At 35.9% G+C, this 72,089-nt stretch overlaps 4 non-coding genes across 4 annotated transcripts; 2 read left to right on the top strand and 2 right to left on the bottom strand.

The window, feature by feature from the left end:
* Positions 1-20,866: 20,866 nt before the first annotated feature.
* Positions 20,867-20,973, bottom strand: LOC113851689. The gene has a single exon (XR_003502260.1). It is a non-coding gene; the product is annotated as a small nucleolar RNA R71 (small nucleolar RNA).
* Positions 20,974-30,057: 9,084 nt separating this feature from the next.
* LOC113851769 lies at positions 30,058-30,164 on the top strand. The gene has a single exon (XR_003502334.1). It is a non-coding gene; the product is annotated as a small nucleolar RNA R71 (small nucleolar RNA).
* A 15,449-nt stretch (positions 30,165-45,613) lies between these two features.
* Positions 45,614-45,720, bottom strand: LOC113851789. The gene has a single exon (XR_003502353.1). It is a non-coding gene; the product is annotated as a small nucleolar RNA R71 (small nucleolar RNA).
* Positions 45,721-71,709: 25,989 nt separating this feature from the next.
* On the top strand, positions 71,710-71,815 carry LOC113851780. Its single transcript, XR_003502345.1, has one exon. It is a non-coding gene; the product is annotated as a small nucleolar RNA R71 (small nucleolar RNA).
* The last annotated feature ends 274 nt before the right edge of the window (positions 71,816-72,089 follow it).

Genomic DNA, 72,089 nt, shown 5'->3' with positions numbered 1-72,089 from the left:
AAGCTTTTGCTAGTGGAGTCACTTATGATCTCTACTGCACCATGGGAAAATACCTTTGTAACTGTGAAGGGTCCAAGCCACATTGATTTGAGCTTTCCAGGCATGAGTTTAAGATGAGAATTGAACAAGAGAACCTTTTGCCCAATGTAGAACTCTTTGCTTGAAATCTTCTTGTCATAGTATTGTTTAGTCTTTTCCTTGTAAATTCTGGAGTTCTTATAGGCCTCAAGACGTAGCTCTTCCAACTCTTATAGTTGTAATTTCCTTTGTTCTCCAGCTGAGTCATAATGGATGTTGCAAGTCTTTACTGCCCAGTAGGCTTTGTGTTCCACCTTAATTGGCAGATGGCAAACTTTTCCATAGACCACCCTGTATGGTGACATTCCCAAGGGTGTCTTAAATGTTGTTCTATGTGCCCACAAGGCATCATCAAGCCTGCAACTCCAGTCTTTTCTATTCGGTTGCACTACTCTCTCAAGTATTTTCTTGATTTCCCTATTAGAGAGCTCAGCCTGCCCATTTGTCTGTGGGTGGTAGGCAGTGGAAACTTTGTGTACAACTCCATATTTCTTCAACAAGACTTCCATAGTCCTATTGCAAAAGTGACTTCCTTGATCACTAATGATGGCTCTAGCAATTCCAAATCTGCAAAATAAGTTGCTATGGATAAACTCTACAACAACTCTAGCATCATTAGTTTTGGTGGCTTTAGCTTCCACCCATTTTGAGACATAATCAACCGTAAGAAGTATATAAAGAAAATCAAAAGAGGAGGGGAAAGGCCCCATAAAATCAATACCCCAGACATCAAAGATGTCACAATAGAGGATGGGCTATTGAGGCATCTTATGTCTCCATGTAATTACTCCTCCCGCTCTTTGGCATCTTTCACAGGTGGAATATGCTTGCCATGAGTCCTTAAAAATTGATGGCCAGTACAGTCCCACTTCTAACACCTTTCTTGCTGTCCTCTGAAATCCTTGATGGCCTCCTACAGTTGAGGCGTGACAGAACTGCAGTATGGATGGGATCTCTTCATCATGCACGCACCTTCTGATAACTTGGTCACTGTAGAATTTCCATAAATAAGGGTCATCCCAAACGTAATGTTTGGCATCGCTCCTTATCCTATCCTTTTTAGCTTTCGGTGCACCTGCTGGAAAAGCTCCTGCAACAAGAAAGTTGACAATATCAGCATACCAGGGTGCTTGTGACGCATACAACTCCAAGAGTTGTTCATCAGGAAAATCATCTAAAATCGGAATAGGGTCAAGAACTCCCTCTATCCTACTCAGGTGATCGGCTAGCAAATTCTGAGTTCCACTTCTATCCTTGATCTCCAAATCAAATTCTTGAAGTGAGAGCATCCATCTTAGAATCTGTCTTTTTCAGCAAATACTTCAAAGCAGAATGATCAGTAAAAATCACAACTTTTGACCCTAACAGATACGATCTAAACTTGTCCAGTGCAAAACTATGGCCAACAATTCTTTTTTAGTTGTGGTGTAATTACATTGTGCTGGATCCAAAGTTCTAGAAGCATAATAAATGATGTGAGGAAACTTACCAACCCGTTGTGTTAAGGCAGTTCCCACTACAAAATTGGATGCATCACACATAAATTCAAATGGTTTAGTCCAATCTGGAGGTTGGATGATGGGTGTGGTGGTCAGGGCTTCCTTAAGCATATTAAATGCTTCATTGCACTTTTCATCAAAATTGAACTCAACCTCCTTTTACAACAGCTTGGATAGGGGGATGGCAATTTTGGAGAAGTTCTTAATGAATCTCCTGTAGAACCCTGCATGGCCAAGAAAAGCACGAACCTCTTGAGTGCAACAGGGATAAGGCAATTGTGCAATAACATCAAGTTTTGCAGGATCTACTTCAATTCCCTTTTCAGATATGATATGGCCTAATACTACACCTTGCTCTACCATCAAATGACATGTTTCAAAATTTAGCACAAGGTTAGTATCAACGCATCTTTTCAAAAAATTTTCTAAGTTAACCAAGCATGCAGAAAAAGATGGGCCGTACATGGTAAAATCATCCATAAAGATCTTTATGCAATGCTCCACTAAATCAAAAAAAATACTTAACTAAGCCAAAGGGCATTCTCCTAAAGGCAAAAGTGCCAAAAGGACATGTAAAAGTGGTTTTTTTTCCTGGTCTTCAGGTGGTATGCAAATTTGAAAATAACTGGAAAAACCATAAAAAAATAATAGTGAGACTTACCAGCCAACCTTTCCAACATTTGATCAACAAAAGGTAATGTGAAATGATCCTTCCGGGTCGCTTGGTTAAGCCTCATGTAGTCTATGCAGACTCTCCAATTGTTTTGGACTCTAGTGAGTATCAACTCATCTTTTTCATTCTTCACCACAGTGAGTCCAGATTTCTTTGGGACCACTTGGACCAGGCTGACCCAAGTGCTATCTGATATAGGGTAGATAATCCCAGATTGCAGCAACTTGGTGACCTCCTTCTTCACCACATCTAGAATAATGTGATTTACCCTCCTCTGAGGCTGCCTCACTGGTTTAGCACCCTCTTCCAATAATATTATGTGTATACATAGGGAGGGGCTGATTCCAGGAATATCAACAAGGGTCCAGCCTATAGCTTTCTTGTGCCTCTTAATCACTTCTAGGAGTTTCTCCTCTTGTTCAACATTCAGCTTGGTGGAGATTATCACTAGAAGCTTATCATTTGCCCTTAGATAGGCATATTTCAGATGTTCTAGTAAGGGTTTAAGCTCCAGTGTGGGAGGTTGCTCCACAGAGGGAAGTGATTTAGCACTCTCAGTAGAAGAAATCTCTGCAACATTCAAATCAAAGGGGTTAGATTCAATTGTAATTGCTGAACTAAAAACATCACATTCTTCCCCTATCAATTTTTCAATCTCTTCAATATTAGAATTTACAGAATTCACATTCAAAAAGTCAGAAATACAAGAGTCACACATAGAAGAATTATTACAATATTCACAAATGGGAGTATCTATACATCCAGTAAAATCAAAAGAAAAATCTGTTTCTAAAAATTCAAAAAATTGTTTATCTATCAAGTCAACAAATAAATCAATTTGGAAGACAAAATGTTCTTCAGATGGGTGCTTCATAGCATCAAGTATGTTGAAGCGCATAATGTTGTCCCCAAGCTCCATGGTAAGTGTCCTGGCATGCACATCAATTTTTGTTCTTGCAGTCTTCAAGAACGGTCTTCCCAAAATGATTGGTGCAGCACCCTTCATTGACTCCCCTTTTGTATGTCCAAAATGTAAAAGTCGGCTGGAAAGATGAGATTATTCACCCTGACTAGTACATCCTCAACAATCCCAGCTGGGTTTGTTATGCTTCTGTTGGCTAACTGAATAACCACACCTGTAGGCTGCAAAAGGCCAAGAGACAGTAAAGTAAATATGGACAAAGGCATGACATTTATAGATGCTCCTAAATCTAGCATGCCATTCTCAATCCTATTATTACCAATAATGCATGGGATAGTGAATGTTCTGGGGTCCTTACATTTCTCAGGCATTGTGGACCTTTGTTTTTCAAAGAGTGTAAAAACATTCCTACCCATATTTACCTTCTCATTACCCTTAAGATGCCTCCTGTGAGTATACAAATCTTTCAAGAACTTGGCGTACTTGGGTATTTGCTTGATTGCATCTAGTAGAGGTATGTTGACCTCTACCTTCCTGAAGGTCTCAAAAATCTCTTTCTCAGCCTTTTCAATCTTTTTGTGTGGCTGGATAACTCTCTGAGGGAATGGTAGAGGAATCGGCCTTTCAACATTTTTTGCCACCTTTGGTTGGGCAGGTGTAGGTTCTAGTTGTTCTTGAGTCATTTCCTCTCCATTTTGACCAACTGTAGCTAGAGTACAGCTTGAGTCTTCCTTCTCCTTAGGCATTGTGGGCTCTTGTATCACTTTTCCAGATCTCAGGGTGATTACACTCACATTTTTGGGACACAATAGTTTGTGCAGGGAGGTCTCCTAAGCCTTGTTGCAAATTGTTGGGAGTTGGCAGCCATGTTCTCAATCAAGTTGCGGGCTGCAACCGGAGTCTTATCCACCAACGCCCCTCCACTTGCGGCGTCTATAATGCTTCGGTCTATAGGGTGCAGTCCCTCATAAAAGTATTGTATCAACAATTGATCACTAATTTGGTGATGGGGGCAGCTAGCACATAACCTTTTGAATATTTTCTAATATTCATAAAGGGTTTCTCTTTCAAGCTACCTTATCCCACAGATTTCCTTTCTTATGGATGCAGCTCTTGATGCTGGAAAAAATTTCTGCAGGAAAAGTCTCTTCAAGTTGTCCCAACTAGCAATAGATCCTAGAAGGAGATAGTAGAGCCAATCCTTGGCTGCATCCATCAGAGAGAATGGGAAAGCCTTTAATTTGACATGCTTTTTAGGCACACCTTGTGGCCTCATGGTTGAGTAAACAATGTGGAACTCCTTGAGGTGTTTGTACAGATCCTCACCTGCAAAACCATGAAATCTTGGCAACAAGTGTATTAGTTCAGTCTTAAGTACAAAAGGAGCATCAATGTCAGGATACTGTATGCATAAAGTTTGATATGTTACATTCAGTGCAGACAGTTCCTTTAATGTTCTTTCATTGTCAGCCATTTTTTCAATTTCAGATTCTAATGAATGAGGTGATGAATAGATAGATGAAGGAGATGAAGTTTCCTTAAAATGTCTAGAACTATTCCTGTGTTCTAATGCTACTATGAAATGTCCTATCAATCTCTGGGTCAAGTGGATACAAGTCTCCAGGATTCGATCTGGTCATGCACTAAAGACTAACTATGAATAATGGAAAGAAGTAAACTAAATGAAACAGTAAAAATGCAGAAAAATTTAGATGACAATTATACAAAAAAAATAATATCTAAGTGCAGTAAAATAAAGCATTAACAGTAAATAGTAAAAACAGAAAAAGGTTGCAAACTATGGCACGAAAATATGCAACAAACAAGCTCAAATTCTGCAGAATTATGCAGCAAAAATAGGGCAAAATGCAGAAAAATTAAAAACAGAACACTAAAACAGAGTAACTAACAAGTTCAACGCAAAATTAACACCAAAGTCCCCAGCAACGGCGCCAATTTGGTGAACGGGATTTTTTCGTTTGCAAAAAGATTTGTTGTCAACCTTCATCAAAATATGCAGAAAAATTTATGTAGTTTAGGATGCAAGCATAGGTTGTCTCTAATGACTTTGGTTCATAATATACATGGAACATGTTGTAAACATTTACTATAAAAGCAATTAAAACAAGGGAGTTTTGTGTGATTCCAACTTTAATGTAAAAGCAATTGATGAAATTAATGAATCCAATCAATGAAATGTGCAATTCTTAGTTTGTTCATGCGATTCTATCCCTATTCCTCTCAAGATTCAATACTTTTCCTCTTCCTCTGAATAAGGGTAACTCAACAAGCGAGAATTAACCTTAAAACCCCATACGAATTTAAGCAAATTACATGGGCTCCAACTATTTTCCCCAAGATTATGCAACCTTAGAAATTAACTTAGGATTAAGCAAACCAAGTTAATAATTTCATTAAAATGAATTAGGGTTAATTAAGCAATGTCCTCCTCATTCAACCATTAATTCAATTCAAAGAGTTGGGAAATGTAAATTCATGAAGAAAAGGGAATTATATTGACATTCATACCTAGGAATTCAAGAATCCATGAACTTACTAAGGATTATAAGAAAGTTTAGCCCTCCATAAGGATGGGTCTTACAAATTCAAGATGAAAACAAAGGAAATTCAATATCATCAATGCAAGAATTAAAGGAAAATGAAAAGAAATTGTAAATCAAACCCTAAGATTGGTCTTGGCTGTCACCCAAGGATCCAAAGCTTTGCAAAATGCTCCCAAAGTGGCAAAAGAATCTAAAGTTATGAAAAAACTCTGTACCCTAATTTCTCAAAATCTATTTATAGTGCAGAAATTTTCACCCATAGTAACTACTATGGTTTCATAGTGATAACGCGCAGTGCTTCATAGTAGTTACTATCGCTCCATAGTAGCCACGCGCAAGTCCTGTGGTTTGGGCCTCTCTGGAGTTATCACTTTGGTATCATAGTGATAACTCGCAGTGCTCCATAGTAGTTACTATCGCTCCATAGTAGCCTCTCGGGAGTCTTCACTTTGTTATCAGAGTGATAACTTTGGCTGCTCTAGAGTGTCTACTATGGTTCCAAAGTAAGCACGCACAACACTTCTTCAAAATAGGTCTCTGTAGTTGTTGCTATGGGTTTATAGTGATCACTTTAGGCTGCCCTTCTGGATTTAGTTTGGTGTAGTGTTCACTATGGGATCCAAAGTGATCACTTTCATATCAAACTTTCTCAAATGTTGAAAATTCATGGAAAAAGTCTAGAAATTCTTGCACAAATATTCAAATGATCAAAATTGCAAACAATATCTATGTAAATCAATGTAAATTAACCAAGAATTAAGAAACCTATGATATTTGACCAAAATGATGTTTTTATGTTATTTACACTTCCTAAGTTTGCTTTTTCTATTAAGAACCATCAAAATGACAAGTAAAAATCCAATAAAATCAAATATACATGTCATTCACTATAGCAAATAAGAGTTCAGCTCTCTTTACTGCTAAAGTGGAACTGTGCTTCACTGGCATAAATGAGTTGAGGATGAAGGCACTCCACACTTTGGCAAATGGTAGGAGGTTCTTGGTGGTAATGCACTTGGGTTTCTCTACTGTGTTCAGCTCCCATGTGGTCCCTGGTCTTCCAATTCTTTGTAGGATTTCAACATAGTCCTTGTCTTGAAGGTTCCTGAAAGTACTGAACTCTTACTGTCCAGGTTATTTTTGAGTGTTGATGTTGAGGACCCTGTTCATGTTGTTAGCAGAAAAATCAACCCTCATCCCCTTGACCATTGTGTGTTATTTTGGTATCTGATCTCCCTTGAACCTTATAGCATTTGCATAAAACTCCTGTGTAATTTCCTTCCAGCCTATGTCAGCCATTAACAGAAGGATTCTCAATCTCTTTTCTAAATCTCTTTGTTGTACTCTAGGTAATTATCTGCAGCAATTTCAAAGGCTCTGTCTTGGACTATTTTCCTCCTTAGAATATTAGCTCTAAAGTAGTTTTCATGAGCTATACTTTTGAATCTTGGGTCATGTTTAGGAATTGGCCTTGAGGAAGAAGCTGCTGCTAGTCTACCCCTATTTGTTCTTGGGGTTCCTCTTGAAGATCCAACTGGAGAATTTTTAGATGTTCTGGCCATTTCTCTGCTTAAAAAATTTGTTTAAAAATAAATGCTAGAATACATTCTAGTAAAGCATGAAAAATGCAGATACACATGACCAACATGAAATGCAAAATGCAGGTGCAAGGTATCATTGATCAGAGTTTGGAATATTTTGAGTTGCATCCACAATGTATAATAAACTTCATAATTCATACTGAAAATTTCCTAGCCTTTAGTTCTAGCATAGAATATGAAAATAATGTAAACAAATAACAACCAGAAATTTCAATTAAAATTTTCAATTAGGCCCCTCAATTCAACTCACTATCAGCAGAAAGATTGTTCATGCAAATATCACACTGTAACTACAAATCTTCCAATGAAATTATCAAATGAAGTGAAAACTTAGCTACATTATCTTTTAATTTCATATTCTAAACAATCAATATTAGAAAATCTCTCAGTTTCCTTTTTCAGAATTTTTCCCAAAATTTTAACTATGAAGAACCCTAACCTCAATTATAGAAACGAAGAGGAACTTACCTGGAATAGAAGTGTTGAAATGTAGATTGGAAAGATTGCTTGATCAAACACATAGAAAGTGAGAATCTCAGAGAGTTTAGGAGAAAAATGTGAGTTTAGGGTTGTGAATGTGTGTGCGTTTTCACTCTTTTCAGCATATATAGTCACACGGATGCACGTGACCCCTTTTTAAAGGAAAAGTGAACATTTCAAGTGTTAATGCTGTGAGCGTGGTCACTATGGCTAGAAAAAGTGAACGTTCCAGAGAGCAATGTATTTCTTAAATTTTTGAATGAAATGCGCGTTATCACTATTTCTGGAAAAAGTGATAATGCGCAAGCTTACTCTATGAGCATGGTTACTATTTTAATTTAAAGGAGTGACGTGCAAACTGATACCTCATGCTTACCTGCGCGTGACCACTTTACTCATAAAAAGTGGTTGTTCCAGAGAGGTGTGTTATCCTTGTACACTCTGCGTGATTACTTTCACAAGGAAAATTGATTGTTCTAGAGAAGAGATTCCTTCGTGAGTCTCTGCGTGATCACTTTTTTAAGGAAAAGTGATTGTTCCAGAGAGGAACACTAAACTTCAACTTTTGTGTGGCTCTTTTCCTGAAAAATAGTAATCCCTTTCATTAATCAGGGCTCTTTAAGAACTCAAATAGCTAACTTATTCAATCCTAATCCCTTCACTATGCACTTACAACATAAAACTCAATCCATTCAACAGATTAACTCCAAAATGCAGAAAAATGCAGAATCACAACAGTTAGAATTGCAAACAATGAAATGAATAACAAAATTCAAGTACAACTACAAATAAGGTAAATTGGTTCAGAAATGTGAGTTGCCTCTCACAAAGCGCTCTTTTAATGTCACTAGCTTGACGTTAAATGTTCCTCACTGCTAGAGAACCAAGTTAATGCAGAAGTTATTCCTTATGACTTCTCCTCCATGGTAGATCTTTAATCTTTGGCCATTTACTTTAAATTCTCCCCCTTCCTTCTGATCTTCAAGTAATACAGGACCAAAGGGAGAAACTTCTTTCATCATAAAAGGTCCTGACCATCTTGATTTGAGCTTGCCAGGAAATAACTTCAATCCTGAATTGAATAGCAAAACTAGTTGCGCTGGTTTGAACTCTCTCTACAGGATGAATTTATCATGTATTCTTTTAGTTCTCTCCTTATACAGTTTTACATTTTCATATGCAAATTGTCTAAACTCCTCAAGCTCATGTAACTGCAGCATTTTCTTTTCTCTAGCATTGGTTAAATCGAAATTTAACCATTGAGTAGTCCAATATGTTTTACGTTCAAGTTCCACAGGAAGATGACATGCCTTTCCAAACACTAATTAATATGGTGACATACCAATTGGTGTTTTGAATGCAACTCTATATGCCTATACTATATCATCCAATTTCGTTGACCAATCCTTTCTTTAGCTATTCACCACCTTCTCCAAAATTTTCTTGATTTCTCTGTTGGAAATTTCAACTTGTCCACTGGTTTGAGGATGGTAAGGAGTTGCTATGCTGTGTTTTACTCCATACTTTTCCAAAACAGATTCAAGGTATTTGTTCCAGAAATGGGATCCTCTATCACTTATCAGAATTCTTGGCACTCCAAATCTTGCAAATATGTTCTTCTTTATCAATGAAATCACCACTTTAGCTTCATTTGTTCTAGTCGGTATAGCTTCAACCCACTTAGACACATAATCCACTGCTACAAGTATATAATCATGAGAAAAAGAGGTTGGAAAAGGTCCCACAAAGTCTATTCCCCACACATTAAATAGTTCCACCTCCAAAATGTATTTCAAAGCCATTTCATGTCTTCAAGAAATGTGCCCACTCTTTGGCATTTGTCACAACTCTCTACATAGGCTTTTGCATCTTTGAACAATGTAGGCCAAAAGAAGCCTACTTGTAAGACTTTAAGAGCTGTCCTAGAACCTCCATGATGGCCTCCATAATCTGAATTATGGCAGTGCGATAAGATATCATCTTGCTCTTTTTATGGAATGCATCTTCTCAATATGCTGAGTAGCCTTAAAGTTTGCTATATCAGCAAACCAAGGTAATTCTTCCATAGCTAGCAGCTTTTCATCAGGGAACTCCTCATTAATGTCACAGCAATCTGATTGCACTGTTTCCAAAGGGATTCTTGACAGATGATCTGCAACACCATTGTACTTTCCCTTCTTGTCTTGAATTTCCAATTCAAACTCTTGGAGTAGTAGGATCCATCTCAGCAGTCTTGGTTTGGCATCGTATTTAGAAAGTAAGTATTTCAAGGCAGCATGGTCAGTATACACCACAACCTTAGATCCTACTAAATAAGATATGAACTTATCAAAAGCAAATACTATAGCTAGCAGCTCTTTTTCAGTGGTTGTATAATTAATCTGTGTAGAATTCAGGACTCTACTAGCATAGTAAATTACATGCAGTCTTTTATCTTTCTTTTGTCCTAATACAGCACCTACTGCATTGTGACTTGCATCACACATAAGCTTAAATGGTAAAGTCCAGTCAGGCTTACAAGTATTGGAGTAGAAATCAACTTTTCTTTTAAAATGGAAAAAGTTTGCAAACATGATTCATTAAATACGAATTCTACATCTTTCACAAGCAAGTCATTAAGAGGTTTAGCAGTTTTAGAAAAATCCTTAATGAACCTCCTATAGAACCCTGTATGGCTGAAAAAGCTTCTAATTCTTTTTACATTCATAGGTGGAGCTAATCACTTCTATTTTAGCTTGATTAACCTTCATTCCTCTCATAGAAATCTTATGGCCAAGCATTATTCCTTCTTGAACCATAAAGTGACATTTTTCCCAATTCAACACCAAATTAGTGTCTTGGCATCTCTGCAAAACAATAGACTAGTTAGATAGACAGTCATCAAATGAATCTCCAAATACAGAAAAATTATCCATGAATACTTCAATTATTTTCTCAACTAAGTCAGAGAAAATAGTAAGCATACACCTTTGAAATGTGGCTAGAGCATTACAAAGCCCAAAAGGCATCCTTCTATATGCAAATATTCCAAATGGACAAGTAAATGCAGTCTTTTCTTGGTCAATTGGATCCACAGCAACCTGGTTATAGCCAAAATATCCATCTAGAAAGCAATAAAATGCATGACCAGCTAACCTTTCTAAAAGTTGATCTGCAAAGGGCAAAGGAAAATGGTCTTTCCTGGTCACATCATTCAATCTTCTATAATCTATGCACATCCTCTAGCCTGTAACTGTCCTTGTAGGTATCAATTCATTTTTTTCATTTGGTATCACAACCATTCCTCCCTTTTTAGGTACTACTTGTTCAGGACTTACCCAGCTACTATTTGAAATAGGATATATAATCCCAGCATCCAATAATTTCATGACCTCTTTTCTTACCACTTTCTCATGGAAGGATTTAATCTTCTTTGAGGCTGCACAGTTGGTTTAAATTTCTCTTTAAATAAAATTCTATGTTTGCAAAAAGCTGGATTAATACCTTTCAAGTCTGATATGCTCCATCCTATTGCTGACTTGTGTGTTCTCAGGATTCTCAATAGCTTTTCTTCCTTTTCTTCCTTGAGTTCATTGCTGACTATGACTAGATTTTTGTGATTTTGGTCCAAAAATGCATATCTCAAGTGAGAAGGCAACTGCTTGAGTTCTAACTTCTGACTTTGTTCTTCTTCTACTTCCTTTTTCTGTTTTTCCTTGATTGGTTTCTCTGCAGGGGCCAAGATTGGTAGAGTTTCCAATTGCTGCACAATTTCCATAAGGTGTTCTTCCTTATGCATCACAAATTTAGTATTTCCTGTAGCTATGGTTTCTCTCAACACAGAAATTTCATCAAATTCATCAAGATGATATGGAGTAATAAAAGAATCCAGTATATCCACTCTCATACATGAGTTATCATCAATTGGATACTTGAGTGCTTCAAAAACATTAAATATTATCTTTTCATTCTGCACTCTAAGCATGAGCTCTCCCTTTTGAATATCAATAAGAGCTCTTCCAGTTGCAAGGAATGGTCTTCCTAAAATCAGAGGTATATTTGCATCCACTTCCATGTCTAGAATGACAAAATCTGCAAGAAAAATAAATTTGTCAACCTTAACCAACAAATCTTCTACAACTCCATATGGATAAGTGAAAGATCTATTAGCTAATTGCAATGCAATGTTGGTTGATTTTACTTCTTCTATTCCCAATTCTTCATGATAGCTAGAGGCATGAGATTGATGTTTACTCCTAGATCACATAAAGCTCTTCCTACAGTACATTTTCCAATTTCACAAGGATGCTAAAGGATCCTGGATCCTTGAGTTTTTGAGAAAGTTTTCTTTTAAGAATAGCACTGCATTCTTCTGTTAATGGCACTGTCTTGTCATGTTTCAACTTCCTTTTCTTGGAAAGCAATTCTTTCATAACAGATGTTTGAATAGAATTGTCAAATATCACTTCACAAGTCCACGATTAGTTAAGCCTAATGAAATTCAGATAAAGTTTGGAAGCAAAAGCAACAAATATTAAACTTAGAAAACAGAATAGAACAAAGATCATGAAAATGTCTATTTAACAGATGTAGAAAACATAGTTAGGGACTTGTTTCACCAAAACTTCAGTGTTGATTCACTAAAGTTCTGAACTTTCAAGTATTTAAATGGAATGACAATCAGTTTCATGAAATATTAACATAGCTAACTCATGTTAGCTTGATATTGATATACATGAGGAAAGGTAGATTGAGGTCTTTGAAAATTTCCTCCATGATTAATTTGTTCTTGAAATTTTAGTGCAGCCACATCATAGCTTCCATTCAAATCATTTTCACTGTAAAAATCACACACCAAAGGGTTAGTTTGGGCAATTCCAGCTTAAAAATTATTAATTAAAGCTTCAAAAGCATCTGTTTCATAAGCTCTTGTTCTTGCAACTTGGCTTTGATGAAAATTATGATACATGCTGGTTGCCATCAAACAATAGAGCAACTTATTTTCTAGTTTTTCTTTGCATATGAAAAGAAAGTGAACAAAATTCAAATGAAATCAATAACTAAGAAAAATGAAATCTAAAATTACGAAAAAAATTACAAAACATAACATGGAGAAAACATAGAAAATTATGCAAAATGAAAATTACAATTATGCAGAAAAATGCAAAACAAAATTATGTAAAAATTAGCAAAAAATACAAAAAATTTATGCAGCAAACAAAAAAAAATGCAGAATCTATCCAAAAAAAATGCAAAAAAAAAATGAATTATGCAAAAAAATCAAACAATCATACAGAAAAATGCAAAACAACTCATGCAAAAATCAACAAAAAAAAAATTATGCAGAAAAATGCAAAATGGAAATAAGCAGAAATTATGCAAAAAATTGCACAAAATGCAAGAAAAAAGATTCAGCAGAAAAATTAGAAAGCAAAATAACAAAAAGAAATGTTCAATCTACCTATCTCTCTACTACTAATGATATTGAAAGTAAATAATCCCCAGCAATGGCGCCAAAAACTTGTCACACAATTGGAGAACTAACTAGCAAGTGTACTAGGAAGTTGTAGCAAGAAATAAAATTTGGAAATCAATGTGAGTCTCAAGTATCGTCCTCAAGGATTAGGTCTATCAATTACCACTTCACAAATCAATAACTAGTTGAGCCAAACAAATTTGGAGTGTTTTGAATCATTTAACAAACAAAAGCAATAAAGTGCAGAAATCTGAAAAATACAGCAAAACAGAATACGAATTTTGTATTAAAATGCTATATGGAAAATAGTTAGGAATCACTTCACCAGACTTTCAATTGCAATGTGATCATGTTCTGGACTCTTAAGAATTCTAATTGATTGATAATCAATTTCACTTCCTTAACCAAAGGACAATTCCTTGCCTCATTGATCCTAATACCTAATTAAACCTCCCTAATTCCTTAGGTGAAATTCAATCAAATATTGCATTAAGTTTTGGAAATTATAAGATTACTAGATTATGATACTTATTCCTAAGATCTCAATAACCTAGGCATATGATTCAAATCTGAGAAATAAACTCAATTTCCTTTGATGAAGATTCCTCTAGGTTTAGTTGAATGAAGGATTAGTTCGCAACTGCATTAAGAACAGTGTCACATACTCAATTTAATCAAAACCTCAAGGTCCAGATCCAAAATTACATCACAATATCAAATATGGATCCATGGATCCCTAACAAAAAGAAATCATAACATGTTCCTAAAAGAAAAAGAGAGACAAAGAGTAGAAGAAGAGGAGCTGCAGAATTTCTTCATAAATCCAATCCTCAGCCGGATTCCTCAAGGTCCAGAGCTTGGAAGTCGCCCCCAATCTTCCTCTCTAACTCTCCTAAGTTGTAGAAATGAAAAGAAAACAAAAAATGGCCAAAGACTTCCAATTCTGAACTCTTAACTTCTATTTATAGTGTTTTCCTGACTTTTCCACTTCCACACTTTAATCTCTGAAGATTATAGCATGAAAGGTGTTCTAGAAGCTTCTACAACTGAAATAGGAACTCAAATCGTCCAAAGTTAACCATTAGAAGTGTTTTTCAAAATTTTGTTATTTTGCGTAGGCACTCTCAGCACTTAGAGTGTCCACGCGCAGCTTTGCGTAGCTACTCTCAGCTCTTGAAGTGGCTACGCGCTTACTGCGTAGCTACTCTGAACGCTTGAAGTGGCTACGCGCACTGTGCATAAGTGAATTGGCCTTGGGCGTAGCTACTCTGAACGCTTGAAGTGGCTACGCTCTTGGTCTTCATGGATTTTCTTCTTCAAAGTTTTAACTCTATACACTCAAAGTGGCTACGCCCAACACATAGCACTTGATTCTTCATCTTTTAAGCTCAATTCCTCTACTTTCTTCATTTTAATCTTCAACTCAAACATCTTCAGCTCAAGCTTCTGTTCAAAATTTAGTCTTTTTAAGCAAAATTGTCCATAATTGGAATAAAATCTAAAATTCTAAACTATTTATACAACTATGAATATTAATGTAATTTTTATGATATTTTCAAGTTTATTTACTATTTAACTCCTTATTTACTAACAAAAACTAGGCTAAAAATATAGTAAAATGTGGATTTATCACTATGGTTTATCTCAACACAGAAATTTCATCAAATTCATCAAGAAAATAAGAAGTAATAAGAGAATCCAATATATCCACTCTCATACATGTGTTATCATCAATGGGATATTTTAATGTTTCAAAAACATTAAATATTACCTTTCATCTTAAACTCTAAGCATGAGCTCTCCTTTTTGCATATCAATAAGAGCTCTTCTACTTGCAAGGAACGGTCTACCTAGAATCAAAGGTATGTTCGCGTCCACCTCCATATCTAGAATGACAAAGTCTGCAGAAAAAGTGAATTTATCAACCTTAACTAACAAATCTTCTACAACTACATATGGATAGGTATATGATCTATCAGCTAATTGCAATGTAATGTTGGTTGGTTTTACTTCTTCTATTCCTAACTTCTTCATGATAGCTAATGGCATTAGGTTAATGCTTGCTCCCAAGTCACACAATGCCTTTCCCACAGTACAATTTCCTATCTCACAAGCTATGCTAAAGGATCCTAGATCCTTGAGCTTTTGAGGAAGCTTTGTTTTAAGAATGGCACTGCATTCCTCTGTTAATGGTACTGTCTTATCATGTTCCAATTTCCTTTTCTAGGAAAGTAATTCCTTCATAAACTTTGCATAAGATGACATCTGCTCCAAGGCTTCTGCAAAAGGAATGTTGATCTGCAATTTCTTGAACACATTCAGAAATCTTTCAAACTGCTCCTCTTGCTTAGGATTCTACACTCTTTGAGGATAAGGTAACCTCTTATATTTTTTTGGATCTATTGGTTTGCAAGCATCCTTAAAAAGCTGCTTCTTGGTCTTTCTCTCAGAATTTGTATGAGCTTCTACCTTATTTTCTGAATGTTCTCTCTTAAGTAACTTGAAGTTTCCTTGCTACAGATCTTTTTCTATTCTTCCTTCTTCAGCTGCATTACTCATTTTCTTTTCTGCAGGTTTTGGACTGGCTACCATAACTCCACTCCTTGGGGTTATAGCTTGACATTGCTCTTTTGGATTTATTATTGTGTTACTTGGAAATCTCCCTTCATCTCTATTTGTTAGTTGTTCAGCCAACTGTCGAATCTGAGTTTCTAACTTCTTCATGGAAGCTTCTTGATTTTTAATGCTGGTTTGAGTGACCTTCATGAACTGCAGCATTGTTTCTTCAATCTCATTCATTCTTTCATTCATAGGTCTAGATGAATTCTGACTCCTTTGAGGTTGAGTAGAAGAATTTCCTTGAAAATACTGTTACTGTTGTGAAGTTCCTGCATTCAAAAATGGAAGAGAGGAATTAGTGTTTTTCATAGTAGAATTTTGAGAATTCCATTTATAAAACTGTTGATTCCTGTTATTTGAATATTGGAACCCAAGAGGAAATGATTGTTGAGGAAAAGATTGTTGCTGCCTTTGATAATTCCCCATATAATTAACTTGCTCTTGTGGATCTAGTGTAGGTACATCACATGAACCATTAACATGATTCCCTCCACAAAAATCACAGCTCAATTGATTGGTTGCCACATTTCCAGCTTGTAAATTGCTAATTTGCCGAGTCAAAGCTACTATTTGCTCAGAAAATATTTGATTTTGCAGCTAATTCTGTGCATGAAAATTTTCTATAACTTTGGCTTCATATCTATTACTTTTCCCTGCATTTCTTGAGTTGGAATTCTGGTACATAGATGAAGCCATCATCTCAATGATTCTTTGAGCTTCTTCTAAGGATTTCATGGTTAAAGAACCTCCTGTAGTTGCATCCACCATGGTTCTAGTTACTACATTCATTCCATTGTAAAAGGTTTCCAACTACATCCACTCCATAATACAATGATGTGGACATCTTCTCAGTAACTCTTTATATCTCTCCCCACCTAATGCCTTTGAGCTTAGGTTCCGGTTTTGGTTTCTTTTTTATCCCTTTTTGTATAGCAATTAAGGAATACGTGGAAAACTCATGTCGGGCTACTAAAACTACTTTGAAGCAACTCCTAGGACTCAAAGGAAGGTTTTCCCAATGCTTTCTCCCCACCTGGCGCTTGCTGGTGCGTTTTTTATGAAGTTCCGATTTTGGTCACTTTTTGGTCCCCATTTCCTTAGCAGTTACGGAACGCATGTCAAACTTATCTTGGGCTGAAGAAACTCCTTGGAAATGACACCTAGGGCCCAAAAGAAGGATTCCTTTTGTTACGCAAAATTTGAGAGATATACTAACCACCGAGTGCACTAGGTAGTTATAGCAAGTAATAAAATTTAGAATTCAATATGAGCCCCAAGTATCGTCCACAAGGATCTGATTTTCAATTACCACTTCACAATTTAACAATTAGTTGAGCAAAACAATTCATTTGAAAGGTTTGTAACATGTAAAAGTAAGAAATAAGAACAATAAAAGGTAATAAACTTGCTGTAAAAACAAAGTACGAATTTTTTATTAAGAATGCTATATGGAAAATAGTTAGGAATCACTTCACCAGATTTTCAATTGCAATGTAATCATGTTCTGAACACTTGAGAATTTTAATTGATTTATAATCAATTTCACTTCTTTAACCAAAGGACAATTCCTTGCCTCATTGATCCTATTACATAATTAAACCTCCCTAATCCCTTAGGTGAAGTGTAAAAATGATGTAATCCTACTCGCAGATGATAAAGAAATAGATAATCAATAAAAACACAGTAAATACTGAGTATGAAAATTAAATTTTTAGAGTTAGGGTTTCAGGGTTAGGGTTTAGATGGTTTTACGTTATCACTCTGAAGGGTTTGTATGGGTACGCAAAGTGAGTAGACACTTTAAATAGGGAGAGTAGACACGCTGGAAATTTTGTAATGAATTAAACGTGAGCGTGTTTACTCTAAGAATTTAGAGTGTCTACTCAAATGAAAATGTGCGAATCATGTGACCACTTTAAGTGTTTGAAGTGAATACGTAAACTACTGACCTAACCAAAGGACAATTCCTTGCCTCATTGATCTTAATACGTAATTAAACCTCCCTAATCCCTTAGGTGAAGTGTAGAAATGATGTAATCCTACTCACAGATGATAAAGAAACAGATAATCAATAAAAACACAGTAAATACTGAGTAGGAAAATTAAATTTTTAGAGCTGGGGTTTCTGGGTTAGGGTTTGGATGGTTCTGCGTTATCACTCTGAAGGGTTTGTATGGGTACGCAGAGTGAGTAGACACTTTAAATAGGGAGAGTAGACATGCTAGAAATTTTGTAATGAATTAAACGTGAGTGTGTTTACTCTCAGCATTCAGAGTGTCTACTCAAATGAAAATATGCGAATCACGTGACCACTTTAAGTGTTTGAAGTGAATACGTAAACTACTGACCTGTGCGCGTAGCCACTTCAAATGGGTAGAGTACCAGTGTACAAATACGCTCAGATGCGCGTAGCTACTTCAAATGGATAGAGTAGTTGCGCCCTTGCTTCGTTCAGATATGTGTAGCTACTTCAAATGGATAGAGTATTTGTGCAAACATGCGCGTATCTACTTCAAACGCTTGAAGTAGCCATGCAGGAGCCACTTTATTAGCTTTTGTTGTATAGGCTTGCGCGTGGACACTCTTAGTGGTTAGAGTAGCTACGCGCATGAATGATTGAAATGTGAGTTACCTCTCACAAGCGCTCTTTTAATGTCACTAGCTTGATGCCTCATATTTCTCATTTAAGAGAAATCAACTTAAAACAAGAGATGTTCTTTCTGAATGCCTCTCGATGATAAGCTTTCAACCTTTGGCCATTGACCTTGAACTCTCTCCCTGTCTTCTGATCCTCAATTAAAATTGCTCCAAAGGAAGATACTTCTTTGATTAGAAAAGGTCCAGACCACCTTGATTTGAGCTTCCCAAGAAATAATTTCAATCTTGAATTAAACAATAAAACTTGTTGTCCAGGCCTGAGCTCTCTTTTCAGAATGAATTTATCATGGATCCTCTTGGTTCGTTCTTTGTATAGTTTGGCATTTTCATAGGACTATTGCCTAAATTCATCCAGCTCATGTAGCTGTAAAATTCCCTTTTCTCCAGCACTAGCCAAGTCAAAATTTAACCATTTTGTGGCCCAATATGCTTTATGTTCCAGCTCTAAAGGTAAATGACATGCCTTTGATAAGTCTGTAATTAGGCCCTCTTTTACAGCCTATATATTCATATTTGACCTTTATTTTATTTGGGTTTTACACTAATTTATATATTAATTATGCAGTTTGGTATAAAGAGGCCGCAAGTGGATTTTGGGTGCATTCTGGGCCCAAATTGATGGAAGATTAAAGCTTCGCAGCAGTCAACATGCCCAGACCCATTGAATAAGCACGAGGGTGCTTCGAGCCCATGCACGGTCGTGCTCATCTGCAAGAAGCCCAATTATGAAGAGTTTTTAGGGTTTTCAAATCCTATAAAAGGGAAGATCTCAAGCATCGTAAGGAAACTGTTTTTACATCTTGACTTTAGCTTTCGGATACACATATGATCTCGTCTCTCTTGCACGGGGTCCTTGGCACATGCTTGGCGACACTTGGAGCTTCAAGCGATAGTACTTGAAGACCAAGAACATATTTCACACTTTAGTTTGCTATTTCTTTTGATTATGGCTTTGTTTATGATTATTTTAGTTCTTTTCTTTAGCATGAGTAACTAAGTCCATAGCTATAGGAACTATTGCTCATGAATTTATGGAACTTTGATGTTTGAATCTAAATTTGATTTCCGTTTTGTGGTTAGATTTTATCCTATTGCACTTTTTTCTTAATCCTAATTAATTATATTGTCAGGCGACCGTACCTCGGTTAATTAATAGATCTATAGGGTAAAACGAGACGAAGGATTAGGTGGACCAAATCAATCTTTCTCTTTTAATCGTTATTAAATTAACAAGTTCGTAGGCTCCTAAAGCTTTCTTTAATTAATGTCTTGTATGACCATTGGGATGTTAATTTAGAGAAAAGAATATTAATATTGCATAACCATTGGGTATTAATAGTATTCGTATGAATGATTGGTAATCACAAGGAAATCGAATTTTGAGTTAAATAGAGAAATAACATAAAGGATTGAATGAGAAAATCCATATGCCCTAGGTTTCTCTTCGATAAGTTTAACCACGACGTGCATTGTATTCCTTGCTCTTAGTTTTATAATTGATTTTATAAATTCTTGTTTTTAATTAATTTCGTATCTTTGAAGCTTAAACAATTGAATTAGGAAATTCTTAGTAATTGAAAATCAATCCTTGTGAGACGATATTTCGGGAACTTAATTTAAGAACCCATTATTACTTCTTGATGGGTACATTTGCCCTCCGAACAAGTTTTTGGCGCCGTTGTCGGGAATTGCTTTTTCAATATTAAGAAAATCTCAAATTTAATTGATTTAAGAAATTTATGTTTTATTTTATTTTGTTTTATTTATTGTTAATTTATTTTTTATAATTTTCGTATTTATTTTATTTTAATTTTTTTTATTTCACAATTTCTTTTAATGTATGCTCACTCGTTCTAAGTGCTCTACAACTTGTTTATTTGATCCGAAAATTGAGAGAACAACGCGTAGACAAAGAAAAGAAGTGAGAGAGCAAAGAATGGCAGAGGGAAGGAGATCAATTCAAGATTACATGACACCCACTGCTAGAGGCACCGCTGGAAGCATCGTAGCCCCTAATGTGGAGACAAACAATTTTGAATTGAAACCAGCACTCATAACCATGGTCCAGAACTCCATACAGTTTGGAGGCATGCCTAATGAAGACCCCAATTTACATCTGACAAAGTTCCTCTGATTAACAGATACCATAAAATACAATGGAGTCTCTAACGATGCTATTCGACTCCGTCTTTTCCCATTCTCGGTATCTAAAAAGGTGAATGCATGGTTTTCCTCACTCCCAGCCAACTCCATCAGAACTTGGGAGGATCTCACTCAACAATTCTTGGGAAAGTACTTTCCTCCATCAAGGTCCTCTAAGCAAATGACGAAGATATATTGCTTCCAACAACATGAAGCAGAATCCTTATTCGAGGTATGGGAGCGATTTGGAGAGCTTTTGAGGAGATGTCCTCATCATGATTTTCTGACTTGGAGGCAGGTACAAATCTTTTATAGTGGCCTGTCAATCACTACCAGGGCTATAATTGATGCCTTAGCAGGAGGGTCCCTCATAAGAAAAGATCCAGATGATGCATACAAACTAATAGATGAGATGACATCTTCTAGCTTTCAGTGGCACATTGCTGACTCTTACAACATCAAAAGAAAAGAGACCGCTCTAGACTACCAAGCAGAGAACAGCAACCCACTAATGAGCCAAATGGCAGCTCTTGCAAAGCAACTAGAATCTTTAATGAAGGCTCAAGACCAACCTGTAAGAGCTCCTGCAAGCCCAGAATCTAACAATTTACAGAAACTCCCTTCTTCTAACGACATAACATGTATTCTGCTATAATGTTAAGTTAACATACTTTACATAAGCTCCACTGCACATTATTAAGCATTGATAACCAGAACATGTTAACTCCTAGTATATAAAGTCAGCATGCACACTCTCAGATCATTTCATGTTAACGCAGAAAACATAACATGGCATATCAGTATGCAGATAGAAAAGCACAAGTGCACAAATTTGAACAACCATATTTAAAGCATTTTAAACTGATCTCCCTAATTTTGTAAATTCAGAATGCACACTTTCACAGAAATTTATGGTAATGCAGAAGAAGATTCACAAGTCTCAACCAATTTTTAAACACAGTTCTTCAACTCACACAATGTCAGTAAAGAGCTATTTTATCATAATACTACAGAGTTTATTATCATAACATTTTTCAAGCATTCAATTGTATTTCAGAGCAATAGATACCTTTAGATAATCACACTCAACAATTTCAATTCAAACATTTTCACTGAAGTCTTATTATGTCAACCCAATTTCTGCAGCAATTTTGTTCATATAAAGCCCACCACTGTATAATGCAGGTTTAAATTTTCCAATTAAATCATAAACGACAGTGAAAACTTATTCAAAGCATTGCTCATTTCTATTGTTGAATCAAAACATAACAGAACAATGTCCCATTACTCATTTGAGATTTTCTTCTAACTTTAAAACCATAAAACATACAGATGCACAACCTTAAACAATCAGATTCAGAGAAATTTAAATATTCCTAATTTGGAAGTTCGGAATGCATTCACTTTTACAACGAAACAGGGTAGTAGAGAGCAATATGTTCAGGTTTTAACTAATTTTTCATACATGGTTTTTCAACCCAATCATTTTCAGCAAAAATGATTCAATCAAAGTAGTACAATTCGAATCTTCTAAAAAAAATTTAAATGATAGGGAAACTTATTCAGTGTATTGTCCATACTTTTATTGAGTCAAATAACCTCAAAACAATTTCCTATTACCCCATTTTTCAGTTACCCCAAAACATTAACACAGAAAACCCTAATCGGCTATTTTTGAGAGAAGAGGGTTGCATACCTGACGAAAGGGATGTAGGAATATGGGGAAAAAACTTGCTGTTGCTAGGTCGTTATGCACAAGGAGTGAAATCGCAGAGAACGTTCAGAGAGAAGAGGAATTTTTAGGTGCAAAGGTGTGTGCGTATTCACTTTGGTTTATATTTATAGTCACGCGTGGGCACGTGATGACTTTAAACAAGAAAAGTGAACGTTACAGCATTTAAGACACTCAGCGTGGTTACTTTATCTGATTAGCGTGAACGTTCCAGATAGTTAAGTTTTCTGGGTGAGGGGCGCGTTATCACTATTGTTGGGCAAAGTGATAACGTGCAAACAGTGTTGCAACTTTTTTCATAAAAAGGAGTAACGCACATAAGAGAAATCAAACTTACCTGTGTGTAACCACTTTTGCCAGGGAAAGTGAGCGTTCCAGAGAGTATGTTTTCTCATCTGCCTCTGCGTGATCACTCTCATCAGTGAGAGTAAGTGTTCCAGAGGAGCATGTTTACCTTGATGCCTCTGCGTGATCACTTTTGTCAGTAAAAGTGATTATTCCATCAGAGATCCTCAAAATGCATTCTCAGCGTAGCTTCTTTCCTGCAAAATATGACTCCTTTCATTAATCAAATGCCTTTAAAACCTTAATTAACTCACTTCTCACACTTTAATCCTTCAATTTACTTCTCACAACCTCAAATCTCTAATCAATTATGATATTCAATTCAGAAAACCAGATGCAGCAGTATATGGGTAGAAATTTCAGAGAATTGTAAAACATGAATATGCAAAATCCTAAACCTTCAAATACACATTCACCATCTCAAATCTCTAATCAATTACCAAGTTTACTTCAAAACTTCAGATGCAGTAGAACTTCCAGAGAATTGTAAGACATGAGTATGCAGAATTCTAATTTGCAGAAACTGCAGAATTTGTAAATATGAAATGCAACTTCTAAAACAATACAAAAAGCTTAAAATAGGTTAGAAATGTGAGTTGCCTCTCACAAAGCGCTTCTTTAATGTCACTAGCTTGACGTTAAATGTTCCTCATTCAAGAGGAACCAATTTCATGCAAGAGATATTCCTTGTAAACTCCTCTCCATGATAGACCTTCAATCTTTGACCATTAACCTTGAATTCTCTCCCTGTCTTTTGATCCTCAATCAGAATTGTTCCAAAGAGAGATGTTTCTTTTATCAAAAAAGGCCCCAGACCATCTTGATCTCAGTTTGCCTGGAAACAATTTTAGCCTAGAATTGAATAGCAGCACTTGCTGTCCAAGTCTGAATTCTCTCTGCAGAATGAACTTGTCATGAATTTTCTTGGTTCTTTCTTTGTACAACTTTGCATTCTCACAAGCTTGTTGTCTGAATTCCTCCAATTCATGTAATTGCAGAATTCTCTTCCTTCCAGCACTTGGTAAATCAAAGTTCAACCACTTTGTTGTCTAATAAGCTCTATGCTCTAACTCCAAAGGTAAATGACATGCTTTTCTAAAGACTAATTGATATGGTGACATACCAATTGGAGTTTTAAAAGCAGTCCTGTATGCCCATAGGGAGTCATCTAGCTTCTTTGACCAGTCTTTTCTTAAGCTACTCACTACTTTCTCTAAAATTTGCTTGATTTCTCTGTTTGACACTTCCACTTGTCCACTTGTTTGTGGATGGTATGGAGTAGCAACCTTGTGCTTGACATCATACTTCATTAATACTGCTTCAAGGTATTTGTTGCAGAAGTGAGCACCTCCATCACTTATCAGAACTCTGGGCACTCCAAACCTTGCAAAAATGTTCTTTCTTACAAAGGATGTTACTACCTTGGCATCATTTGATCTTGTGGGAATGGCTTCCACCCATTTGGACACATAATCTACTGCAACTAAGATGTATTCGTGAGAGAATGATGGGGGAAATGGTCCCATGAAGTCAATTCCCCATACATCAAATAGCTCCACTTCTAAAATGTTGGTCAATGGCAGCTCATGCCTCCTTGATATGTTGCCAGTTCTTTGATATTTGTCACAGTTCTCCACATACTTCTTGGCATCCTTGAAGAGTGTAGGCCAAAAGAATCCTGCTTGCAAGACTTTTACAGCAGTTCTTGATCTTGCATGATGGCCTCCATATTCTGAGTTGTGGTAGTGCCATAATATGTCAGATTGCTCATTTTATGGAATGCACCTCCTAATCAGGCCATCCACTCTAATTTTGAACAAGAATGGGTCTTCCCACACATAAAATCTGCTGTCATGTAAGAACTTCTTCTTTTGCTGCCAAGTGAATCTCTTTGTGATGAATTGAGTAGCCTTAAAGTTTGCAATGTCAGCAAACCAAGGCATGTCTTCCACTGCAAAAAGCCATTCATCTGAAAACTCTTCATTAATTTCCAATGAGTTAGGGGTCAGACTTTCCAGTGGAAGTCCGGACAAGTGGTCAGCTACCCCATTTTCCTTTCCTTTCTTATCTCTAATTTTCAGCTCAAACTCTTGCAGCAGCAAAATTCATCTCAGCAATCTTGGCTTGGCATCCTGTTTTGACAACAAGTATTTAAGTGCAGAATGGTCAGTATATACAATTACTTTTGAACCCATCAAGTATGATATGAATTTATCAAAGCCAAACACAATAGCAAGGAGTTCTTTTTCTGTGGTTGTGTAATTTACTGGTGCAGGATTTAAAACTTTGCTGGAATAATAAATGACATGCAATTTCCTATCCTTTTTCTGTCCTAAAACAACACCCACTGCACTATCACTTGCATCACACATTAGTTCAAAAGGCAAATTCCAATTTGGTTTTGCAAGAATAGGTGCAGAAATCAGTTTTTCTTTCAAAACAGAAAATACATGCAAACAAGCATCATCAAATATAAAATCAGCATCTTTCGCAATTGATCACTAAGAGGTTTTGCAATTTTTTAAAAGTCCTTAATAAACCTTCTATAAAAACTAGCATGTCCTAAAAAACTCCTAATTCCCTTAACATTGATTGGTGGAGGTAGTTTACTAATGACGTCTACTTTTGCTTGGTCCACCTCCATTCCTTTTTTTGAAATGTTATGGCCAAGAACAATGCCTTCTTGGACCATGAAATGACATTTCTCCCAATTCAACACAAGGTTAGTATCTTGACATCTCTGCAAAACAGTGGATAGATTCGCTAAACAATCATCAAATGAATCACCAAATACAGAGTGTAAGACCTTAAATTTTAATTTCTAAATAAATAGATTTTTCACAAAAATTCAAAATAAGGAAGTTATCCATTTAGAAAGTTTTCAAACCCAAGTTCCATACAATGTTCGAAATAGGGTAAATTACAATTTACATCAGTGATTGCTATAGGACTTAATTAATACATCAGGTTTTCCAAAATAAGTTCCTAAGCCCTACAGCAGTTTCATCCATCCTTCAAGGGTCCCGGAGCTGATCGTCTTGGTTACCTGAAAAACAAGCGTAAGGGTGAGTCCTCTACTATAGCATAAACACACCAACAAGCACAAAGACTCACCTGACCTATTCCACATGTTTCCAATCTCGTCCCAATAACATGATCACAAATATAATTCATTCCATTTCTAATAACAATGGATGCACTCACTGCATCAACAACCAATCCACACACATACAAACATACGTGCACTCACTGCACATAGCCATGCTCACTGTGGAATTGTGATCACAGATTCCTGATGCTCTCGACCTCAGGGACTTACTCAATTATACCATGAATGGTCGCCCGAATAGCTCCCGCTCCACAAATACACGTGTGCAGTATTGAGCCCCCCAGGCAAAGGTGTTAGTCAGAGGTCAAGTTAGGAGGAGAGTGTGTGGCCTGTGGTGCACCCATGCTCACTGTTGGTGTCACCACCACCCTCTCTTCCCCAAGGTATTATTACCGCCCTCATCTTCCACACCCCCAGTGTATCTCTGAACCATTCATAGTTTCCACATCCAAACACATCGCTATCACAACCTAACATACCATCACACTCATTTTCAACCATTCAAGTTATTCAATCATTCATCCATATCATGTCAACACAAATGTACAATCATATTCTCATTTCTATCAAATGCAACATGGGTTTCTCATACAATGCCTACCGCATTCAACTTATCACACAATTCACACAATGTGCCGAAGGTCGGACACCTCCGGACTCAACCCAATTCGTATAATTCATCAATACACATATTTTCGCCTCCCATTTCTATCTCATTGAAAGATAACTAGAGTAAAGTCCTCCCCTTACCTCAAAATGAAGGCCCGCCACAAAAAGTTGACGAAATCGCCTCCCACATGGATTTCGTCCCTAAAGCACACAGAAATCCTGAGAAAACTTAGGGGAAACTTCAGAAAATGAAGGAGAGGGACGAAAACCGAAACCCTAATCATAGAACTTACCTCTAAAGACTCCAAACGTATTTCCAACCTTCAATTAAGCTCTCAAACATCCTTGGAGGGCTTTTAATCGGTAGGAATGGGTTTGGGTAGAGAGAATCGTGAAGGAGAGAGAAGGAAATCGTGAAAATAACCCTCTCCTCTCCTCAAACCCTAACCCTTCAAATACCCCTCTGGTCGCAATACTCTCGCTACAGCAACTCTTCTCGCTGCAGTGATGCCCTCTGTCGCTACAGCAAAAAACTCAGACAAATTTGCACTCTGGTTTCTGCAGAATCTCGCTACAGCGAGATTGCACCCAGAAATGCACCCTAAACTGTCGCTCAGTCGCTACAGCAAGAAGGCGACAGTCGCATGCCTCCCTCCCAGGGACCTCTCGCTACAGCGAGAATGCTCAGCACTAGGACTTTACCTATTTCTTTCAATCCAAATTCCAATCACACACACGTATACATACATTTACATATATCTGTATTCACACACACATTCCCATCAAACTAAGGCATATCCATACATCTATATCACCATCAAGTCAATCATCATACCATAAAATAGTAAATATATATACTCAAATAATATTACATTTTTGGGGCGTTACACAGAGAAATCATCCATGAACACCTCTATAGTTTTCTCTACCAGATCAGAAAAATGGAAAGCATGCACCTTTGAAAAGTGGCAGGAGCTTTGCATAATCCAAAAGGAATTTTTCTATATGCAAAGACTCCAAATAGACATGTAAATCCAGTCTTCTCTTGGTCCATAGGGTCCACTACTATTTGGTTGTATCCTGAATAACCATCAAGGAAACAGTAGAATGAATGTCCAGCAAGTCTCTCCAGCATTTGTTTTGCAAATGGTAGTGGAAAATGGTCATTTCTAGTTGCATCATTTAACTTCCTATAGTCAATACACATACGCCAACCAGTAACAGTCCTAGTAGGGATGAGTTCATTCTTCTCATTAGGTACAACTGTCATTCCTCCCTTTTTAGGGACAACTTGGACTGGACTCATCTATTGGCTGTCAGAAATTGGATAAATGATCCCTGCATCTAACAACTTCATAACCTCTTTCTTGACTACTTCCTTCATGGTTGGGTTCAATCTTCTTTGTGGCTGTACAACTGGTTTAAACTTTTCTTCAAATAAAATTCTTCGCTTACAAAAAGAAGGATTTAAACCTTTCAAATCTGCAATACTCCAGCCAATTGCAGATTTGTGGTCTCTCAAGATTCTCAGTAGCTTTTCCTCTTGTTCTTCTTTGAGCTCATTGTTGATGATGACTGGATACTCATGGTTCTTATCCAAGAAAGCATACCTTAAGTGGCATGGCAGCTGCTTAAGCTCTAGTTTCTGCTCTTTCTCTTCTTTGACTTCATTTTTCAGCTACTCTTTAACTGAAATTTTTGCCGCATTTTGAATTGGCAGGGCTTCTAGTTGCTGCTCAATTTCTATCATTTGTTCTGTTTTACAAATCTCAAGATTTATATTTCCTGTAGCTATGGTTTCTCTCAACACAGAATTTTCATCAGATTCATTAATAGGATAGTGTGTAATAATAGAATCTAAAATATCTACTCTCATACATGAATTATCTTCAACTGGATATTTTAATGCTTCAAATACATTAAACACTACCTTCTCATCTTGAACTCGAAGCATAAGTTCTCCCTTCTGTACATCTATTAAAGTTCTCCCTGTTGCAAGGAATGACCTTCCTAAGATCAAAGGAATATTAGCATCCACCTCCATGTCCAGAATTACAAATCTGCAGGAAAAATGAACTTATCAACTTTAACCAATAAATCTTTAACAACTCCATATGGATAAGTGTATGATCTATCAGCTAGCTGCAGTGTGATGTTGGTGGGTTTCACTTCTTTTATGCCTAGTTTCTTCATGATAGCTGAAGGCATCAAGTTTATGCTTGCTCCCAAGTCACACAATGCTCTTCCCACAGTGCACTGCCCTATTTCACATGGGATGCTAAATGATCCTGGATCTTTGAGTTTTTTAGGAAGCTTTCTCTTGAGAATGGCACTGCACTCCTCTGTCAAGGGTACTGTTTTGTCATGCTCTAACTTCCTTTTTTTGGAAAGTAGTTTTTTCATAAATTTTGCATATGAAGGCATCTGCTCCAAAGCTTTTGCAAAGGGAATGTTAATCTGTAATTTCTTAAAGACATTCATAAACCTTTCAAATTGTTCCTCCTGTTTAGGATTTTGGACCCTCTGAGGATAAGGCAGCCTCTTGTATTTTTCTGGATCTATTGGCTTGCAAGCATCTTCAAAGAGTTGCTTCTTGGTTTTCCTCTCAGAATTCATAGGAACTTCTACTTTTTCTTCTGAATGATCTTTCTTCAATTTCTTAAAATTTCCTTGTTGCAGATCTTGTTCGATTCTCCTTTCTTCTGCTGCATCATTGACTTTATTTTCTGCAGCTTTTGGACTTGCAACAACAGCTCCACTCCTTGTAGTTATGGCTTGACATTGCTCCTTAGGATTGATCACTGTATTGCTTGGAAATCTGCCCTCATCTTTGTTGGACAACTGCTCAGCTAACTATCGAATTTGGGTTTCCAGTTTCTTCATAGAGGCCTCTTGATTCTTGAAGCTTGTTTGGGTCACCTTCATGAATTGCAGCATGGTTTCCTCCATCTTAGTCAACCTTTCATTCATAGGCTTGGAAAATTTTTGATTTCCTTGAGATTGAGTGAATGGATTCCTCTAAAAATAAGACTGTTATACTGCTATACCTGCATTAAAATAAGGTAAATTGGAGTTAGAATTCTTAGCAGCAGAATATTGATTATTCTAATTAGAATACTGCTGACTTCTATTATTCAAAAATTGAAATCCAGGAAGATATGAGGACTTTTGTCTCTGAAAATTGTTCATATAATTCACTTGTTCCTGTGGTTCACTTGTAGATGCCTCACATGCACCATTTGCATGGTTTCCTCCACAGACTGGTAGGCATACTCCCTGCTTGAAGATTGCTGATTTGTTGAGTTAGAGCAGCTATTTGTTCTGAAAACATCTGATTTTGTAGCTGGTTCTGTGCAAGAAAGGTTTCCAAAATCTTAGCTTCATAACCAGAGTTTCTTCCTTAATTTCTTGAGTTTGAATTTTGGTACTTGAAGATGCCATCATCTCAATAATCCTCTGAGCTTCTTCTAAAGATTTTGTATTTAAGGAACCTCCAGCAACAGCATCAACCATTGTTCTTGTTGATGTGTTCATTCCATTGTAAAAAGTTTCCAATTGCATCCAATCTGGAATGCAATGGTGTGGGCACCTCCTCAGCAGCTCCTTATATTTTTCCCAAGCTTCATACAAAGATTCTCCTTCCTGCTGCACAAAGGATGTAATTTCTCCTCTCAGCTTAGCAGCTTTGGATGGAGGGAAATATTTAGTTAGAAACTTATTCATAAGTTCTGTCCAAGTTATTATGCTTCCTTGTGGTTGAGCTTGCAACCAACATTTAGCTCTATCTCTCAAAGAAAAAGGAAATAATCTCAGTCTGATGGCTTCTTCACTAACCCTATTCATTCTTATGGTATCACATAGCTACAAAAAGTTTGAAATATGTAAGTTAGGGTCATCAAAATTTCCACCAGAAAACTGATCTTATTGGACTAAGTGTAATAAGGCAGGTTTAATCTCAAAATGGTTGGCTTGGATAGTTGGCCTAATTATAGAAGAATTAAAACCTTGCATGTTAGGAATTGCATAGTCTCCTAATGTTCTAATTCTATTTTTCTCTGCCATCTCTATTTTTGGATTTGGTTGTCTCAATGGTGTAGGTGTTCTTGTTACTCTAGGATTGTTCTGAATTTCTGGAGAATAGACAACTTCTAAGTCACTATCACTTCCTATGAATTTTTCTGTTCTAGCTTCTTTTCTCAATCTTCTTAAGGTTATGTCTATGTCAAGATCAAAGACCAGAATTGATTTATTTTTGTTTTTACCACGCATCAACAAATCAAAATGAAACAAAATTACACTACAAATTAGTATTTAGAAATTCACAATAGAAATTACGCATAATTGCAGAAAAATATCAGTAAAAACATATAAAACTCAAGTCTAACAGCTACAGAATTACGCATAATTGCAGAATCATGCAGAAATTATCTACTATTATTCTATACTTATCTAATTAAAGGCAAAATAGAGTATTTCTATGTAATACGAAATTTAAAAGAAAAATTCAGAAATCAAGAACTCAATCTAGCAAATTTTCTGTTACCAATGATATTGAAATACAAAATTCCTCAGCAACAGCGCCGATGGACGATAAGTTTTCATTTTGTTTTGCAAAAAGATTTGTCGTCAACCTTCATCAAAATATGCATTGATGTCGTCAACGACTTTGGTTTGTAACATACATTGAACATGTTGTAAACATTTACTATAAAAGCAATTAAAACAAGGGAGTTTTGTGTAATTCCAATTTTAATGTAAAGGCAAGTGATGAAATTAATGAATCCAATCAATGAAATGAGCAATCCTTAGTTTGTTCATGTAATTCTATCCCTATCCCTCTCAAGATTCAATACTTTTCCTATTCCTTTGAATTAGGGTAACTCAAAAAGCAAGAATTAACCTTAACGTCCCATACAAATTAAGCAATCTTCATGGGCTCCAACTCTTTTCCCTAAGATTACGCAATCTTAGAAACTAATTTAGGATTAAGCAAACTAAGCTAAAAAATTCATTAAAACGAATTAGGGTTATTTAAGCAATGTCCCCCAATTCAACCATTAATTCAATTCAAAGAGTTGAGAAATGTAAATTCATGAAGGAAAGGGAATTATATTGACATTCATACCCAGGAATTCAAGAATCCATGAACTCACTAAGGATTACAAGAAAGTTTAGCCCTCTATAAGAATGGGTCTTACAAATTCAAGAGGAAAACAAGGGAAATTCAACATCATCAATGCAAGAATTAAAAGAAAATGAAGAGAAATTGTAAATCGAACCCTAAGATTGGCCTTGGCTATCACCTGAGGATCCTAAGCTTTGTAAAATGCTCCCAAAGTGGCAAAAGAATATAAAATTATGTAAAAAGCCACGTACCTTAATTTCTCAAATCCTATTTATAGTGCAGAAATTTTTGCCCAAAGTAACTACTGTGGTTTCATAGTGATGACGTGCAGTGCTCCATAGTGTTTACGCGCAAGACCAGTGATTTGGTTTTGTTTGGAGTTGTCACTTTGGCTTCATAGTGATAACGCGCAACGCTCCAGAGTGGTTACTCTCGCTCTATAGTGTTTATGCGAAGGTCCTGTGTTTTTGGCCTCTCTGGATTTGTCACTTTGGCATCGAAGTGATAACTTTGGCTGCTCCAAATTGTCTACTATGGTTCCATAGTAGCGACGCACAAGTCTTGTACTTTTTGGCCTCTCTAGAGTTGTCACTATGGGTTCATAGTGATCACTTTGGTCTGCCCTTTTGAATCTAGCTTGCTGTAGTGTTCACAATGGACTCCAAAGTGATCATTTTCATCTAAAACTTTCTCAAATGCTAAAAATTCATGGAATAAGTCTAGAAACTCCTGCACAATTATTCAAATGATCAAAATTGCAAACTATATCTATGTAAATCAATGTAATTTAACCAAAAATTAAGAAACCTATGATAAATTGACCAGAATGATGTTTTTATGTTATTTACAATTCCTAAGTTTACTTTTTTTATTAAGAAACATTAAAATGACAAGTAAAAAAACTAATAAAATGTGGATTCATCAGGCGCCAAAAACTTGTTGTTCACAATTCTAAACACTAGCAAGTGCACTAGGAATTACAGCACGAATGAGTAATTTTGAAGATCAGAATATCATCTCCACAGGGAATTAGGAAATCAATTATCACTTCACAGAACAATCACCATTTGAGCCATACGAATTTGGAAGATTTGTAACATTAAGAAGTCAAGAATAAGCACAGTTAAAAGGTAAAAAACTTGCAGTAAAAGTAGAGTATGGTTGTGATGAAATGAGATAGGAATGAAGAATAGTTAGGAATTTACTTCACAAGAATGTCAATATTGATTTAATTATGCCTCTGAACATTCAAGAACTTGGTTAATTGACAATCAGTTTCACATATTAATAGCCAAAGGTTAATCCCTTAACTCAATGACCCTAACAAGCAACTAAACCACCCTAATCCCTTAGGTGAAGTTTAATTTCAAGTTGCATTAAGACTTAGAACCTTAGGATTGCAGAATTAGGTCTCTTTATCCCTATGAAATCTCCAATTCTGATTGCTAACTCAGATCAGAGAAGCAAATCCAACTTCCATTGGTAAATGTTCCTCTTTGATTAACCATACGAATTTCATTCACAGATTGCAATAATAGCAGAATTAACAATTCAATTAATCCAAGAACTCAAAATTCAAAATTCAAAAGCAAAAGTCAAATCAATACATCAATTCAAGTTCCATAAACTCCTAACTACAAAGAATTAAGTAGACATTGCAATAGAGAAAGAGAAAGAAGGAGAAGAAAAGAAGAACTGCAGAGTCTCCAAGAACTCCTCAATCCTCTCTCTCACTCTCTCTCAACGAGAATCTAAAAGAAAAAATAGAAAATGTGCAAAAGACCCCAAGTTCTGAGCTTAAAACATGTATTTATAGAGATCCTGATTTTGTGCGTTATCACTCTTGCTGATAAGAGTGGCTACGCAGAAACTCATGTGATTTCTGGAAACTGGAACTATCACTTTTGCTGGCAAGAGTTGCAATGCAAGAGGTCGAGTGGTTGCGCGTGATCACTTTCGAGAGCAAGAGTGACCACGCGCAGCTTGCCTTGATTCCCTCCTCTCTGGAACATCCACTTTCGTTGATAAGAGTGGTAATGCATAGCTTGCTAAAATTTTGCCTTCTCTGGAACACTCACTTTCGTCAGCAAGAGTGATAACGCAGAGCTTGGTCTTCTAAGTAACTCTCTAGAACACTCACTTTCGCTGGTAAGAGTGACCACGCCCAGACTCTTTTCTTCTTTTCAGCTCTGGAATGATCACTTTCACTGGGAAAAGTGTTAACGCCCAATGTGTATTCCTTTTTTATGTCTAGAGTGATCACTTTCACTGACAATAGTGATCACGCCCAGCTTGTATTCCATTATTCTTGTGTTTTGGAGTCCAGAATTGCTATTCTTTCTCTTCTTTTCCATTTATCTTCCATTTCTATGACTTTTGCTCAGATTATTCCTACAAAAATAAGATTAAATTCTTAATTTCTAAGCAAAAATCTCACAAATGCTAAAATAACTAAGTATTCAAAGAAAACCTTCAACCATTCTATTTTTCTAAGTTTTTCTGCTTTTCTAACATATTTTCCTTATCAAATGGGTTAGAATTACACTAAAATATTAGTAAAAATATGGATTCATCATAAGCCTCCTAATTCGAAGCTTAAATTTTCTTCTCTTTATTCTAATCCCCATCTTATGAATAATTTTTCTGATGTAATAGGTGTTGGCGAGGCAAAGCTGCTGGGGAGACAATTGCATATTAAAGGAGTCACCTCTGAGACTCATACCTTCTTCCCACCATGATTTAACAGGAACGTCAGGCTCGTGACGTTAAACAAGATTCTAATTGGGTGAAAAGTATGGAAATATAAGATTCTAATTGAGAATCCTTTTGATTGCTTATGCTCAGTAATATTACTCTTGTTGCTCTCTTTATCTCTCCATCTCGGGTTCCTTGTGTGCTATTATGTTTTAAGTTATTATGTTACTCTTAACCAGCACTTTGCTTGAGGATAAGCAAACAAATAAGTATGGGGGAGTTGATAAGTCTGTAATTAGGCCCTCTTTTACAGCCTATATATTCATATTTGACCTTTATTTTATTTGAGTTTTACACTAATTTATATGTGCAGTTTGGTATAAGAGGCCACAAGTGGATTTTGGGTGCATTCTGGGCCCAAATTGATGGAAGATTAGAGCTTCACAACAGTCAGCATGCCCAGACCCATTCAATAAGCACGGGGGTGCTTCGAGCCATGCACGGTCGTGCTTAAGGCCTTACACGGCCGTGCTCATCTGCGGGAAGCCCAATTATGAAGAGTTTTTAGGGTTTTCAAATCTTATAAAATGGAAGATCTCAAGTATCGTAAGGGAACCATTTTTACATCTTGACTTTAGCTTTCGGATACACATCTGATCTCGTCTCTCTTGCATGGGATCCTTGGCACATGCTTGGCGACACTTGGAGCTTCAAGCGATCGTACTTGAAGACCAGGAACACATCTTACACTCTAGTTTTCTATTTCTTTTGATTATGGCTTTGTTTATGATTGTTTTAGTTCTTTTCTTTAGCATGAGTAACTAAGTCTATAGCTAGGGCAATGGGAACTATTGTTCATGAATTTATGGAATTTTGATGTTTGAATCTAAATTTGATTTCCGTTTTGTGGTTAGATTTTATCCTATTACGCTTCTTTCTTAATCCTAATTAATTATATCGTCAGGCGACCGTACCTCGGTTAATTAATAGATCTATAGGGTAAAACGAGACAAAGGATTAGGTGGACCAAACCAATCTTTCTCTTCTAATCATTATTAAATTAACAAGTTCATAAGCTCCTAAAGCTTTCTTAAATTAATGTCTTGCATAACCATTGGGAATGTTAATTTAGAGAAAAGAATATTAATATTGCATGACCATTGGGTATTAATAGTATGCGTATGAATGATTGGTAATCACAAGGAAATCGAATTTAGAGTTAAATAGAGAAATAACATAAAGGATTGAACAAGAAAACCCATATGCCCTAGGTTCCTCTCTGATAAGTTTAACCAGGACGTGCATTGTATTTCTTGCTCTTAGTTTTATAATTGATTTTATAAATTCTTGTTTTTAATTAATTTCGTATCTTTGAAGCTTAAAAATTGAATTAGGAAATTTTTAGTAATTGAAAATCAATCCTTGTGGGACGATATTTCGGGAACTTAATTTAAGAACCCTTTATTACTTCTCGATGGGTACACTTTCCCTCCAAACAACCTTTCCAAAGACTAATTGGTAAGGTGACATACCAATTGGGGTCTTAAAGGCAATTTTATATGCCCACAAAGAGTCATCTAACTTCTTTGACCAATCTTTTCTTGAATTATTCACCACTTTTTCCAGAATTTGTTTAAATTCTCTATTTGACACTTCAACCTGTCCACTTGTTTGTGGATGATATGGAGTAGCAACCTTGTGTTTTACATTATACTTTGTTAAAACTTATTCAAGATGCTTGTTGCAGAAATGAGCACCTCCATCACTTATTAAAAATCTAGGCACTCCAAATCTAGCAAAGATATTTCTTTTTATAAAAGCAATTACCACCTTGGCTTCATTTGTCCTTGTTGGAATGGCTTCCACCAACTTTGAAACATAATCAACTGCCACAATAATATATTCATGAGAGAAAGATGTGGGAAAAGGTCCTATGAAATCAATCCCCCATACATCAAATAATTCTACTTCCAAAATATTTGTCAAAGGCAGCTCATGTTTCCTAGAGATGTTGTCTGTCCTTTGGCACTTGTCACAACTCTCAACATAATTCTTGGCATCTTTAAAGAATGTAGGCCAAAAATATCCTACTTGCAAAACTTTTGCAGCAGTTCTTGAACTCCTATGGTGGCCTCCATAGTCTGAATTATGACAATGCCATAATATCTTAGCTTGTTCATTTTGTGGGATACATCTTCTAAGTAGACCATCCACCCAATTTTGAACAGATAAAGGTATTCCCACACATAAAATTTGCTGTCATGTAAAAATTTCTTTCTTTGTTGCCAAGTCAATTTCTTTGGAATGAGTTGAGTAGCCTTAAAGTTTGCAATATCAGCAAACCAAGGTAGATCTTCCACAACAAGTAGTCTTTCATATGGAAATTCTTCATTAATGTCTAAGGAATTAGAGGTTAAATTATCCAATGGAAGCTTGGACAGATGATCAGCTACCCCATTTTCCTTTCCCTTTTTATCTCTAATTTCCAATTCAAACTCCTACAGCAGCAAAATCCATCTCAATAGTCTTGATTTGGTATACTGTTTGGACAATAAATATTTAAGTGCAGAATGGTCAGTATAGACTATGACTTTGGATCCCATCAAATATGATCTAAATTTATCAAAACCAAACACAATAGCAAGGAGTTCCTTTTCAGTAGTTGTGTAATTTACTTGTGCAGAATTTAAGACTTTGCTGGAATAATAAATGACATGCAATTTCCCATCATTTTTTTGTCCTAGAACAGCACCTACTGCACTATCACTTGCATCACACATTAATTTAAAAGGTAAATTTCAATCAGGTTTTGCAAGAATATATGCAGAAATAAGTTTCTCTTTTAAAACAGAAAATGGATGCAAACAAGAATCATCAAATACAAAGTTAGCATCTTGATAACCACGTCGCAATGGTATCAAACAAGCTAGATTTTCTCAACAATTTTGTAATACATGGAGCAAACCTAGGTCATCTCACAAGGACATAAAATGCATTCTGCTTTGTTTTGTTTTTGTTTTTTTTTTTAATAATACCAAACAACTCAATATCCACAATATAGAAGCATTTCCTAGAGGTACCCCCACACTTATTAAAGACCCATTCCCAAAACAATTCCAAAGCTCCTATAATCCCTAAGGTTATGGAACATCATGGTTTTTTCACTATATGGCCTATAATGAGCTAAACTCAAGGAAGGGTTATAAAGGCCCAAAGGGGTAAACAAGAGGAATCAATGCAAGGTAAGTCAATTTGGCAAAGTAGCTACAATTTCAAGAAAGGCCTAAATCATATCAATAATGCATGTAACAAGAAGCTTCAAAAAGATACAAGGCAAAACCAAAGGTAATCTAGCAACATGAGTGAAATCACACAAGAAAGAAGATGGTATTGTATGAGATGTTCCAACCAAAATATGCTCAAAATCTTCACAAGGTTCATACTCTATCATTAATGAATCAAACTCAATTTTTCTTTTTTAAACAACTTGCTCAACTAAAAATGTAAAAATGACTCATATCAAGTATTGCAACCTATCAACAAGAAATGATGTGACAACTTTCACAATTCCTACATCTAGAAATTAAAAAGAATGAATGAAAATTTGTGTAACTAAAAACAGCAGAAAAATGAAAAAAATGAAAAACAAAAAATAGCAGAAAACAGCAACACAATTATGCAGCAGAAAAATGAAAACAGAAAAAAGCAACACAATTATGCATGTAACTCCCCCCCACACTTAAAAGATACATTGTCCTCAATGCCGCCACATAACAAAGACAATTTCAAAGAGTACAGCATGGGAAAGAACTTCTTCAAGGTCCAAGAGTTGGTGCTTCCAAGGACATGCTTTCTACATTTTCCTCCTCCAACTTTGGACTTTGATGAAATTCCTTGAGTTGATGTCCAGTGACCTTGAAAATGCTACCAGTGACTTCATTCTTAATTTCAACTGCACCATGGGAAAACACAGTAACAACAAAAGGACCATCCCATTTAGATCTAAGTTTACCGACTATAAGTTTTAGGCGGAAATTGAACAAAAGCACTTGTTGGCCCACTTTGAACTCTTTTCTCAAAATATGTCTATCATGAAAGCATTTGACTTTTTCCTTGTATATTTTTGAGTTCTCATAAAGCTTCCAAGCGAAGCTCCTCAAGTTGTTGTAATTGAAGCTTCCTTTCCATACCCGCTTGTTCAAACTCCAAGTTACAATGTCTCACCGCCCAATATGCTCTATGCTCAATCTTAACAGGAAGATGACATGCTTTACCAAACACAATCTTGTAAGGAGACATCCTAATCGTCCTATAGGCCCAAAGAGCATCATCCAAAATTTGCTCCAATCTTTTCTATTAGGGTGCACTATCTTCTGCAAAATCTGCTTGATTTCCCTGTTAAAAACCTCGGCCTGCCCATTAGTTTGGGATGATAAGCTATAGACACTCTATTCACAACCCCATCCTTATGAAGCAAAGCCTGCATGCTTCTATTGCAGAAATGACTTCCCCTGTCACTTATAATGGCTTTAGGCACACCAAACCTGCAAAAAATGTTAGATCTAACAAAATCCACAACAACTTTAGAATCATTAGTTTTGGTGGCCTTAGCCTCCTCCCTTTTGGAAACATAATCAATAGCTAGTAAAATAAATGTGTAACCAAAAGATGTAGGAAATGGACCCATAAAATCAATACCCCAAACATCAAAAACCTCACAAAAAATGATCGGCTGCTGGGGCATCTCATGTCTGTGTGTAATGGCCATCCCTGCTCTCTCATATTGCTCACAGGTGTTGGAGATCTGATTTGCATCTCTGAAAATGGTAGGCCAGTGAAACCCACTCTCCAACACCTTCCTAGCTATCCTATATGATCCATAATGTCCTCCAATAGGTGAACTATGACAAAATTGAAGCACAGAATGGAGCTTCTAATCTGGAATGCATCTGCGGATCACCTGGTCACTGTAAAATCGCCACAAATAAGGGTCATCCCAAGCATAATATTTAGCCTCACTTTTCAGTTTGGCTATTTGTGCTCTAGATGCATTTGTAGGAAAGACACCTGCAACCAGGTAATTCACAATATCAACAAACCAAGGAGTAATATCATGTAACTGCATCAACTGCTCCTCAGGAAAATCATCTCTAATCGGAAAGGGATCAACATTCCCCCCCTCAATCCTACTCAAGTGATCTGCTACCAAATTCTCTGCACCACTCCTATCTTTGATCTCAATATCAAACTCCTAAAGGAGAAGCATCCATCTGATCAATCTGGGTTTAGCATCGAGCTTCTTCAACAGGAATTTCAAAGCTACATGGTCAGAAAATACAATAATCCTAGAGCCTAGCAAATATGAACGAAATTTATCTAAAGCAAATACAATAGCTAGAAGCTCTTTTTTAGTAGTGGTGTAATTAACTTGAGCTGCATCCAATGTGCGAGAAGCATAAGCTATAACATGAGAAAGCCTCCCAACCTGCTGAGCTAAGACAGCTCCAAGTGCAAAGTTGGATGCTTCGCACATGAGCTCAAAAGGAAGCTCCCAATCAGGTGGCTAAACAATAGCTGTGGTGGTAAGCTGCCTCTTCATCCTATAAAAACCTGCATGTCCAAGGAAGGAACGCACTTCTGTTGTTCGCAATCTAACACTAGCAAGTGCACTAGGATTGCAGCAAGTAAAGAGTAAAATTAAGATCCAAATATCGTCTCCACAGGGAACTTAGGTTTCAAGTACCACTTCATAGAATTATAACCATTTGAGCCATACAAATTTTGGAAAGAGAATTGTAACATATAATAGTAGTAAACCAGCACAATATAGAGAATTAACTTGCAGAAAAACAGAGTATAACAATGTGATGAATTGAGATAAGAATGAAGAATAATTAGGAAAATACTTAACAAGAATGTCAGTATTAATTCAATTATGCCTCTGAACATTCAAGAACTTGGTTAATTGACAATCAGTTTCGTATAGCAATAGCCAAAGGTTAATTCCTTAACTCATTGACCCTAACAAGCAACTAAACCACCCTAATCCCTTAGGTGAAGTTCAATTTCAAGTTGCATTAAGACTTAGAACCTTAAGATTGCAGAATTAGGTCTCCTTATCCCTAAGAAATCCCCAAATTCTGATTGCTAACTCAGATCGGAGAAGCAAATCCAACTTCCATTGGTAATTGTTCCTCTAAGATGAATCAAACGAATTTCCATTCATAGATTGCAAGAAAAACAGAATTCACAATTCAATTAATCCAAGAACTCAAAATTCAGAAGCAAGAGTCAAATCAATACATCAATTCGAGTTCCATAAACCCCTAACTACAAGAAAACTACTCAGACATGGGAGAAGAGAAAGAGAAAGAAGAATTAGAAGAAGAAAAACTCTAAGAAGCCATTGCTGGAAGCTCCAATCCGATTCCTCTTTGTGGAAGCTTCAAGACTTGACCCCAATCTTCTCTCTCAATCTCTCTCAACGAGATCTAACAGAAAAACGGAAAAATAAAACTGAATCCCCAAAAATCTGAATGCTTCTGGTTTTTATAGAAATTTCCAGATTTGCGCGTTATCAATTTTATGAGAAATAGTAGCTACACAGAAGGTTTATGGTTGTGTGTTAGCACTTTTATGAGAAAAAGTGACCACGCGCAACTTTCCTGATATTGAGGGCTCTCTGGAACTATCACTCTTGCTGATAAAAGTGACAACGCAGAGCTCAAGTGGTTACGCGTGATCACTCTTATGAATAAAAGTGATTACGCGCAACTCGCCAAGTTGAAGGCTATCTGGAACGCTCACTTTCGATGATAATAGTGGTTACGCGGAGCTTTCCTGATATTTTGCCTCTCTAGAACGCTCACTTTTAATGATAAAAGTGGTAACGCCCAGGCTTCACTTCTTCTTTGAGCTCTGGAGTGATCACTTTCACTGACAATAGTGATCACGGCTAGTCTACATTTCCTTGTTCTTGTGTTTTAGAGTCCAGACTTGCTACTTTTCTCTTCCTTTTCATCAAGCCTCCATTTTCATGAACCTTGCTCGAATTGATCCTTCAAAAACAAGATCAAAAACTTAATTTCTAAGCTAAAATTTCACAACTGCTAAAATAACTACAAATTGAAAGAAAACTTCAAATCATTCTTTTTTTCTGAGTTTTTCTGCTTTCTTCATATATTTTCCTTATCAAATGAGTTAGAATTATGCTAAAATATCAATAAAAATATGGATTCATCACTATCTCAAACTTGAATTTTTGCTTGTCCTTAAGCAAATCAAACTAAACCAAGGGTAATTCCTCCATTCTTCAAGACTCATCTCACAAACTATTTTTCTAAGATTTTCAATTTACAGTTCTGTGTTTTCTGCATAATTTTCATTTAAGATGTTCATCCAATTACTCATCATGGCAATCACAATGCATTCATCAAATTTTAAGCAAGAATTGCTATCTAAGTTCATATATATCAGCCAAGTTCATGTGAGAAACATTAAAAAGCATGATCACTTCTCACTAGACAGTGTTTCCCTCATTGCTCAACAGTGTTTGTGTACTGTTTTCTCTCTTTAATCATCAATTCAACTGCACTCTACCATATGCTTGCCCAATTTCTCCATCTCCTCTGCTTAGTACAGTCAATCATACATCAAGAGTACTTTTTGCAGTTTATAACAGGGCTTATGTTAAGGTAGATACTGAACAAAATAAGAAGCAATTTGCAATTTCAAAAGATCAGAGGCATTTTGAGTGAATGACTTTAAAACTAGCCTGGTTTTGCCTCATTTCTCACTAACTTCCTTAATTATACAACAAACAATTTGTTTTTGTGCAGCAGAATTTTCATTTTGATTTTTTTTTCTTGCTTTCATGGAATTTCTTTTTCTTTTTCTGCGACATTTTACTGTAATTCTTTTCTCTTGAACTCATATTTTTCTCTTTTCAAAATTTTCTGCAGCCAGTTTTGCTGCATAATTTCTTTATTTTTCTGCAGCACTGTATTTTTATTTTCTGACTTTAGATAGCCTACTATTCCCCTACCCCAAACTTATAAATTTTCTTGTCCTCAAGCAACACAAAATGGATGCTACCCCAAACTTAGTTCTAAAGCTCATTCTTGATTAAATTCACTATGCCTCTGATTAATTGAATGGTAAAATTGGTTTTTCAGAAGGGCTTGTAATGAAGTTAATTCAAGAAAAAGGAATATTAAGCTCAAAGGGGTGAACTAGGGCATTCAAGCATAAGAGAAGGCATTTAGGCCAACTAAGTATATCAAACATGGTCTCCATCATGTGTGTGAAAACTGTAAACATGCAAATTCAATTAAGAACAAGGGCAAGTTCTAGAGAATGCAGCCAAATATGATTAATCACACAAGAAAAAGAAATAGGCAGCTTAAGTCTCACTAGGCATTTATAAGTGATCATGTGGATTAATGAAAACACACTGCACTTTTCAGAAATATATGCACCTAGTGGCAACTGCCTCATTTTTAAAAATACAAGTGTGATCTCATTTTGAGAATGGGAAAAACAACTTAAAAAGAAATGCAAACAGAATTCACAAAATTTTCAATCCTCTTGCATTTAATTCACAGAAAATAGCTCATAATCTATATTATTATCAGTAAATGTCTAGTGTATTGTGTAGGTAACACATGAATTAAGAGGTAAGGAATAACCCCTCTTTCATGGCAGCTTGTGCAGGTGTCATCATCCAATGTGTGTGAGTGTTGTGTGTGTAACATTCTCTGCACAAAACACCAGAATTCCATCAATGATCAATAAGAGAAAGGCAATTAGTTAGAAAGCTAATATAAATGCAGAACAGGTATGTGAAAATTAAACCAAATTGTACCAAATTGTGATTACAATTGATGAATCCATATTTTACTAGTATTTTACAATAGTTTTTAGTGCAATTAATAAAGAAAACATGTTAGAAATAGTAGAAAACCCTTAAAAATATAATAAAATGTTGCATGTCACTTTTAAACATAGTTATTTTAAAATTCATTGATTTTCTATGTAAAAAGTGACATTTCAAGTATGCTTTTGTAGGGAATTCTGAGCTAAGTTCATGAGGATTGGATGATCAAAGGAAAAATAGAAGAAAAGTAGCAAAAATTGGAGGAAAGAAGTTGATAATTGAAGAACAGCCTTTGAGTGATCACTTTCGCTGGTGAAAGTGATCACTCCAGAACCATAAAATGAAGAAGAGCTTCTGCGTAATCACTTTTGCTGGTAAAAGTGATTGTTCCAGAGAGGTTGCAATGAGAAGAGCTTCTGCATAATCACTTTTTCTGGAAAAAGTGAGCGTTCCAGAGAGTCTTCCAAGAAGAGTTGCTGCGCATGTTCACTATTATCCACAAAAGTGAACATGCGCAAGAAGGTAGCCTCTGCGTGTTCACTATTTCTAGCAGAAGTGAACACACGCATGATATCAGTAAGGGAAGCCTCTGCGTGGCTACTATTTTCAACAAAAGTGAACACTTTGAAGTGCGCGTGACTACTATCACCAGCAAAAGTGAACATGCGCAAGTGGAAATGAAGAATTAGCCTTTGCGTGATTACTATTGCTGGCAAAAGTGATCACGCAGCAGAGCGGGAATTCTATAAAAGACAGTTAGCTTAGGAATTTTGGAGTTTTTGTTCATTTTTTCATTTTTCATTTGTTTTTGTTGTTGAGAGAGTCAGAGAGAGAGATTGAGGATGAACACCAAGCTTCATTTCTTGAGGGATTAGATTGGAGATTGGCTTGAAGATGTTTCTTCTTTGTTCATTCTCTTCTTCTCTTCTCTTCTCTTCTCTTCTCTTTTTGTAATGTTTGCTTAAACTCTTTGTAGTTAGGAACTGTGAATCTGAAATGGAAATGTTGAATTGATTTCTGATCTGAACTTTGAGTTTTGGATTGGATTGAGTGATTGATTCTGCTGTTAAAGTAGTGATTGAATGGAAATTTAATCAACTAATCATAGAGGAACTCTTATCAATAGGAATTGAATTTGTTTCTCAGATCTGAATTAATTGCCAAGGTTATTGGTTTCTTAGGGATAAGATATCTTAATCTTGCAATCTTTTGGTTTCTCAAACTTAATGCAGCATTTGATTGGATTAGATCTAAGGGATTAGAGTGATTTAATTAGATGCTAGATTCATTGAGGCAAGGGATTGTCCTTTGATTAATATAACGTGAAACTGATTGTCATTCCATCTAAATGCTTGAAAGTTCATAACTTTATTGATTCAATGTTGAAGTTTTGGTGAAACAATTTCCTAACTACTCTTTCTACATCTGTTTACTATATACTTTTGTACTAACTATTCTGTTTTACTTTCTAATTTCATTTTTTGATACATTCAAACCAAATCCATCTGAAATTTGTAAAGCTCAACTAATTGTGATCTTGTGAAGTGGTAATTGAGAACTTTATTCCCTGAGGACGATACTTGGAACTCAATTTGATTCTAAGATTTTTTATAACTTAGTACAACAACACTAGTACACTTGCTAGTCAGTTTACTTTCAGTGCAACAGTAGTTGTAAAAGTAACAAGTTTTTGGCACCGTTGCCGGGGAATAAGTTGTTTCAATATCATTAGTAACAGGAAAATAACTAGATTGAGCATTTGTTTCTTTAAATTTTTTGCAAATATTACATTACATGTGCAGTTTTCTGTTTTCATTATACTATATCTGTGTTTAGTTGTATATGCGTGGCAAAAACAAAAATAAATCTACTCTTGTCTTTGACCCTGACATTGATAGAACTCTTAGGAGATTAAGAAAAGAGACTAGAACAGAGAGATCTTTAGAAAGTGACAGTGATCTAGAGGTTATACATTCTCCAGAATTTAAAGTCACTCCTTTTGTAAATAGGAAACATTCACCTTTTAGACAACTAACTCCAAAAGTTGAAATGGCAGAACAACATAGAATGATAACACTAGGAGATTATGCAATTCCAGATATGCAAGGCTATAATTCTTCAATTGTTAGACCAACCATTCAAGCCAATCATTTTGAGATAAAACTAGCCTTACTTCACCTAGTGCAGTAAGACCAATTTTCTGGTGGAATTTCTGATGATCCTAATCTGCATATTTCTAATTTTCTGCAGTTTTGTGATACTATAAGGATGAATGGAGTAAGTGAAGATGCTATAAGACTGAGGCTATTTCCATTTTCTTTAAGAGACAAAGCCAAATGTTGGTTACAAGCACAGCCTCAGGGGAGTATCACCACATGGACTGAACTTGTGAATAAATTTCTAACAAAATATTTTCCTCCCTCAAAAGCTGCTAAGCTGAGAGGAGAAATAACATCTTTTGTGCAGCAGGAAGGAGAATCACTTTATGAAGCATGGGAAAGATATAAAGAGTTGCTGAGAAGATGTCTACATCATTGTATTCCAGAATGGATGCAGCTAGAAACTTTTTATAATGGAATGAATGTAGTAACTAGAACTATGATTAATGCAGCTGCAGGAGGATCTTTGAACATGAAATCCTTGGAAGAAGCCCAAAGAATCATTGAGATGATGGCTTCAGCCATGTATCAGAATTCCAACTTGAGGAATACAAGAAGAGGCAATGAATATGAAGCAAAGATGATGGAAACTTTTCTTGCACAGAATCAGCTACAGAACCAATTATTTTCTGATCAAATAGCAGCTTTGACTCAGCAGATTAATAATTTGCAGACTGGAAATGTGGTAACAAGTCAGTTGACATGCGATTTTTGTGGAGGGAATCATGCTAATGGTGCATATGATGTACCTACACCTGAACCACAAGAGCAAGTCAATTATATGGGGAATTATCAAAGATAGCAATAATCTTATCCTCAACAATCATTTCCTCCTGGATTTCAATATTCTAATAATAGGAATCAACAATTTTATAATTGGAATCCTCAGAATTCTGCAATGAAAAGTACTAATACATCTCTTCCATTTTCAAATGTAGGAAATCACCAACAACAACAGTACTTTCAAGGAAATTCTTCTACTCAACCTCAAAGGAGTCAACATTCAGCTAGACCAATGAGTGAAAGAATGAACGAGATTGAGGAAACAATGTTACAATTCATGAAAGTCACTCAATCCAGCATCAAGAATCAAGAAACTTCTATGAAGAAGTTAGAAACTCAAATTGGACAGTTGGCTGAACAATTAACAAGCAGAGATGAAGGAAGATTTCCAAGCAACACAGTGGTGAATCCAAAGGAACAATGTCAAGCTATAGTTACAAGAAGTAGAGCTGTTGTAGCCAGTCCAAAACCAGCTGAAAAGAAGCTGAATAATGTTGCAGCAGAAAAGCAAGTAGAAAATGCAGCAGAGGAAAGAAATTTAAAAGAAGAATTGTAGCAAGGGAACTTCAAGCTACTAAAGAGAGAACATTCAGAAAAGAATGAAGAAGTTCATAAAAGTCTTGAAAGAAAGACAAAGAAACAATTATTTGAGGACACTTATAAGCCAATTGATCCAGAAAAATATAAGAGACTGCCTTATCCTCAAAGAGTGCAAAATCCTAAGCAAGAGGAACAGTTTGAGAGGTTTCTAAACATGTTCAAAAAGCTGCAAATTAACATCCCATTTGCTGAAGCTTTGGAGCAAATGCCATCTTATGCCAAATTCATGAAGGAACTACTCTCTAAGAAAAGGAAGTTAGAACATGATAAGACTGTACCCTTGACAGAGGAGTGCAGTGCTATTCTTAGAAGAAAACTTCCTCAAAAATTAAAAGACCCAGGATCCTTTAGCATACCTTGTGAAATAGGAAATTGTACTGTGGGAAAAGCATTGTGTGGCTTGGGGGCAAGCATTAATTTGATGCCATTAGCCATTATGAAGAAATTGGAGATAGAAGAAGTGAAACCAACCAACATTACATTGCAATTAGCTGATAGATCATATACTTATCCATATGGAGTAGTAGAGGATTTGTTGGTTAAGGTTGACAAATTTATTTTTCCTGCAAATTTTGTCATATTGGACATGGAGGTAGATGCAAATATACCATTAATCTTGGGCAGACCTTTCCTTGCAACTGGACGAGCTCTCATTGATGTGCAAAAAGGAGAGTTAATGCTTAGAGTTCAAGAGGAAAAGGTAATATTTAATGTATTTGAAGCTTTGAAATATCCAATTGATGATAACACATGTATGAGAGTAGAAACATTGGATTCTATGATCACTCCTTATTCTTTGAATGAATTTGATGAAATTTCTGTGTTGAGAGAAACCATAGCTGCAGGAAATACTAAACCTCTGCATTTTGAAGATGAAAATGTATTTGAAATGGAGCAGCAATTGGAAGCTCTACCTATTTTAATACCTGCAGAAAAATTGTTCAAAGAGGAGTTGAAAAATCAAGGAGAAGAAGAGAAAAGTCAGAAGCTGGAATTAAAGCAACTTCCATCTCACTTGAGATATGCATTCTTGGATCATAAACATGAAAATCCAGTGATCATAAGCAATGAACTCAAGGAAGAAGAGGAGGAGAAGTTGCTGAGAATTTTGAGAACCCATAAATCAGCAATAGGGTGGAACATTTCAGATTTAAAAGGTATAAATCCAGCCTTTTATAAGCACAGAATTTTATTTGAAGAAAATTTTAAACCAGTTGTGCAACCCCAAAGAACATTAAACCCTGCCATGAAGGAAGTGGTAAGGAAGGAAGTCATTAAACTATTAGATACAGGGATCATATATCCTATTTCAGACAGCAATTAGGTAAGTCCTGTGCAAGTGGTACCTAAAACGGGTGGAATGACTGTAGTACCAAATGAAAAGAATGAGTTGATACCCACAAGGACTGTCACAGGATGGAGGATGTGTATAGATTATAGAAAGCTGAATGATGCAACCAGAAAAGACCGTTTTCCTTTACCTTTTCCAGACCAAATTCTAGAAAGGTTAGCTGGACATGCATTTTACTGCTTTTTAGATGGATATTCTGGCTATAACCAAATTGCTGTAGATCCAATTGATCAAGAAAAAACTGCTTTTACTTGTCCCTTTGGAATATTTGCATATAGAAGAATGCCTTTTGGGCTGTGTAATGCTCTAGCTACATTTCAAAGATGCATGTTAGCTATTTTTTCTGACTTGGTTGAGAAAATAATTGAGGTATTCATGGACGATTTTTCTGTTTTTGGGAATTCATTTGACGATTGTTTATCTAATTTGTCCATTGTTTTACAGAGATGTCAAGACACCAACTTGGTGTTGAATTGGGAGAAATGTCACTTTATGGTGCAAGAAGGAATAGTGCTTGGCCATAAGATTTTAATTAGAGGGATGAAGGTTGATCAAGCTAAAATAGAAGTGATTAGTAAATTACCTCCACCTGCGAATGTGAAAGGAATTAGAAGTTTCTTAGGCCATGCTAGGTTTTATAGGAGGTTCATTAAAGATTTTTCTAAAATTGCCAAACCTCTTAGTGACTTGCTTGTAAAGGATGCAGCATTTGTATTTGATGAATCTTATATGCATGCTTTTACTGTTTTAAAAGAAAAACTGATTTCTGCTCCAATTCTTGTTAAACCTGACTGGACTGTACCATTTGAGCTAATTTGTGATGCAAGTGACAATGCAGTGGGTGTTGTATTAGGACAAAGAAAAGATAAAAGACTACATGTGATTTACTATGCTAGTAGAGTCCTAAACTCTGCACAGATTAATTAAACAACCACTAAAAAAGAGTTGCTTGCTATAGTATTTGCTTTTGATAAGTTCAGGTCTTATTTAGTAGGGTCGAAGGTTGTGGTATATACTGACCATGCTACTCTGAAATATTTGTTTTCTAAGCAGGATGCTAAACCAAGACTGCTGAGTCAAAGAGAATGGTGTTGCAGACCATCTATCCAGAATTCCATTGGACACATTGCCATCAGATTACTTGGATATTAATGAAGAATTTCCTGATGAAAAGCTGCTAACTGTGGATGAATTACCTTGGTTTACTGATATAGCGAATTTTAAAGCCACTCAGCACATTCCAAAGAGAATGAATTGGTAGCAAAGAAAGAAATTTCTTCATGACAGCAAGTTCTATATTTGGAAAGATCCTCATCTATTCAAAATTGGAGTAGATGGCATTTTGAGAAGATGTATTCCACAGAAAGAACAAGCTGATATCCTATGGCATTGCCACAATTCAGATTATGGAGGCCATCATGGTGGATCAAGAACAGCTGCCAAAGTATTACAAGCTGGATTTTTCTGGCCTACATTGTTCAGAGATGCAAAAATTTATGTAGAAAATTGTGATAAATGCCAAAGAGTTGGTAACTTTTCCAAAAGACATGAGATGCCTTTGAACAATATCTTGGAGGTGGAACTGTTTGATGTATGGGGAATAGACTTTATGGGACCCTTTCCAACTTCTTTTTCTCATGAATACATACTTGTGGCAGTGGATTATGTGTCTAAATGGGTGGAAGCTATACCAACCAGAACAAACGAAGCCAAAGTGGTGATTTCCTTCATAAAGAAAAACATTTTTTCAAGATTTGGAGTGCCAAGAATTCTGATTAGTGATGGAGGATCACACTTCTGCAATAAATACCTTGATAATGTTCTGGATAAGTATGGAGTAAAACACAGAGTAGCAACTCCTTATCATCCTCAAACAAGTGGACAAGTGGAAATTTCAAACAGAGAAATCAAGAAGCTCTTAGAGAAAGTAGTCAATAACTCAAGAAAAGATTGGTCAAGGAAGCTTGATGATACATTATGGGCATACAGAACTGCATTCAAAACACCAATTGGTATGTCACCATATCAATTAGTGTTTGGGAAATCATGTCATCTTCCTGTGGAACTTGAACATAGAGCATATTGGGCTACTAAATGGCTGAATTTTGATTCATCCAAGGCTGGAGAAAAGAGAGTGCTACAGCTACATGAACTAGAGGAATTCAGACAATTTTTTGCATATGAAAATGCAAAACTGTATAAAGAAAGGACTAAAAGAATACATGACAGATTCATCCTGCAAAGAGAATTCAAACCAAGACAGCTAGTTCTACTATTCAACTCTAGATTGAAGCTGTTTCCTAGAAAACTCAAGTCTAGATGGTTAGGACCTTTTATAGTAAAGGAAGTATCTCCCTTTGGTGCTGTGTTACTTGAAGATCAGAGAGAAGGGAGACAGTCTAAAGTCAATGGCCAAAGACTGAAGATTTACAATGGAGGAGAATTCAATAAGAACACCTTTTGCATTAACTTGGTTTCTCAGCAGTGAGGAACATTTAACGTCAAGCTAGTGATGTTAAAAGAGCGCTTTGTGAGAGGGAACTCATATTTCTGAACCATTTTTACTCTATTTGTATTTTACTTAAACTTTTGTTAATTCTTTATTTCAATTTCTGCAATTTTCTGATTTTAAATTATGTTTTATATGTGTTTTAGGAATAATGTGTTAATTCAATGAAGGTTCATGTTATGGATGCATAAATGAGCTGATTGAAATTGAATGCATGAGGCAATTAAGTTTTTAAGGAGCTTTGAATAACAAAAGGAGTCACTATTTTGCAAAAAAGTGATCACGCAGAGCTTCAATTACAAGGTTCCATTCTAAACAATCATTTTTGCTGATGAAAGTGATCACGCAGAGGAGCAAGGAAGACACCCTTCTCTGGAACAATCACTTTTCCTAGTGAAAGTAACCACGCCCAAGCTTAAATAGAGGTAATGTGATGCGCGTAGTAACTTTTTCCAATAATAATGATCACGCGCATGAGTAATGTGTAGTTTCAAGTTAAGGTCGATGCGTGTTGCCACTTTTTCTAGGAATAGTAATCACGCAGAAGGATACTACCTGCGCGTGATCACTTTTTCCAAAGTGTTCACTTTTGCTAGCAATAGTGAACATGCTCACAGCATCATCTCTACAGCTTCCATTTTTTCTGAAAAAAGTGGCCACGTGCAGTAAGCGTGTCCATTAAAATGCATAAAAGGAACCATGCAGAGCCATTTTCAGAATCTCAAATCTTCATTTCTTCATCTCATTTCTCAAATTCTTGATCTTTCTGACCTTTTGCTGAACGAAATTTGTTTCTAAGCAATCAATTGAAGTTCATTCTGCACATTTTCTCCAAATCCAGGTCAGTATTCTATTTCTCTGATTTAGAAATTAGGGTTCTTCATTTTGCAGAATTGTGGAAAACACTGAGTAATGGAAAAACAGAAATTTTCTTATTAATAACTAATCTGAACATGCAATTACAAGACAATGTAGAGTAATTCTCACTTCAATTGATAGATTTATTAGATAAAAATGACTTACATTGACAGATTGCATGAGTTAACCTTAAGACTTAAAGTGAAAAATAGTTAGAAAGAAATTTTTGCATAAATGTAACTCTTGAACTCTAGCATTTTGCATTCAAAATCATGAATATCTGAGTTTAAATGCTTTAAGGAACCATATTCTGCATTGTTATGATATTCTTATGTTCTGCATTGTTCATATTCTGCTATTCTGAAATTGAAAATGTCCTGCAAAATTTTTATTGCATTGCATTCATGTCTTTCAGTGTATTGAAATATTCTTTTTATGCAGGAAATTTTAAAAAATGGTAAGGACATTAGACAACACTGCAGTTGGCATTTCTAGAGGTACTCCTAGAACAAAGAGAGGAAGATTAGCAAGAGCCTCTTCATCAAGGCCAAATCCTCAACATGATCCAAGGTTCAGGAGCATAGCTCATGAGAATTATTTCAGAGCTAATATCTTGAGAAGAAAGATTGTCCAAGATAGAGCAATTGAGATTGCTGAAGACCATTATCTAGAATACAAGGAGGAAATTCAGAAAAGAGAATGGGAATCCTTCTGCATGATGGCTTGCATTGGCTGTAGAGACATTACACAGGAATTTTATGCCAATGCCATGAGATTCAAGGGAGATCAGCTGCCTAAATACCATTCAATGGTCAAGGGGATAACAGTTGATTTTTCTGCTGCTAACATCAATAGAGTCCTCAATATTAAGACTCAAAAACAACTTGGGCAACAAGACTTTAAAGCGTTCAGGGATGCTGAAGATAAGGACTATGTTCAAGTCCTTAAGAGGATTGGGAAACAAGGGACTACTTGGGAGCTGAATCTATCAGAAAAGCCCAAATGCAACACAACCAAGAACCTTTTGCCCTTTGCAAAAGTGTGGAACACCTTTATTTTGAGTTCATTCATGCCTGTTAGGCATAGCTCCACTCTAGTAGTGAAGAGAGCTGAACTCCTATATGCTATAGTTAATGATTTTTATATAGATGTAGGAGAAGTGATTAGTGGATGCATTCTGGACATCCTCAAGAGAAAAAGAGATTCTCTAGCTTTCCCTTCATTAATAACTGTTCTTTGTGAGGATGCAGGTATTGAAATTGGAGATTATCAAATAAAAATTAGAGTTGTACCTCCAATTACAGTAGCTATGGTGAAGGAGATTTATGCTACTGTCTCTTGCACATCAACAGCCCCAATTCCCTCCCAGTATAAAAGAGAGAATCCAACCACAATGAAGGAGAAGATAGCCTTCATGGCTGAAAGACAAAACTCCTTAGCTGAGAGGCAGAATGAGTTGCACAGCAGTCTGAAGGCTGGCATCATGCTTCTGAAAGGTGTTCTCATGAACATTGGTCAAAAAATGGGCATGACCAAAGAAGACTTGTACCACACTCCAGATCAAGTAGAGAATGCCCAATGCCTGAGGTCAACTGTCTTCAAAGACTTCCCCATCTACAGAACTCATTTTCCTCCACCAGCAGCTACTGCAGAAGAGGAAGAAGATGATGATTTGGAAGATGAGGATGAGGATGAAGATGAAGAGTAGATTAGGAATTTAAATTTCTGTCATTAGTTTAATTTTTGTCAAAAGATTGTAATTAGAATTTCAGACTTTTGAGTGCTGTAATTACATTTTAAGTTTTATTTTGGTTATGAATAATTTTGTTTTAAATATCTACTAGCTTTGAACTTTATAGCTGATAATTGATGAAAACTTATGATGTTTTTGTGCAGACCATGCTCTCAAACTCTGAACAAGGAGCGCATGGAATGATTGAAATATGCACAGCTACCATGAAAGGGGGGGTTTAATTCTGTACCTCTCTTTTCATGTGTACAGCTTACATTTTGCATAAAATATTCACAAGTTAGAAAAATATTAAACTGCATTAGATTTTGTTTTCTTGATAAATAAACCTGATTTTCACCTGATTGAAATTCTGATTGTTGAATTACATAAGTTGTTTTTCCCATTCTTAACATGATTGTCATACTTGTATTTTGAAAAATAAAGCAATCTTTCCATTTTATTCATGCAAATTTTTGAAGTAAATAGTGAACTGAATTGATGAATATTATCTATTTACTTCCTTGGTGAGACTCGATCCTTTTCATTCATTGATGTGTGACTGATCTCAAATTTGATTTACTCTCTAGAACTTGCTTTGTTTCTTAACTGAATATGCTGTTTTGTATTAATCACATAAAGGATGGAGGCCATTATTCAGATTTACCTAGTGAGCCAAATAGACTGCCTTTCATTCTTGAATGTCCTAGTTAGCCCCTTTGATAGCCTTTCTTTGATTAACCTCAATACAAGCTTTTCTAGAAAAACCATTTTACCTATTAAAATAAAAAAGAGGCAAATTGAGTTGAATCAAAGATAAGTTTTAAAACTAAGTTTGGGGTAACATCATGTTTCTAGTGCATTACTTGAGGACAAGCAATGTTCTAAGTTTGGGGTAGAAAAGGATTGAAATGAAATAAGAAAGTTAGAAAAAGTCATGCAGAGAAAATATGAATAAGAAGTAAAAAGCTGCAAGTAAAAAATAGAAAAATGAAAAAGAAATGAAAAAGAAATTAGCAAATCAAAAAGGAAAAGAAAATTGGTAGATAATTCTGCAAAAATTTAAACTGTGATTGAAAGTTGATTAGGAATAGAAACAGTTGATACAGCCCTTACTAAGTTTAAAAGCTTATCTACTCAATTTGCATCTTTTTTTGTTTGAAATTAGCTGCATTGATATCCTGAATTCATTGAAATCATACCTGTCCCTGAGCCTTAATATTACATAAAAAGTCCTCTTGATATGTGATTAATTGTAAATTTGCAAAGGAGGTAGAGAATATAGGCAAGCTTATGGCAAAGTTTGATGAATTTGGTGATGCTGAGAGCAAACACAAGCTTAAACACTGATTGAGTTAGAGAAACACTTTCTAAGAGCTGTGATAATATTTCTCAACTTTGTTTGCATGTAGCTTTAATGATTTGCTTGATTGAAATGAATGAGATTGTGCAGCAAACAGATAAGTCAAGTGTGACTATCATGATGAAGAATTGGTGAATGACTTAGTGAGAAAACAATTAGAATGCATTGAAGTAAAATGGATTTTTAATCTGAATTTTTCTGAAAAATGTAAAAAGTTTTTGGATTCCAATTAATAAGAATTTACACCTTGATATGTTCTAATTTGCTTGAGGACAAGCAAAAATTCAAGTTTGGGATAGTGATGAATCCATATTTTACTAGTATTTTACAATAGTTTTTAGTGCAATTAATAAAGAAAACATGTTAGAAATAGTAGAAAACCCTTAAAAAAATAATAAAATGTTGCATGTCACTTTTAAACATAGTTATTTTAAAATTCATTGATTTTCTATGTAAAAAGTGACATTTCAAGTATGCTTTTGTAGGGAATTCTGAGCTAAGTTCATGAGGATTGGATGATCAAAGGAAAAATAGAAGAAAAGTAGCAAAAATTGGAGGAAAGAAGTTGATAATTGAAGAACAGCCTCTGAGTGATCACTTTCGCTGGTGAAAGTGATCACTCCAGAACCATAAAATGAAGAAGAGCTTCTGCGTAATCACTTTTGCTAGCAAAAGTGATCGTTCCAGAGAGGTTGCAATGAGAAGAGCTTCTGTGTAATGACTTTTTCTGGAAAAAGTGAGCGTTCCAGAGAGTCTTCCAAGAAGAGTTGCTGCGTGTTCACTATTTCTAGCAGAAGTGAACACGCGCATGATATTAGTAAGGGAAGCTTCTGCGTGGCTACTATTTTCAACAAAAGTGAACACTTTGAAGTGCGCGTAGCTACTATCACCAGCAAAAGTGAACATGCGCAAGTGGAAATGAAGAATTAGCCTCTGCGTGATCACTATTGCTGGCAAAAGTGATCACGCCAGCAGAGCGAAAATTTTATAAGAGACAGTTAGCTCAGAAATTTTGGAGTTTTTGTTCACTTTTTTATTTTTCATTTGCTTTTGTTGTTGAGAGAGTCAGAGAGAGAGATTGAGGACGTACACTAAGCTTCATTTCTTGAGGGATCAGATTGGAGATTGGCTTGAAGATGTTTCTTCTTTGTTCATTCTCTTCTTCTCTTCTCTTCTCTTCTCTTCTCTTTTTGTAATGTTTGCTTAAACTCTTTGTAGTTAGGAACTGTGAATCTGAAATGGAAATGTTGAATTGATTTTGGATCTGAACTTTGAGTTTTGGATTGGATTGAGTGATTGATTCTGCTGTTAAAGTAGTGATTGAATGGAAATTTAATCAACTAATCATAGAGGACTCTTATCAATAGGAATTGAATTTGTTTCTTAGATCTGAATTAATTGCCAAGGTTATTGGTTTCTTAGGGATAAGATATCTTAATCTTGCAATCTTTTGGTTTCTCAAACTTAATGCAGCATTTGATTGGATTAGATCTAAGGGATTAGAGTGATTTAATTAGATGCTAGATTCATTGAGGCAAGGGATTGTCCTTTGATTAATATAACGTGAAACTGATTGTCATTCCATCTAAATGCTTGAAAGTTCAGAACTTTATTGATTCAATGTTGAAGTTTTGGTGAAACAATTTCCTGACTACTCTTTCTACATCTGTTTACTATATACTTTTGTACTAACTATTCTGTTTTACTTTCTAATTTCATTTTTTGATACATTCAAACCAAATCCATCTGAAATTTGTAAAGCTCAACTAATTGTGATCTTGTGAAGTGGTAATTGAGAACTTTATTCCTTGAGGACGATACTTGGAACTCAATTTGATTCTAAGATTTTTTATAACTTGCTACAACAACACTAGTACACTTGCTAGTCAGTTTACTTTCAGTGCAACAACAGTTGTAAAAGTAACAACAACCCAAAAAGTTTGAAACTACAGAAATTTATAAAACTCCTAATAACAGAAAATAAATTCCTAAACTAGTCTTTTGATGCATCTTCCTCCTCTGAGCTTTCTTCTTCAGAACCTTCTTCTTCTTCCACTACCTCTTCAAATGTTGGTTGAGGAAAGTGGGTTCTGTATATTGGCATATTCTTGAACACAGAAGAACGAAGGCACTGAGCATTCTCTACCAAATCTGGAGTATGATACATTTCATCTTTGGTCATTCCCAATTTTTGACCAATATTTAGCATGATACATTCCATTAACATAACTCCAGCTTTTAGGCTATTGTGTAGCTCATTTTGCCTTTCAGCCAATTGATTCTGCCCTTCATCATTATAGGCTTCTCTTTCTTGTATTGTGAAGGAATTGGAGTTGCAGAAGTGCAGGAGACAGTAGCATAAATCTCTTTTATCAGAGCTGCAGAAATGGATGGTGCAGCTCTGATCTTCTCTTAGTAATCTCCAAATTCTACTCCTGCGTCATCACAAAGTAATGAGATTACTGAAGGAAAGGCCAATGAATCCCTTTTTGTCTTCAGGTTTCCCAAAATGCAGTCACTTATGACTTCTCCCACATCTATGTAGATGTCGGAGACTATGGCAAACAGCAAAGCAGCCCTCTTGACAGCCAGTGTGGAGCTATGTTTAATAGGCATGAAGGAGTTCAAGATGAACATGCTCCACACTTTGGAAAAGGGCAGAAGATTCTTGGTGATGATGTGCTTTGGCTTCTTAGATTGGTTCAGCTCCCATGTGGTGCCTAGTTTACCAATCCTTTCCAGAATCTGCACAAAATCAATATCTGGACTTTCTTTAAATGATTTGAAGTCCAGCTGTGCAACATATTGTGCAGAATTAATTTCCAGCACCCTGTTGATGTTTGCTGGTGAAAAGTCAATCCTCATGCCTTTGACCATGGAGCTGAACTTAGGGATTCGGTTTCCCTTAAACCTCATGGCATTGGCGTAAAAATCCTGAGTTATTTCCCTCCAACCCAGGCCAGTTGTTGCACAAAAGAATTCTCAACCTCTTCTTTGGATTTCCTCTTTGAATTCTGGATAATTGTTCCCAACTATTTGGAATGCTCTGTTGGGAACAATTTTTCTTCTTAGAATGTTGGCTCTGAAAAAGTTTTCATGAGCCAAACTTCTGAATCTGGGATCATGTGTGGCAGGTGGTGAAGATCCTGAAGGTGCAGTTGTTCTTGGTGGAGGTGATGGTGAAGGTGAAGGTGCAGGGGATCTTGTCTGAGGTGGTGAAGAAGGTGATGGTTCAGGTGATCTTGGTTGAGATGGGTCAGAGATTTGAATAGGTGAAGAACTTGAGACACCATCAGTTCTGGCCCTCTTTGATGCTGCAGCTTGAAGATTTATGCTGGATCTTCTTCTAGGATTTGTGGAAGATGCAGCTTGCTTCTTCGTAGGAGTGGTAGAAGATGCAGCTTGCTTCTTCTTAGGATGGCCCACTGGTGTATTGAATGAAGTTCTAACCATTTTTCAGTTTCTGCAAAAGAAAATGTAAAATTTTAACACATGATAAATCTATGCTTGTAGAAAATTTCAGCAAATAGTTTTCAGACAATCAATGTTTAACACTATGCTCATTCAACTACCCGCACCTAGCTGCACAAAAGCATTCACAGTGAAAGCAAATAAAATTCTGCTGTATGCATTCAGAGTGCACACTCTTAGAAAATATCAGGTTCATGCAGACAGATTATTACAAGTTATCAATCAATTTTTCAATAGCTTTGTAATTTCAGCAGAAAACCATTTCAGCATAATTGGCATATCATTCTGCAAATAGAAAAGCACCAGTGCATAGATTTGAACAACCATATTCAGAGAATTTTAAACTGATTTTCCTATTTTTGTAAGTTTAAAGTGCACATTTTCTCAGAAACATATGGTAATACAGAGAGCTAAGTTCAGGTTTCAACTAATTCTCAACATATTTATGCAACTACTCATTATCAGTAAAGAGTTATTGTATCACATTCATCCAGAAGTAGTTTCAGAATTGCAGATAATTGCATATAACCATACTCATGTCTTTTCATGCTAACATTTTCATAAAAGTCTATTTAGACATATTGGGGTTCTGCAGAAAGTTGGTTCAAATAGTGTACATACAGGTTTGACTTCTTTAAAAATATCATGAATGCTAATAACCACTTATTCAGCATTTTATCTATTCTATCGTTGAATCAAAAATCATCAAAACAGTGGCTCATTACCCCCCAAAACATTAACATAGAAAAAAAAAACTAATCCATTTACTTCAGAAAGAATAGAGTTGTGTACCTAGTGACGATGATGCAGAAATGTGTGAAAGAAATCTTGTTGTTGTCGACACACAAAGATTAGGAATGCAAGGGACTTCAGCAAGAAGTTAGATTTTAAGAGTGAATGTGTGTGTGCGTGCTCAGGATAGAAAGTATATATAGTTACGCTAGGCACGTGACTGCTTTTAAAATAAAAATTGAACTTTGCAAAATTAAATGGTCCCAGCGTCATTACTATTTTTGATAAGAGTGAATGTTCCAGAGAGTGTATTTTTCAGAGTAAGGGGCGCGTTATCACTATTACTGGGAAAAGTGATAACGCGCAGCTATGTTGCAACTTTTGTTAATAAAAGTAATAACGTACAGAGGTCCAGGTTATACTTACCTGTGCGTAGCCACTTTTTCCAGAAAAAGGAAGCGTTCCAGAGAGTTAGTTTTCCCATCTGTCTCTGTGTAATCACTCTCATCAGTGAGAGTGAGTGTTCCAAAGGAGCGTGTTTACCTTGATGCCTCTGCGTGATCACTTTTGTCAGTAAAAGTGATTGTTCCAGCAGAAATCTTCAAAAAGCCTTTTCTACGTAGCTTCTTTCCTGCAATAAAGTGACTCCTTTCATTAGTCAATTTCCTCTAAAACCTCAATTAACTCACTTCTCACACTTTAATCCATTCAATACACACTTTAAACATTAATTCTCAAATCAATTACCAAATTCACTCAGCAGAGATATGCAGCAGAATCAAATTGCAGAACTTGTATAAATTTGTAAAACATGAGTATGCAAATTTCTAAATCTTAAAATACACATTCGAAACATTGAATCTCAATTTAAGTATCCAAATGCACCTTAGAAAACAGACTTAACAGTATTTTTGCAGAATATTTCAAAAAAGCAGAAAATTGCAAAACATTAATATGTAGAATTCTAAAAATATTACAGAAAGCTTAAAATGGGTTAGAAATGTGAGTTGCCTCTCACAAGCGCTCTTTTAACGTCACTAGCTTGACGCCTATTGATCTTTGATTCTTAGAGATGATTTTGATGATAATGGCTCTTGCTCTATCTTGAAAAGTTTCCCCTTTTTCTCACCAACTTGCAGCTCTTCATTTAATTCAGAACATGGATGAAATAAGAGTGGAGGAACTTCCAGCAGCTTGATATACTCAGCAAGCTTCCTTTCATGCTCTTTATTATCTTCATATCTAATTCCAGCAAGGATCTCTCTTAAAAGAGAATCATCATTTTGTTTTCCCTGCTTAGAATTCTACAGTCCTTGAGGAAATGACAACTTTTTGCATTGAGCTTCATCTATTGGCTTACAAGCATCTTCAAACAATCGCTTTTTGGTTCTTTTTTCAGGTTGTGTCTTGCTGCAGTCCTTTGGTTTTTCTTTCTTTAAAATTATTAACTGCTTTTCCTTGCAATCCTCTTGTTGCTTATCTTGAATCTTGTTTTCTTCATATTTATCTAATGCTCTCTTTTTTTCAGCAGCTTTTAGACTTGAAGTTTCTACCTTACTTCTGGTGAAAGCAGCTTGGCATTGTTCTATTGGGTTCATCATGGTATTCCTAGGACATCTCTCATCATTCCTTTTCAATAATTGTTCTGAAATTTGTCCTATTTGTATCTCCATCTTCTTCACCAATGCCTCTTGATTGTTGAAACTTGATTGAGTAAATTTCATGAATTGAAGCAAAGTTTCTTCAAGTTCATTTATTTTATTTGGAAGATTCTTTGAAGGCTGTTGTCCTCTTTGAGGTTGAGAATATGACACTTGAAAGTAAGGCTGTGAAGAATGAGGACTTGAGAAAGGTGTTGTTGCAGCTGACATTTGTTGATTCCAATCATAATATGGCTGACTCATGTTAGTTTGATATTGATATTCATGAGGAAAGGTATATTCAGATCTTTGAAAATTTCCTCCAAAATTGATTTCTTCTTGAAATTCTGGTGCAGCCACATCATATGTTTCATTCAAATCATTTTCACTGTAAAAATCACACACCAAGGGGTTAGTTTGGGCAACTCTAGCTTGAAAATTATTAATCAAAGCATTAAGAGTATCTGGTTCATAAGCTTCTGTTCTTGCAACTTGACTTTGATAAAAATTCTGATACATGCTGGTTGCCATCAAACAATAGAGCAACTTATTTTTTTGGTTTTTCCTTGCATACAAAAAGAAAGAAAACAAAAGTCAAATCAAATTTGTAACTAGAAAAAATGAAATATGAAATTATGCAGAAAATTACAAAACATAACATGCAGCAAATATAGAAAATTATGCAGAAAAATGAAAAATAAGATTATGCAGAAAAATGCAAAAGAAAGAAACAACAATGCATTTTGCAGGAAAAAAAAATAGACAGTTATGCAGAAAAATGAAAAATAGAATCATGCAGAATTCAATAGAAAATGATGCAAAAGTTATGCAGAAAACACCAAAACAGAACATGCAGAAAACATAGAAATTATGCAGAATGAAGTTTACAATTATGCAGAAAAATGAAAAATGAAATTATGCAGAAAATGCAAAAGAAAACAAACGTTTATGCAGTAAACATAATGCAGAAATTATGCAGAAAACAGCAGAAATAAAAAATTATGCAAAGAAAAAGAAAAATTATGCAGAAAAATTAGCAATATGCAGAAAAATTTGGAAGCAAAACAACAAAATAAATGCTCAATATAGCTACTTTTCTGCTACCAAAGATATTGAAACACAAATTCCCTAGCAACGGCGCCAAAAACTTGTTGTTCGCAATCTAACACTAGCAAGTGCACTAGGATTGCAGCAAGTAATGAGTAAAATTAAGATCCAAATATTGTCTCCTCAGGGAATTTAGGTTTCAAGTACCACTTCATAGAATTATAACCATTTGAGCCATACGAATTTTGGAAAGAGAATTATAACATATAATAGCAGTAAACCAGCACAATACAGAGAATTAACTTGCAGAAAAACAGAGTATAACAATGTGATGAATTGAGATAGGAATGAAGAATAGTTAGGAATTTACTTCACAAGAATGTCAGTATTAATTCAATTATGCCTCTGAACATTCAAGAACTTGGTTAATTAACAATCAGTTTCGCATAGCAATAGCCAAAGGTTAATTCCTTAACTCATTGACCCTAACAAGCAACTAAACCACCCTAATCTCTTAGGTGAAGTTCAATTTCAAGTTGCATTAAGACTTAGAACCTTAAGATTGCAGAATTAGGTCTCCTTATCCCTAAGAAATCCCCAAATTCTGATTGCTAACTCAGATCGGAGAAGCAAATCCAACTTCCATTGGTAATTGTTCCTCTAAGATGAATCAAACGAATTTCCATTCATAGATTGCAAGAAAAACAGAATTCACAATTCAATTAATCCAAGAACTCAAAATTCAGAAGCAAGAGTCAAATCAATACATCAATTTGAGTTCCATAAACCCCTAACTACAAGAAAACTACTCAAACATAGGAGAAGAGAAAGAGAAAGAAGAAAAACTCCAAGAAGCCATAGCCAGAAGATCCAATCCGATTCCTCTTTGGGGAAGCTTCAAGACTTGACCCCAATCTTCTCTCTCAATCTCTCTCAACAAGATCTAACAGAAAAATGGAAAAATAAAATTGAATCCTCGAAAATCTAAATGCTTCTGGTTTTTATAGAAATTCTTAGATTTGCGCGTTATCACTTTTATGAGAAATAGTAGCTACACAGAAGGTTTATGGTTGCGCGTTAGCACTTTTATGAGAAAAAGTGACCACGCGAAACTTTCCTGATATTGAGGGCTCTCTGGACCTATCACTCTTGCTGATAAAAGTGACAACGCAGAGCTCAAGTGGTTGCGCATGATCACTCTTATGAATAAAAGTGATTACGCGCAACTCGCCAAGTTTAAGGCTATCTGGAACGCTCACTTTCGATGATAATAGTGGTTACGCGGAGCTTTCCTGATATTTTGCCTCTCTAGAACGCTCACTTTTAATGATAAAAGTGGTAACGCCCAGGCTTCACTTCTTCTTTGAGCTCTGGAGTGATCACTTTCACTGACAATAGTGATCACGCCTAGTCTACATTTCCTTGTTCTTGCGTTTTAGAGTCCAGACTTGCTACTTTTCTCTTCCTTTTCATCAAGCCTCCATTTTCATGAACCTTGCTCGAATTGATCCTTCAAAAACAAGATCAAAAACTTAATTTCTAAGCTAAAATTTCACAACTGCTAAAATAACTACAAATTGAAAGAAAACTTCAAATCATTCTCTTTTTCTGAGTTTTTCTGCTTTCTTCATATATTTTCCTTATCAAATGAGTTAGAATTATGCTAAAATATCAGTAAAAATATGGATTCATCAACTTCTCGCACAGAAGTGGGGTAAGGTAGAGAAGCAATGATATCAATTTTAGCCTTATCAACTTGAATACCCTGACTGAAGACTAAGTGACCTAAGACTATACCCTGTGTGACCAAAAAATGACACTTCTCAAAATTTAACATAAGGTTAGTTTGGATGCACCTATGCAACACCTTAGATAAACTCTCTAGGCATGCATCAAATGAAGAACCATAGACAGTAAAATCATTCATGAACACCTTCATGCAACTCTCCAAAAGGTCAGAAAATATACTCACCATACACCTCTGAAAAGTGCCTGGAGCGTTGCACAAACCAAATGGCATCCTGGTGTAAGCAAATGTGCCAAATCGGCAGGTGAATGTGGTCTTGTGCTGGTCCTCTGGTGCAATATGAACCTGCATGTACCCAGAAAATCCATCTAAAAAGCAGTAATGGGATTTACCTGCCAGCCTTTCCAAAACCTGATCGATGAATGGAAGAGGGAAATGATCCTTGCGATTAGCCTGATTAAGTCTTCTATAATCTACACAAACTCGCCAACTGTTTTGAACTCTGGTCGGAACCAACTCATCATCCTGGTTCTTCACCACAGTCATCCCAATCTTCTTTGGGACCACCTGCACAGGACTAACCCTCTTACTGTTAGAAATGGGATAAATAATACCTACTGCCAGTAGCTTTGTGACCTCCTTCTTCATAACATCTAAAATAGTAGGATTGAGTCGTCTCTGTTGCTGTCTCACAGGTCAAAACTCATCCTCCAATAAAATTCAGTGCATACAAATAGCAGGACTAATTCCAGGAAGATCAGCAAGGGTCCAACCAATGGCCTTCCTATGATATCTCAAAACCTGCAGTAATCTATCCTCTTGATCAGATTTGAGATCACAAGCTATAATGACAGGAAGTTATTGGTTGTCCTTTAAGTAAGCATACTTCAGATGTGTAGGCAAAGGCTTAAGCTCTATTGATGGACGTAGAGATAGGTCAACTGCTGGTGATGAAACATCTACTGGTGTAACCATATCTGCTACACCTGCAATATCAACACTACAAACAGCACAAATAGATGAATCATCACAAGTACATGATGGGTTAGTAGAATCTGTGAAATCAGCAAACAAATCATCTAAATTTGTGCCGTCATCAACAAGTAAATCAATAACATCCAAACTGAAAATAGAATGGTTCTCTGTTGGGTGTCTCATTGCCTCAAAAATGTTGAGCCGCACTAAATTGTCACCAAACTCCATAGAAAGGGTCCCTATATGCACATCTATCTTTGTTCGCACCGTCCTCAAGAATGGTCTCCCAAGAATCAATGTAGCATGGCTGGGCAGTTCATCCTTCATCTCTAGAATATAAAAATCAGCAAGAAAAAAGAGGTCCTCAACTTTTACAAAAACATCTTCCATGACACCAAGTGGCTGCACAGTGATCTTGTTTGCTAGCTAGACGACAATTCCTGTAGGAATCAAATCTCCAATCTGTAATGATCTAAAAACAGATGCAGGCATAACATTAATTGAAGCACCTAAATCCTGCATAGCATTTGTAAAGACTTCCTCTCCAATTGTACAAGGGATGGTGAAAGTTTCTAGATCTTTGCACTTCTGTGGTAACTCAGGGAGCAAGTCCTGTGGATTAATTGCAGACACATTCTTATTCTAAAGAAGTGCAGAACCATTTCTCCCCATACTCACTCGCTCATTACCCTTCAGCTTCCTCTTGTTAGTACACAATTCCTTTAGGAACTTTGCATATTTAGGAACTTGTCGGATAGCATTAAGGAGAGGAATATTTACTTCTATTCTACTGAACATGTCCAGCAACTCATTATCTGACTCTGGTTTTTTTCTTGCTGCTACTGGTCTATTCGGGAAGGGAGGTGGAATATGTTTTTCATTGGATGCATCACTATTATTTTCAGAATCTGGTGCTGCAACTACAACTGCTGGTAACTCTTTTCTACTTCGCAGGGTAATAGCACTCACATTTCCCTTTGGATTCATGACTGTTTGAGAAGGCAGATTACTGGAACCTTGAGACTGAATCTGACTCAATTGAGTGGCTAGTTATCCAACCTGAATCTTCAAATCCTGGACAGTTGCTTGCATGTTTTGTTGAAATTGCAAGTTGTTTGTAGCCATCTACTGCATCATCTCCTGGAATGATGGCTCACTCCTTTGTGCAGGAGGGGGTGGTGGAGGTGGCTGTTGCCTGAATGGAGGCTGGTATTTGCCTAGAGCAAGTTGAAATGAAGGTTATTGATTTTGTTACTATTGTCCCCATCTCAAGTTTAGATGATCTCTCCAACCTGGATTATATGTCTGAGAGTATGGGTTATAATTCTATTGCTAGTTTGGAGATCTATACTATTGCTATTGGTTGGTGTAGATTCCAGAAACATTTGCATCTGTCTCTTGCAAGGTAGGGCATGAATCCGTAGGGTACTCAGTGGAAGTACATATGCCACAGACTTTTGCTGGCTGCTCACTTGCTGCACTTACTTGTTGTTGACCAATTACCAAATGCCTCACCATGGTGGTCAACTCATTGATTTTGTTCTCCAGTCTTTGATTTTCCACACTATAAACAGCACTAGTACCAGCACCAAGTGCTATCTCATTTACTCCCTTAGTAACTCCTCTGAATCCAAATTGTTGAGTGTTGGCTGCCATGTTTGTAATAAGTTGCCTTGCAGCTTGTGGTGTTTTATCCATCAATGCTCCTTCACTTGCTGCATCTATCATGCTCTTGTCCATCAAAGTTAGTCCCTCATAAAAATATTGAATTAGTAACTGCTCACTTATTTGATGATGAGGATAGGTAGCACACAACTTGTTGAACCTCTCCTAGTAGTCATACAAAGTCTCTCCATTCAGCTTCCTTATACCACAAATCTCTTTCCTTATTGCTGCAGTTCTGGAGGCAGGGAAGAATTTCTCCAGAAATAACTTCTTCATTTGATTCCATGTAGTGATTGTTGAAGGTAGGAAGTAAAGCCAATCTTTTGCAACACCATCCAGAGAGAAAGGAAATGCCTTCATTTTGACATGGTCTTCAGGCACTCCCTGAGGTCTCATGGTAGAACACACCACATGGAACTCTTTTAAATGCTTATGAGGATCTTCACCTGCAAGTCCATGAAACTTTGGCAACAAATGGATAAGTCCAGATTTAAGCTCATAACAGGTTGTTTCATCTTCAGGATATTGGACACACCATGACTGATACACAACATTAGGTGTAGCCAATTCCTTCAAAGTTAGCCCAGGGTTATCAGCCATATCCTCACTTTTAATCTTGGATTTACTAACAGTTTCAGACTCACCAAGTACACTACCACTGTTTTTGTTAGCTCTTATCCTACGGAGTGTTCTTTCTATTTTAGGATCAGGTTCATGCAATACACTAGGGTTTGCCCTGGTCAGGCAAGGTTAGAACCAACAAGAACAACAAGTACTCAAAGAATGCACAAAGCCAATTTACAAAGCAAGTACCATCAAAATGTAAGATATGACTGAAGTGAGACCATGATAAATCTATTTTTGGTATAGGAAAACACCAAAAAAAATTTCAGAATTTTTTGAATTGATATTTTATGGAAACTAGAGGCCTAAAATCAAGAAAAATAGGTCAATAAATGTTAAAAAAGAAAAAACTTTTAGAAAACAGGCAATTTTTGAAATTCTAGGCAGCCTCAACCAACTTTGTGGGTTGCATTGCATAGGAAATTTTTTTCTACCCCAAATGCATATATAATATGCTAATTCTGAGTTTTCTAGGAAAAGTTATGCCACTTTGAAGTTTCACAAAAATTTTCTTGGCCACCAAGATGTATCTCTTTTTCTATTAATGCTTTTTGAAATCTACCAACTCTACACACTAATAGACATTAAAAGAAGTGTGGACAAAAAAATTCGGACCAAAATTCGATCTCTAAGTATATTTTTGGAATTTTTCAAAATCGGATGAATAGTGCATGATTAGTGCATGAACAGTGACTAATGGAACAGTCGAATTCCTCTGTTTTCTGCCTCTACTACTCCTCTGTTTAGACATTTATATGCACAAAATTTTTGTTCAACCCCACACAAGGCATCAAACATGAAATACTTAGTGATCAATCTGGAAATTAGGAATGATTATTGAAGAAAACAAACAACAAATCATAAAGGACAACACAATGAACTGCAGATTACAGAATGCAGAAACGAATCACAAAATCAATTACACAAGAACAGAGTTTGGAAACTAGCACAGAACACAATACACGACAAAATGCAGAAACGCTTAAACATTGAATCAAGTAGTGCATATGATGAAGTAAAAACAAAATGACTTATGTCCCCGGCAACGACGCCATTTTGATAACCACGTCGCAATGGCATCAAACAAACTAGATTTCTCAACAATTTTTCAATACAAGGAGCAAACCTAGGTCATCTCAGAAGGACATAAAATGCATTCTGCTTTCAGTTCCATCATATAGTTTACAGTTAGCTTGGAGAAGGATTTGTTTGAATTCAATTGTAAACAACAGAAGAAGAATAAAGAACAATTCCAACGAAATATGAACTTCAACCAATTCAAGATCTCAATCCCTACAATGCAATTCGTATTGTTCACACGAATACAATTCCAAAGAAATTCCAATCAACACTAATTCAATTTGACATTAATACTCTAAAATCTAAATCTAAATTATGAATTCCATCAAAACAAGAACTGCAATCGCAAATTCAATACTCTAACAAAATTCAGAACATTCGATTGATTGATTGAATTAGGTGAATTCAATTATTTCAAATCTGAAATTAACTCATTCTCTGTTTAGGATGCAAACAGAAATTCAAGATCATGAATAACGTAATTAACCTAATCAGAAAAGAGAGAAAAAGGAAGAAATTCGATAGAACCTAATCCATAACTTGAATGCAATGTAGTTCTTGAAACCTTGAACCGATTGATGAATTAGCCTTGCTTCATAATCAAGATTGCTTGGAGGGGAAGAGGAAGAGGAAGAGAAAGAGAGAAGAAGATGAAAAATACAAAAATAAAGGAGAAGAGAGCATTTCGTATGGAGACTTTTTGAATTCTAAAAAAAAAAATGAGGGAAAAGATTTTTTACATGAAGTCATAACCTTTATTTAAAGACAAAATAATTAGGCTTAATTAAGACCCAACTCCCTAATGAGGTTTCTAAACACCTAACTAAGTAATGTCAATAATACAATCAAATTTTGAAAATGTCATTGCAGGGCCACAACATTGTGACACATTTTTGGGCATGAAGATGCTTGAACCGGGCTTTTCTCCCAACAGAGAAGTGGTAGATCTCTCTCTTATCTTTCCAGGGACACCAAGTTTGTTCAATTCCGATTAAGGTAGCTTCAGATATAGTCTTTGCAAGAAACTATGTCAAAACAAGAAATTATGACCGGAATTAAGAAAGATTTACATTTAAATCCTACATGACTTACCAACACAAATCTAAACTAATACATCAAAATAGTACACTAATGAGACTCAATTAAACCAAAAACATGGAGAGAAAGATGTGCTAAAATATGACTATTACATCTTTAACAAGTAAATCACTAAGAGGTTTTGCTATTTTTGAAAAATCCTTAATAAACCTCCTATAAAACCTGCATGACCCAAGAAACTCCTAACTCCCTTAACATTTATTGGTGGAGGTAGTTTACTAATAACTTCTATTTTTACTTGATACACCTCCATTCCTTTTTCTGAAATTCTATGGCCAAGGACAATTCCCTCTTGGACCATGAAATGACACTTTTCCCAATTCAAAACAAGGTTAGTATCTTGACATCTCTGCAAAATAGTGGACAAATTAGCTAAACAATTATCAAAAGAATTGCCAAAAATAGAGAAATCATCCATAAACACTTTAATAATTTTCTCCACTAAATCAGAAAAAATGGACAGCATACACCTTTGAAAAGTAGCTAGAGTGTTGCACAATCCAAATGACATTCTTTTATATGCAAAAACTCTAAATGGACATGTAAATGCAGTCTTCTCTTGATTCATAGGGCCACCGCTATTTGATTGTAGCCAAAATATCCATCAAGAAAATAACAAAATTCATGTCTAGCTAGTCTTTCCAACATTTGATCAGCAAATGGCAATGAAAAGTGATCTTTTCTAGTTGCATCATTTAATTTTTTATAGTCGATACACATGCGCCAGCCCTTGACAGTCCTAATAGGAATTAATTCATTCTTTTCATTAGGTACAACGGTCATTCCTCTTTTTTTAGGGACAACTTGGACTGGACTAACCCATTGGCTGTCCAAAATTGGGTAAATAACCCATGCATCCAGCAGCTTCATTACTTCTTTTCTCACTACTTCTTTCATGGCTGGATTTAGTCTTCTTTGTGGCTGTACTACCGGTTTAAAATGCTCTTCAAATAGAATTCTATGCTTGCAAAAAGATGGATTGATTCCCTTTAAATCTGAAATATGCCAACCAATTGCAGACTTATGGGCTCTTAAAATTCTCAGCAATTTCTCTTCTTCTTCTTCTTCTTTGAGATCATTACTAATAATCACAAGATTTTCATGTTCTTGGTCTAAGAAAGAGTATCTCAAGTGAGAAGGTAACTGTTTCAGCTCTAGTTTCTCAATCTTCTCTTCCTTCATTTCATTTTTCAGTTCTTCCTTTGCTGGATTTTTGGAAAAAGGAACAATTGGCAAGGTGTCCAACTACTGCACATATTCTCTCAAGTATTCTTCTTCTTTTACAGCAGCAGAATGATTCCCTGCAACTATTATTTCCTTTAACAATGAAATTTCATTAGCATTATCAATAAAATAAGGGAAAGTAATAGAATCTAGAATATCAACCCTCATACAAGTAACATCATCATTGGGATGTTTGAGTGCCTCAAATACATTAAAAATAACCTTTTCATCCTGCACTCTCAACATAAGCTCTCCCTTTTGAACATCAATTAAAGCTCTCCTTGTAGCTAAGAATGGTCTGCCCAAAATTAAAGGAATGTCGACATCCACTTCCATGTCCAAAATTACAAAATCTGCAGGAAAAATAAATTTGTCAATCTTAACTAGCAAATCCTCTACAACACCATAAGCATGTGTGTAAGATCTGTCCGCAAGTTGTAAAGTTATGCTAGTAGGCTTGACTTCTTCTATTCCAAGTCTCTTCATGATAGCAAGAGGCATGAGATTAATGCTGGCCCCAAGATCACATAAAGCTTTCCCCATGGTGCAATTTCCAATAGAACATGGAATGCTAAAAGAACCTAGATCCTTTAATTTTTGAAGGAGTTTCCTTTGTAAAATAGCACTGCATTCTTCAGTCAAAGGGACTATTTTATCATTCTCAAGCTTTCGTTTCTTAGATAACAGCCCCTTCATGAATTTAGCATAGGAAGGCATTTGTTCAAGTGCTTCAGTAAAAGGAATATTTATTTGAAGTTTCTTGAAGACATCTAGAAACCTCTCAATTGTTTTTCTTGTTTTGGATTGGGCATTCTTTGATGGTAAGGAAGTCTCTTGTATTTCTCCTCATCAATAGGTTGATTAGCTTCCTCAAGTATTTGCCTCTTTGTCTTCCTTATAGCCCTTGGAGAACTCTCTTTTTCTGAATTTTCTCTTTTCAGCAAAGTAAAATCTCCTTCATCCAGATCAAATTTTAATTTCTCCTCTATAGCATAATTATTTCCTCTTTTTTTGGCAGGTTTGGGACTCCCCACAACAGCTCCACTCCTAGTCATTATAGCTTGACATTGTTTTTTCAGATTAACAACTGCATTGCTAGGAAATCTCACCTCTTCTCCGCTGGATAATTGTTCAGCCAGTTGTCCAATTTGAGTTTCAAGCTTCTTCATGGAAGATTCTTAATTCTTGAAGCTTGTTTGGGTTACTTTCATAAATTGTAGCATGGTTTCCTCCATCTCATTCAACCTTTCAGTCATAGGCTTGGAGAATTTTTTATTCTTTGAGGTTGAGTGGCTAGATTCCCTTGAAAATAGGATTGTTGTGCTGCTGGACCTACACCAGAAAAAGGTAAAGCGGAATTAAAATTCTTTGCAGTAGAATATTGAGTGTTCCAATTAGAGTACTGCTGATTTCTGCTATTAGGACACTGAAAACTAGGTAGGAATGAAGGTTGTTGTCTCTGAAAATTTCCTATATAATTAATTTGCTCCTGAGGTTCATTTGTAGATGCATCACATGCTCCATTAGCATGATTTCCTCCACAAAAATCACAAGTAAGTTAAATATTCTTAATTGGAACAGCCTGTAAGTTGCTTATTTGTTGAGTTAGTGCAGCAATTTGTTTTGAAAACATTTGACATTGCAGCTAGCTTTGTGCAAGAAAAGTCTCAAGAATTTTGGCTTCATATCCTCCACTCCTTGTAGAGTGTCTAGAATTAGAATTTTGATACATAGATGAAGCCATCATCTCTATAATTCGTTGAGCTTCTTCCAATGATTTAGTATTCAATGATCTTCCCACAGTTGCATCAATCATGGTTCTAGGGGCTGGACTCATTCCATTATAGAAAGTTTCCAGTTGCATCCATTCCGGTATGCAATGGTGTGGACATTTCCTTAATAATTCTTTATACCTCTCTCAGCTTTATATAAAGATTCTCCTTCTTGCTGCACAAATGATGTAATTTCTCCTCTTAGTTTGGTAGCTTTAGATGGTGGAAAATACTTGGTAAGAAATTTATTGACAAGGTCTGCCCAAGTGGTGATGTTTCCTTGTTGTTGAGCTTGCAGCCAACATTTAGCTTTATCTCTTAATGAAAATGAAATAGTCTCAATCTAATTGCATCCTCGCTAACTCCATTCATCCTTATTGTATCACAAAGCTGCAAAAATTAGAGATATGTAAGTTACGGTTATCCGAAATTGAACCAGAAATTGATCATGCTGAACTAAATGAAGTAAAGCTGGTTTTATT

The sequence above is a fragment of the Abrus precatorius genome, unplaced genomic scaffold, assembly GCF_003935025.1.
Source record: "Abrus precatorius isolate BTA unplaced genomic scaffold, Abrus_2018 Scaffold9, whole genome shotgun sequence".
NCBI lineage: Eukaryota > Viridiplantae > Streptophyta > Magnoliopsida > Fabales > Fabaceae > Abrus > Abrus precatorius.
Note: the sequence above shows the minus strand (reverse complement) of the source record. Positions and strands in the feature narration are given on the sequence as shown.